Below are 71,634 nucleotides of genomic sequence, written 5' to 3' on the forward strand. Positions count from 1 at the left end.
ATGTATATAAAAATGTTACGGGTAGAACCAAAGCCTGAACCGATGGTTCGGGGTTGGTTTGGTTCCAATATTTACAAAGATCCGAAGGATCCCATTTGCGAAATATCCAAAGTATAATGGGTGATTTTGGGTATTGAAATATCCGGACCGATCCACTCGATTCCCAAGCCTACTTTTGAGTTAGTTTGAGCATGCTTAGGATCATCAATCATGTGTTATATTATGTGCAATTACTTATTCCTCTGATAAGGGAAAGATGACACTTGATCGTGGGAAAATACGATGGAGATCATGATCTATCATTTTGTTACTATTTTTCTCTAGTTGTAATTCTAGGATTTTTACTTAAATTGGATTTAACAAAACAAACGAAGTTTTAATTTCTCTTTTCTACATAGGATGCATTTAATTTGCTGTTTTCAAATTGTTTTCAATTTTGCAAAACACCCAAACTTGTTTGATGTGTTATTCTTGAAAATGCATTTTTGAAAATATGGTAAAATTATAACATATAATTTTGAAAACACTAAAAATATGGAAAATTAATGTTTATTTAAATAAAATTCTAAAAATTAAAAATCCAAAAAAATGATAATTCTAACAAATAAAAATAAATAAAAATTTGGAAAGAATAGAATCTAAAATTCTAGAAAAATAATTTCTAAGAACATGAAATTCTAAAAAGTGAAAAAAAAAATCTGAAAAAAATTATAAAAAATAAATAATTATTTACATAAAAATTCTAAAAAAATATTTAAATGAACTTAAACAAAAATATTCTCAGCAAAGTCATTACTTTTTATTTCCTACATATTGCCTACCCAATTTATTATTATTTTACTTTTCTGTAGCCAAAAAAAAATATTGTAAAATTCACAAACTTTAATATGTAAATATTACTTGATAATATGTAACATATAAATGTTCTATTGTACTGAATAATCAAATTTCGTGAAATACAATTTTTTAAAAATTTTAACCAATTGTGTTCTCTGCTTTTCTGCTTTGAGAAATAGTTTTTTAAAATGACAAACCAAAAGCCTTTTTTAACAATTTTAAAACAAATCCTCAAAAGAGAAATATAAAAATGAACTCAAAACTTAAAACTGAAACACAAACAAAACGGGGCCTTAACTTTTATGGGCGAATAAGTAAGCATAAGAAAATCAAGGCTTCTCATTGTGTTTGGGCATCCTTGATAATACTCCCTTCGTCCCATTTATATAGGTTTAGTTTTTTTTTTTTCTTGTCCCAAAAATATAGTTTTATTTCTTAATTTAGAATATTTTGTTTTGTTTCTTTACTAATATACCCTTATTTAATTTGTCTAGTTACAATCAATTTGTTTCCACTTAATTTTCCTACTTCTTGAAATCAATTTTCAGAGTCTTTACTAATTCCAACAATAATTTACTACTAGTTGTTGAAAACTAAATAGGGATAAACTAGGAAATTTTTTAGTGAAAATTATTTCTTTTATAAAATTAAATAAGATTTCTTAATCTGTGTGAAAAACAAAACAAACATACATAAATGGAACGGAGAAAGTATAAATTAGTGACAAGACTTAATGCTGGTGCATTGTTGAATTTCTAACGAATAAAATTGTCATAAGGTTCAAATTAGACAGTAAATTACCATGTTATTTTTCCCATAACTTGGATATAATAGCGGTTTCTTTGATCAAGAACTACTCACACTCCAAACATTGATAAAAATAAATAAATTGTGCTACAATTTTATCACTAGTTACGTTTAAAATGAATGTAGAATGGATTTCTATTTAATTCAGAATTACACTAAAACTCAATGACACACATTTACTATCAACATGTTTTCCTTTTCTGTGTTAAGAGATAAAAATTTCACATCGGTTAAATACCGAAATATTGACCAACTTAAAAAGGTCTTTGACTACTCCGTTTAATAAAGTTGATCTTATTAAGATGGATTCCAGTCTTAATATGGTATCAGAGCCCATTAAACTCTAACGAGCGATTCGATCCTATTAAGACACAATAAATGAGTATACGAATTTCAAGATTTGTCTGCTCAAACGAGCCACCATCTTGCGGGAGCATGTTAAGAGATAAAAATTTCACATTGGTTAAATATCGAAATATTGACCAACTTAAAAAGATTTTGTGCTACTCCTTTTAATAAGATTGACCTTATTAAGATAGACTCCAAGTCTTAACATTCTGTGTTAACCAATGTCCCTCATTTTACCTACATTTGAAATGCTTACCACCATTAATGAGGTTTTGAAACCTAATGTAATTGAATATCTAATGAAGATTCTTACTATGGTACTCGGACATGGAATTTAAGAGTTTAATAATGAGATGGTGATGTCTTTTGATATAAGATCACAGCCTATCTTTAATATTTTCTGCAGTGAATGCATTGCGAAACATCCAAAGAAGTTTGACAGACCCAAATCGGAATCTTCACAATTGGAACAGGGGGGATCCATGTAATTCAAAATGGACAGGGGTTTATTGCCATAACAGGACAATGGATGATGGTTATCTTCATGTCAAAGAATTGTATGATTTTAGTCCTTCCCCCTCCTTTTTTTTACTGTATCATAATTTGCAGATATTAAGTATGTTAAAGGTACAATGTACTTTTATTGCTTCCAAATTATTAAAATTGTATAACTGCGCATTTATGTTCTTATCTGATTCTGTATCACTTGGTGTCAAAATTCATCTTCATAAGTAAAAGACTATCTTTAGGGATACACTTTTGTAGGCCGACTTTTTCCTTTGGGGTCGTGTTCATGAGATCAACAGGTTACCATGACTTGGTCCTGAAAAGGGATGTTAATGTGATAAAGGTAACCTTTCTATCGTCTAAAAAGTTCGATGAAAATATATAGACTTCTGTGATATGGGAACTGTACATGTAAAGAATAGTTTGTTGCGGAAGCTCTCTATGAGAGTGCCTAGATTTACCACAGCTATAACACCGTCTACCACTAGACTTGTCCCGCCCTTGCCCTTCTTCTTATTACTCTCATTACTCGAGTCACTACTTGAATCACTACCGTCTTGAGCTCTACTAAAATTCATTTGCTTAAACTTCATCATATTCCTCATCAAATGTAACTCACCACTCCTCTTATCCTCTTTTTTAGCCTTAATTTCCATCTACTTACTCCTAAGTAAGTCTAAGACAATCTCGAGTGTTAAGGTGTCCCAATCGTATTTAATTGCATTTTTAACCTCTTTATATGAATCTGACATGGAATTTAGCAGGTTAATAGCCTTATATGTTTTAGAGACATTTTCATCACAATTAACAATATTTTGAACTAAATTGTTAAAGACATCCAGATTGTCGTCAAAATCCTTTGAAAAATTCATTTTAAAGTTGAAAAATCGTTCAAGCAAGTACAATTTATTAAAAGCGGATTTAAGCAAATCTAAGTCCTCCAACTTTTTTCAAAGTTCTTTAGTAGATTCAAGTTTTCCTAGTTTTTTCAAAACAGTATCAGATAGGTGTAACATAATTGAAGTGTACGCAAGTTCATCATACACTTCTTTTTGTGCTTCTATTAAGTTTCCAGGAAATTTGTCATCTATGGCTTATGAATTTTTTTGTTGGGCCAAAATATCCTTCATCTTTTATTGCCAAATTGAAAAAAATCCCTTTCCCATTAAAATGTTGGAGAAGCTATCTCTAAGGATCTTCAAATCGATGGTTTTTGGGGCTCAGTTCAACGTACCTTTTTCTACCAACAACCAATTCAACTGGCTTCGATCCACAACCAATATTATTCACCTCGATTGATATTCAATCTTACCACGTAAGACAAGAAACGGTGATGATTTGTGGCCACGAAGATTAGGAGAAAATACCACAAAGGTAGGCTATGAAGGAACAATTAATTACACTAAGTAAACAAGCATTTTGGATACTTCTAGGGGCTGTTTTTCACACACCAAAGGGGGCGGCCGAATTTCTCTTTTTCTCACACAAAAACGACCCAAATCATACTAGAAAGTGATTAGGGTTATAGCCTTATATATACTCTAGGGTTAGGCTTTAAGTTGAACGTCTAAGAAACTTAAACAGGTCAAGATTCAAGCCATTCAAGAGGGAATACAATTAGACCAGGTGGAGCTCATGGACTTGATTGTTGGACTTGTTTTATTCGTCGGCCTATGCCTATGAAATAATAAACCCACGTTAACATCATAACCTATGATTTATTAGGTATCAGAAAAACCCATCACAGTTCAAATTTACCTGAGTGAGATTCCAAGGAAGATGCTTAATAGTTTTAAATTGTGGATATGCCAGACTTTCTTTGGAAACATTTTACAAAATCTGTATATTGCTAACCGTATAATTAGTAACTGAGCATTACTGTCTTCCTTTTTGTTTTCAACAACAGGTTCCTACTAAATAGGAATCTATCAGGAAGCTTATCTCCACAACTTGGACAGTTATCTTATTTGGAGATACTGTAAGTTAGATATTTAATACACACCTCTTTTTTATTTGTGCTTATTTATTTTTCTCAGAATGTTACCTCCAAAATTTTCTCTACCTATCTGTGTTGCCTTCCCTTTTAAATTAATTATTTTTTATTGTTCTCAAAGGGACTTTATGTGGAACAAAATTACTGGGAGTATACCTAAGGTGATAGGCAACATTACAACGTTAAAATTGTTGTAAGTTGAAGCAGTTCTTTACTAGATTATCCTTTTCACAGTTCCTTTCTCTTCTACTTTGCTTAATTTTTGACTAGATGCTCATTGAAGTAGGGGAAACCTTATAAATCCTCCTAAGCAATCCATTATATTATTTGCTAATTCTCGACAGAGGCTTCACCATGATCTGAACCATTATGTTTTTACTTGTGCTTTCCTTTCTTTGGTTCCAGGCTTCTGAATGGAAATCAATTGACAGGTTCCTTGCCCGATGAGATTGGTTTTCTTCCAATCTTGGACAGGATACAAATTGACGAGAACAAAATATCTGTATCTATACCCACATCATTTGCTAACCTGAGCAATGCAAAGCACTTGTAAACATTCTTCATTATTTCTAGGCATTTCTGTTTTTTCTTTGAGAAGCTGTTTCCGAGGTATAGGGACCTATGCTGTTGCTGCCTCTTCGACGTTGTTAATGCATTTTCCTTCTAATTGTTCTTACTTGAACAGCCACATGAACAATAATTCACTTAGTGGGCAAATACCACCACAGTTGTCCAGACTTCCAGAGCTTGTTTGCTTGTGAGTTAAAGATATGAATCCTTTAAACCTTACCCTGCTTCTTGAACATCTGATTTTAGTTGATAAACTGAAACCTTGAAGGATACTTGACAATAACAACTTATTGGGATCTCTTCCGCCAGAGCTTTCTGAAATGCCAAAATTGCAGATACTGTATGCATTCTTTCTTTATTAGATGTATTACTTTGGTTATTCCATAATGCTGGGATTTTTCTGTATCAGCCAGCATGTTTTAGAATTATTATTTTTTTAATGCTTGCCTTATTAATTTGCTATTGATCAATGCTATGAGTTTAGAACTAAAAGCAACTCCGTTTTTCTTAGCAAATGAAAAACTTTTGAATCCGAAATGAACCTCTAAACAAAGTCTGAAGTGGAAAAAAATGAATGGTAGTATGTGTTTGAAGTCTTAAATAGCTATTAATAAGTTGTATATCACTCTTGAAGACTTCACTGGAATCATAATAGAACCTATCGGAGCCATGACTTTGTGTCTGTCCAGCGGGTATCTTATTTCATCCTAGTTTTGCATTCATTATCTTTTAATTTCAGTTTATTTTACAGTCTAAAATTAATCAGCTTTGACCATCCATTTGCAAGTGATAAAAAATTGAACATTCAAATCAGATTAACAGAGAGGGGAAAGATGGAGTAGCTAATAAAGATCGAAAGATTTCTTCCGCTCCCTATAAGAAACAAACTGATAAAAATAAGGGTTTATTGTAGGAAAATCATGTGATTGGATCACAATACAAAGTATTGACATTTCATTTCAAAAGGCTAAATTTTTAAATAGTTTTTCTCTCCTCCATCTTATGTTTACTGTGCTTTTCATTATGCAGATGTTGATCTATGAGTTCATGTCTAATGGTACCTTGAGAGATCACCTACCTGGTAAAGTGCTCTTTTTCAAATTGACCTTTTGTGTTTATTTCTCAAATTCATGGTCTCTTAGTCTGTCCTTTTGTTGCTTACGAGACTGCAAACCTCTATACTTCTTCAGACTAGATCATACACACACACTTTAAATAACATGTAAATTGGGTAATGTGCGACTTACAATTTTGTTTTCTTATTTCTGTCCTTCGAACCCACATAATCGTCGTACTGTAATTTAACCCAACTTTTCGTTTTAGGATTACATTTTGATTCCAAAAACGTTCTTAAGCACGTGTTCCTCAAGTTCTTAACGAGTCATTTAAGTATTCAAGCGAGTCCAAAAGTAGACAAGTAACAGAAAAATTTTACTGATTTAACAAGACTTCAATGTTTGAGATATGCAGGAAAGACCAAATTGCCTTTGAGTTTCACTATGAGAGTAAAAATTGCACTGGATTCAGCCAAAGGCATTCTTTACCTACATACGGAAGCAAATCCTCCAATATTTCATCGGGATATCAAGTCAACCAACATATTACTGGACCGTAAGTTTATCGCAAAGGTTGCTGATTTTGGACTGTCACGGTTAGCTCCAGTTCCTGAGCTTGAAGGAGGCATCCCTTCTTATGTATCAACGGTTGTAAAGGGGACTCCGGTAATGTTATTTACAAATGCAAGTTTGAATATTTATTTGAAAATGCAGCATCTAGTTATTATTTCCTTATTTATGTTTTTCAATTTCAATATTGTGACGAACAAAATAAATTTACGTGTCATTAACAAATGCGCATGCTTGATCACTACAGGGATATCTTGATCCAGAGTATTTTTTAACGTACAAGTTGACGGACAAAAGTGATGTTTACAGCCTTGGTGTTGTCTTTCTCGAACTGTTGACAGGGATGCACCCAATTTCACATGGGAAAAATATTGTTCGGGAGGTGATGTATTATTACAATCCATTTTTCTCTTAGTTTACTAGAATAAAGAACATCACTCTATAAATTTGTCAGTCATACTAGTTTATAATTGTTAAATGCTTTCTCATTGTTGTTCTCTTTACTGTTTTAACTTTTAAAACCCGGCTCGGGAACTTGGAAGAGGTATAGAGTCAAGAGGCAAAGAGTTTAATGGCTATCGAATAGGATGTCATTAGCAATTAATAACCGTTTTATGATGTTTAATGCCAATCAAATAGGATGTCAGTAGTTAATTTTCATCAATATGAAAACAAAACCAAATATTAAGGTTTTATGATGTTAATGTTCATAACATAGCATGATTTATTTCAATGTCCACCCTACAAAATATTTTTCCCCCCCCCCCCCAAAAAAAATAATAATAAAAATAAAAATTGCAACTAAACATTTGAAGCTTAATATTTGGTCTATCTGTGCAGGTCAACATTGCATATCGTTCGAGTATGATATTTTCTGTCATCGATGAAAGAATGGGATCTTATCCCTTTGAATGCGTGGAGAAATTCATAAAACTAGCTCTTAAGTGCTGTCAAGACGAGACAGATTCTCGACCTTCAGTGGCAGAAGTGGTTAGAGAACTCGAGAACATATGGCTCATGATACCTGATTCGGACACCAAGATATTCGAATCTATAGACATTGATCCCGAAAAGGATATCACTCCACCATCTTCATCGAATAAACTAATGCATTCACACGTTTCACAAGATATCTCAAGCAGTGATCTTGTCAGTGGAGTTATTCCCACCATTACACCAAGGTGATAATACAAATACAGTTCACATTTTTTGTCTATAAACTATACCTTTTCCATTAGAGGTAAATCGACATAATTCTATATAGTCATTCTGTTTCGTTTGTATTGTGAGCTGTTTAGTGTTTTTTAGTAATACCTATGTACATACATGATAGCTTTTATTTAAATCCTAGTTATTTTCTTGGCTCCGACGCAAAAATAGTAGCTGGTTTTGGTCTAATATGCTGAAGCTACATAGCTCAAATGCGGAAAGGTTTAGCCCCCGTTTGGCCCCCTTTAAAATTCATCAATTCAATTTAAATTTCTCTCTCTTATTTTCAACCACACAATATTCAATAAAATAATATTTCAAGCAAATCAAAAACTTTTCATTCTTTTACAATCATCCGTTACAAAAAAATACTATTCCCCCATTATAAATTCAAATAATAGGGGCCAAATGGGGGCTTAAGGATAAACATCCATATAAAGGCCCCGTTTATTTCCCATTCTTTGGCCAAAAAAATGAAAAATATGATCGTTGTCCATCACATCAAATCACCATATTTGACCTCCTCTCCCTTATGTGGATCCCGTAACGACTATATTTTTCATTCTAATTCTTATAAGAAGGAAATCAAACGGGGGCTTTAATTCTGGACATGAACAAGGCAAATGTTACCTGGGATATCAAATAGGCTGTTTAGATAGCTTCAAAATCCCCAAATCCTCGAGAAGAATTAAAAAGAAAAGGTTTAATTCTAAACTAATGAATTTCTTGAAAGGCACTGCCATGAACAAAAAACTTGATCAATGTCTACTGTGAGGGATTACAGATTTTGCTGCTACTATTGATTTCATATGTGAAAGATGAGATAGAAAATAAAGTACCTCGAATTGTCTTTTATTGTCTAAAACGTCTGATAGCAAGCATCTTCATAACTTTTGGCACTACTTTCATGCGCCATTGATTACCAAATGTATCTTCATCGATTCTAAAATCACAAAGAATTGTAATGGTCAATTGAAAGACAAATATATGGTCGTCATTTAAAGTCAAAAAATGCCCTTTTAAGCACAATCATTCATTATGTAAATGGTTAAAATTAAGAAAATGGTTACGAAATCAATGATTGATACAATGATAAAATAAATTTGTGTTTGGAACACTTACTGAAATTATAATTATTAGCAAGAGAGAAGAATGAATTTAGCCCTTGTTTGAGTTCTATTTTCTAACAAATTCATTTTCGACTATATATTCTCCCAATAAAATAATTTTACACGTAAATTCATAATTTTTAACATACCATTCTCCAAAAATCACAATTACACACCTCATTTTTCACAATAAAAATGGGGCTCAAATTTTGGGGGTGGGGAGAGGAAGGTGAAAGCGCCACTTTTACGAAATTCGAAAGGTGTGTGATTCCTACTTTTTAGGGTTTGGATATTTGTCATTTTGAATATATAGGAACCATTAATTTATAATGTTGCTTGTCTTGACCCATATGGTATGGTCAAAATTCTAAATACACAAGACATGAAGGCTAAGCTTTAAACCTTACAAGTTAAGACATAATATTTGTTTTACGTAGATAAAATACGCAAACTTTGAAAATTTATAAGAACTTATTACATGTATGTCAAGTTTTTAACAAAAACATAATTTCAAACTTATAAATAAATCAATCCAACAATGCTTCATCATGGACTGGTTTTGGGGTAGGTTGAATTTTTGTTGGACTAATTTCATTTTTTTAAGTTTTAATAATGGTTAAACATTTTGCTTGATTGAACTTTAAAATAAGTGTTTCGCGCGGGTTCGTCACTAACAATTAAAAAGGGATCAGACGATTGTGTAAGGGACAAACCTCTTGAGACAAAATCCCAAAAAGGGGTGTTTTTTATTGGCTATGACTTTACAATCGGAAAGTAAAAACAGAATGCCTCCACGGGGCGCAAGCACACGAGTTACTGAAAGAAGTGTTTAAATCTAAATTAAGAAATTTAACATTACATGTTCTCTGTTCGAAAGTTTTTTTATTCGATCCCTTTGCTCTATGTCTTTCCTTCCCTTTATACTCCCTGGATGATCTCTTTGTGATCAACCGCCTAAAAACTGTTTGATCGTTCTATAACTGCCCACTTTTCTCGTAATGGCCAACTTGTCATAGAACTGCCTTTTCTAACTACTGTCATTACTCTTTGTCGTTCAACCGTCTTTAATTGAGTTCCTTGAATCGTGGAAAGTGATAGGGCTGCTTTAATAATTGCTTTGATAACTGCGCTTCTTGATAACCACAATACTTCATGTTTGCTAAGACCTTGGGCGACTCGAAGGTTTGGGCGAGAATAGAGTAACAGCTCTGGGCGACTGTATGGCACTCTATTCGCTCAGATCCTGGGCGACTCGCAAGCTTGGGTGATGGTGTTACCGCGTTCATGGGCCTCCCTATTTGGGTCTTCATCTTGAATTGTCTGATTGGGCTTCGTTCTTTGGGCTATCTGATTTGGGGATCCTCCAATTGGGCTTCATTCGTTGGGCCGTTCGATTTGGGCTGAATTTTTATGTGTCAACAACGATTACCCTCCAATATGGCAGAATTAATACCAATTATTAAATTTTGCCATATTCACTTTGTGTTTCCAGCAACATTCGAAATTCCCAAAAATTTCAATCATTGTTTTCTTCCATAGCTTGAAAAGGTGCGATGTTTTGCAAACCCTTATAACCCCCAAATACGTCATTTCACTGCACCATTAAATCACGCCTCACTTTTTCGCGTTTCTCTCCCACAATTTACTGTTCATCTCTTTGCTTCCCGGCTACGTAACTCTGAAAAACTCTGTTTCATCCCTAATGGCTACTTCACAATCTCAATCTGGCGACTCCTTTAGTTTTGAAGACTTTCAGAAACTCCTTAATCGTCCATACATAACTCCGAACTTTCTCGCGCCTGCCAATGTCGAACTCAATGAGTTCTACCTAGGTCCTTTCTTCAACAATGCAGAGGCAGTCGAACAAGCGGCGGTGGGCCAGCTGTTTCCTTGTACTCAAGGCCCTCCATTTCTAAACTCTCTGCCGCTGGGGCCACTTCGCGAAAGAGGTATTCGCACTTGGTCTAAATCTGATGTAGTTTTCCGTAGGTGGCATGCTCGCCTTGTGGACCATGGTCCTACTAAGGCGCTTTTTGATAATACTAGGATTTCTGATTTGTTAGAAATCTCTCTTCAACCCCCTACTTTGATTCAGCACTTTTTTCGATCCCTTTGAGTTTTTGGTCTTCTGAGTATAATACCTTTGTTTTCCCTCTTGGCCCCATGTCTATTACTTTAAGGGATGTTGGGGCCCTAGTGAATCTGCCACCTTTGGGTGATACCATTTTTCCTGGTATCTTGGTTTCTGGTGGCGCCCCAAAGTTTGGTAGAAACCTCACCGAGTCTTATTCAAGCCTGCAAACCCTTCATAACCATTCGAGTGCTGAGCCTTTCCATACTGAGCGAGTGGCCTTTCTTCTGGTTTGGCTTTGTAAACATGTTTTGTGTGTGCCAAGCATAAAGCCCTCCCTGAGTTATTTACCCATAGCGCACGAATTGGAGCGTGGCAGGCCTTTGAATTTATGTTCTTTCTTTTTGGCTGCCCTCTATAGAGGCATGACTTCTCTTTAAACTCAATTGAAGAATGGTACATCTCCCACTGGCAGTGGACCTCTTTGGTTCACTCAAATGTGGTTGAGATCCTATTTTTCATTTCTTGGTGCTCCATCAATTTCTCATCTTTCTGCTAGCTGCTATGGGCTAGCCATTGAGCCCCTGGCTCCTGTAAATATGTCTAGAAGGGACATTTTTTCATTCTTTTATTCTTTGGATTCAATCCCTTCCTTCTTTCCTTTTCCTCCCTTTTTGACTCCAAACTATGTGCATCCTCCCTCCACTATAGACAACGCGAGCACCTCTCTGCTCATTTGGATCCAGTTTTTAATAGGGAGGGAATTATTTCATGATATTTTAACTGGGACCAATGCCAAGGCTGGGGTAAAAATATATGCTCCTCAATTTTTTGCTCGCCAACTTGGTTTCAGCCAAACCTGGCCTGTTCCTCCTTGCTATTCAAGGAACTTGATAGACCGTTTCCATATTATTAATAAGGCGGAAGCAGAGATTATAAATGCTCGCAATCTTCTTGTGACGAGCCATTTTTCATTAGCCCCTTTCAATTCTAGCCATGTCATCCATCCCCTTTTTGAACAGCTCTGGCCGTCAGTGAAGCGCAGATTGTTTGCGACTGATGCTAATCGTGCCTTTCATTCACTGGACCAGCCGAGCATTTCTTCCCCTCCTCCTGTTTTAGTCACCCCTTTGTCCATCCGGAGTCCTTCTCCTCCTCGTCGCACTAAACAGTCTGCTAGTCCATCTTCTTCTCTCCCTGCCAAGCCTACTGCAGCCAAAAGTGCCCCGAGCCGCAAACGGTCAGCCTCAGCATCTCCCATTCTTGAGGATGATGTTGATGATGATGATGATGATGATGATACCCCTCTTATCATCAGGAGGAAGGTAATTAAATTGGTTTACTCACAAGTATACTTTTCCATACTTGAAACTTTTCTGTGTGCTGATGATTTATTTAGACTTCTCAGAAAAATTCAGCCTCTCCTTTAAAGGTTTTGGCATCGGCAGCTCCCGCTCCATCATCCTCAGCTGAGGCTGCTTCATCTAAACCAGCTGATGAAGGGACTTCGCTTAAAGATACATCTTCAGTCCCAGAATCCTCATCACAACCAATGGATGAGCCATTTTCTTTCCAGGCGTCAACCCCCCAAACATTGAAGTAGAAGGTAATTCAGTTTTTTTATGCTTTACCTTTGCTTGTGCTATTGGTTTCTGATTTGTTGCTTTTGAGTTCTGCAGATGCTCCTATGAGTCTGCCCGTTGTGGCAACATCTTCTCGCTCAAACAAGGGGAAGTCCTCACAAATGGTGGAGCCACAGGTGGCAGACTTGGCTGAGAATATGCCATCTTCCAAGATTATTGATGAGGTAATCTTTACTTCACTTTTATTTCCATCTTGTTCGTTGTAGTGAGAATCTTCAATATTGGCAATTTTCTTTGCAGGATGCTGATAAGATTGTGCATTCCATCCAAGACTTGTTCGCTTCTTGGGGGCAAGTCAAGACATCTCGCCCTGCTCTAACTGGTCGTCCTGCTACTTCTTCAGAGGAAGATATGAAGTTCCTCAAGCAGTCGATATTTGAGTACGTGTCCTTCATGGATATGGACATTGGTAAGGCTAGTGTTGCCAGACATAAGGATAAGCTTGAGCATTTGAATGCGAAGTTGGAGCAAGCACTGACACTTCCATCGCTCAATCTTTTTGCTGATTTTAAAGCGACGTTGAAAGTTATCCATTCCGAGGTCCTCTCCTTGCTGGCCAAGAATGTTGAATTGAAGGCCAAAAGTACTCAATATCTTCGCGCCATATCTGAAAAAGAGTCTTTGCATCTGGAGATCAACAAAGCTGAGGACAAGTTGAAAGAAATCTCTTCCGAAGTCATGATTGAAGACTCTTTGATGGCTAGTTTGGCTGCTCAGATGAAGGAACTTCAAGCCAAAATGGACGACTGCAAGGCGAGAATGGCTACTAAAAAGCGTAACGCCTCCCAGGGAATTGAGCGAACTAAGTCTTTGGTCGAGCAGTACAAGAAGTTGGAAGTTGATGATGATGTCGTGGACGAATTGAACATCACTTCCTCTTGGTAGAACGAGGACTGGGAAAAACTTAGGGAAAGAATTCGTTCAGTATGGGGCGGATTGTAATTAAGACATATAGCGCCTTAACTTTTTCTTTTTCGTAATTTCGCATTTGACTTTCCCTTTGTAACTTTGTTCATCATTAATGAACATCTATGTTAACTTCTTGTGCATTTATTTGACGTTTGTCTTTTAATCGCCAATCCTTCAAGCATTTAACTGCTTTGTGCTAAAAATCTTGCACATTTTCTCTTGATATTTCCATCTCTTTTCCCAAGACTTTGGGCTACTTAATTCCATTTATTAGGCAGAATGTGGCTGCTCATATTCTGTCTCTTCATCTCCACCCCCTATAAATGCACGTATGCTTCGCACTTTCCATCTTCCATCTTCATTTTCATTCTCTTCTTCAAAACCAATTTGCTGCCATCGTTTGGCATTCTGACAATCAATCCAAAACATTCGTCTTCTATAAAGATGGATTGTTTGGTCCGCCCATTTTACTACTTCTCTTGATATCATCTTTGTTATGGGAGATATAGGAAATATTTTTTGGCCAGCAGCAAAGTTTTTCCCATCAAAGTTCTTCCCATCATCTCTTTGTTCTTTACAGGGGGTTCGATGATAGAAGGCAATTTTTGGAATGCTTGCGGGCCACCTTGCTTGCTGAGAGTGCTTCTCATCCTCTTTGCCTGCCATTGCAGCGATGCATTTAGGAAGTCGGTGCGAGGCCAGTCCACCCTCTTACTCGGCAATCGACCGAAAAATTAGCTTACTTTTAATTGTAGTTTGTAGAGCATCCATTATTTGTATTTTGCATCTTTGTAATAAACGTTTGATAATAAAGGACTTTATTTGAACGTATTTCGCTCAGACCTTGTTATCCTTAATCGTTCAACATGTTTTGATTATGCTTTTATCTGTTCACATTCCCATAAAGAAGGAACATATTTTTTCAAATATTTGCCGTTAATGAATCTCACGTGTTTGGTGCCATCTAAATCTTCCAAATGATACGCTCCATTGGGCAACACACTGTTTATTTTGTATGGTCCTTCCCAATTGGGTGACCACTTCCCATACTTTGGGTCCTTACTATCCAAAGGGAGTATCGTCTTCCAAACTAATTCGCCCAGGCTGAACGACTTGGCTATGACTTTTTTATTATAAAATTTAGCCATTTTTTGTTTTTGAACTTGCAATCTATCTAAAACGCCCAACTTTAATTCGTCCCACCCCAATAAATTTTGAACTAGTGCTTCGGTATACTCATCATCATTTAACTTATATTACAAGCACACTCTAATCGATTGCACGTTGATTTCCATAGGCAAAACAGCCTCCTGTCCATAAGTAAGTTGGAAAGGAGTAATTTTCGTACTTGACCGAGGTGATGTTCTATAAGCCCACAAGGTCTTATTCAGACATTTGTGCCAATTTCTGGCATTTTCATCTATCATCTTTCTGATTATATTTTTTAGAATCTTATTAGAAGATTCTGCTTGTCCGTTGGATTGAGCGTAATATGGTGTGAAGTTTACTAATTTAATCCCAAACTCGCTCAAAAATTTGTTCACTTGATCCTCATTCAAAGATGTTCCGTGATCCACCATCAACGTTTGTGAAATTCCAAACCTATAAATGATGTGATCACGGATAAACTCTATGACATTCTTTTGGGTGATCTCTTTCAAAGGTACCGCCTCTACCCACTTGATGAAATAGTCGGTTGCAACTATAACAAAAGTATATTGCTTGGACGATGGGGGATAAATCTTCCCTATTAGATCTATCGTCCAATCCTTGAACGGCCAAGGTTTAATAATAGGTGCCATCTCTCGTGCTGGCGCCCTTTGTATTGGACCATGATTTTGGCATGCTAAACAACTCTTTGCATACTGAACGCATAATTCTCCCATCTTTGGCCAAAAATATCCACTCCTAATAATTAACCATCTCATCTTTTGGCCAGCGTGATGAGCTTCACATATCCTTTCGTGCACCTCAGCCATGATCGTCTTGGCTTTTTGCAAATTTACACACTTTAGCAATACACTATCAGAGCGTTTCTTAAACAACTCTTCATCTATTAGTGTATAGTTCAGCAAACACAACTTCATTTTCCTACTAATCCCTCCATTAGGTTCTTTAAGGAACCTTTTAATCTCTGTTCTCCAATCCATTGCATCTCCATCTTGTATGTAGTGAAGTTCAATCATTCTCGCCCTTCTTTGAGTCACGGGCAATATGGTTCCATACTCACAAGTAGACTTCCAATTCAAAACATTTGAGTACCCTGAGGTCATTTGGGCCAACTCATTTGCCACGTCGTTATATATCCTATTAACGCATTGAAGTTCTACTTGGTCGAATTCTTCTAACAATTCTTGGGCGATCTCATGTTGACTTATAATGGAATCACTTTGGCATTTAAAATCACCAATCAATTGGTGAATTACCAATTGAGAATCGCCCCTAACGATCACATTTTTTACTCTCATAACTATCATTAGTTCTAGGCCTACGTTTAAGGCTTCATATTCGGCCTGATTGTTGGTGCACATCCTGTCTAAAGTGAATGCGAACTTATAGCAAATCCCTAAAGGATTAATCAATGCTACTCCTACTCCTACACTTTTAGAGGTTTTTGACCCATCGAAATACAACACCAAAGGTTTTAGCTCGAACGAATTGATTTCTAATTCAATTTCTTCAGGCATGTCAAGGCATGGATGATCGGCTAGAAAGTTAGCCAAAGCCTGATTTTTGACTGCCTTTTGGGGTATATATTGTATCTCGAATTCTGATAAAGCTAGTGTCCAAAGGCCTACCCTTTGGTGTAAAATAGGGCGCGAGAACATATACTTAACTAAATTTACTTTAGAAATTAAATAAACGGTTACGGGCCGTAAATAAGCCCTTAATTTTGTACATGTGAAATACAATGCAAGACATAATTTTTCTATAGCAGAGTAATTACATTCATATTTTGTTAACCGTCTACTTAAGTAGTAAATTGCCCTTTCTTTACCACATTGGTCTTCCTGTGCGACCATTCCAGCTATTGATTCTTTTTCAGCCGATACGTTCACTTTCATTGGCCGTCCTTGGATTGGTGACACCAACACTGGTGGGCTTGATAAATATGTCTTCAGGCTTTCAAAAGCCTTTTGATGTTCTTCTTTCCAGACGAATTCGTCCTGATTTTTCAGCTTTAAGAGTGGCGAAAAGACTTTAGTTCGCCCTACACAGTTAGAAATAAAGCGTTTTAAAAAGTTTACTTGGCCTAGAAACCTTTGCAATTCTTTTTTGTTGCTAGGTGGTTTGGCCTCTAAAATGGCCTTCGCTTTATTTTTATCAAGTTCAATCCCTCTTTTGTGTACCAAGAAACCAAGAAAATTCCCTGCATTAACACCAAATGCACATTTCAAGGGATTCAACTTTAGCTTATATTGTTTCATTCGCTCAAACGAACATCTTAACTGTTCGAAATGGTCATCTTCTTTAATGGATTTGACTACTATGTCATCTACATACACTTCAACAAACTTGACTATCATATCATGAAAGATTAAATTCATTGCCCTTTGATAAGTTGCCCCTATATTTTTTAGGCCGAAAGGCATGACCACCCATTCAAAACATTCTAGAGACCCAGGGCATCTAAAGGCAGTTTTGTGTATGTTTTCTTCAGTTATATAAATTTGATTGTATCCTGAATACCCATCCATGAAAGAATACATGACGTATCCGGCAGTCGAGTCTACTAAAGAATCCACCGTGGGCATTGGATACTCATCTTTGGGTATAGCTATGTTTAAGTTCCTAAAGTCTATGCACACCCTTAGTTTACCATTCTTTTTTAGTACTGGTACGATATTGGACAACCATTCGACATACCTGACTGTTCTAATAAAGCCTGTTTTCAATAATCGCTCTATCTCTTTCTTAATCTCAGGGAGTACATTAGGAGCAAAACGTCTAGGAAGCTGTCTATGAGGTTTAAAATTAGGCTTAGTTGGTAACCTATGTTCCACCAAGTCTCTATCTAAACCAGGCATTTGTTCATATTCTCAAGTAAAACAATCTTTATACTCCTTTAACAAAGCGATTAATTTATTACTAACCTCTTGATCTAGTATCTGGCTGATGAATGTTAGACGATCTTCTCCTTCATAAAAAGGGATCAGACGATTGTGTAAGGGACAAACCTCTTGAGACAAAGTCCCAAAAAGGGGTGTTCTTTATTGGCTATGACTTTACAATCGGAAAGTAAAAACAGAGTGCCTCCACGGGGCGCAAGCACACGAGTTACTGAAAGAAGTGTTTAAATTTAAATTAAGAAATTTAAAATTACATGTTCTCGTTCGAGAGTTTTTTGATTCGATTCCTTTGCTCTATGTCTTTCCTTCCCTTTATACTCCCTGGATGATCTCTTTGTGATCAACTGCCTAAAAACTGCTTGATCGTTCTATAACTGCCCACTTTCCTCGTAATGGCCAACTTGTCATGGAACTGCCTTTTCTAACTACTGTCATTACTCTTTGTCGTTCAACCGTCTTCAATTGAGTTCCTTGAATCGTGGAACGTGATAGGACTGCTTTAATAACTGCTTTGATAACTGCGCTTCTTGATAACCACAACACTTCATGTTTGCTAAGACTTTGAGCGACTCGAAGGTTTGGGCGAGAATAGAGTAACAGCTCTGGGCGTCTGCATGGCACTCCATTCGCTCAGATCCTGAGAGACTCGCAAGCTTAGGCGATGGTGTTACCGCGTTCATGGGCCTCCCTATTTGTGCCTTCATCTTGAATTGTCTGATTGGGCTTCGTTCTTTGGGCTATCTGATTTGGGGATCCTCCAATTAGGCTTCATTCCTTGGGCCATTTGATTTGTGCTGAATTTTTATGTGTCAACAATAAAAACAAAAAAAAATTGTCAAACAAAGTGACTCGCACCTTTTTCGTATAAGCTCACGTCTGGCCATCAACGTGAAGCTGAATGCCTCTTATTAGAAGCCATAAAATTAAAATAAGTAGAAGTCAACCATCATGCAAGCTTTATCAACTATATATGATTAAGCCCATGTTTTGTTCAACTAAAAAACTGATTAAAATCCAAGTCAAAATCGCCAACAATTAAATTTTAACTACATATTTTATGGATTAAAAACTTTTCAATCACACATTCTATCAACTTTTATCAAAATCTTCTGATTTTTTATCTAAATCAACCAAGAGCTAAATCAGCTAGCTATATTTTGTCATGACATCCACCATTGCTGCGTCTTCCTCATTCCTATTATGCTATGATAGTCAAATTAAGCAAATTTCAAAGAGAGACGTATAGAGAATAAAGCATGCAAGATATGTATTATCTAAATTATTTTCGGGATTCTCAACATCTTTGGTTAAGGTTCATAGAAATGTCATATTCAGAACTCATGACATAGATGTCACACAAATGGCATCTGTAAATGAGGATTACAAAATCCACAAAGCTAGTAGTAGCTTTTATTGGCTGGTGAAGTCTAAACATATGGAGTTCTTGGATGAATTGAGTACAAATTGACTTCAATATCTATGCTCCATCTTCTCCTTTTCCAGGTACCACTGCACATACCTGCAGACACAAACAAGAGTGAGAAAGCAAATCTCAACATAACAGCATTTGCAGCAACATATAACTCAAATGCGTTCAACTAGTATGTTATTTTAACAATAACTATAGGAAAGGAAATGTTAGTACATTGAACAGTAATTCAACACGTAAATTATATACTCTCATGTTCAAATACAAGCAATACAGGAACACATTTCAATCTCATGTCCTGACAACCGTCACAAGAAATATCAATAAGCAGGTCAAAAAGAGTGCTGCTAGAGTAAGAGAAAAGCAATCATTTATAGTGCAATTGTTGTTGTTGTTGTTGTTGTTTGTTGTTGTTGTTGTTGTTATTATTATTATTCTTTTGTGATTTAAAAAATGACACAACGGATGGAAGAAATGATTCAGGGAGCCAAATCCAAATTTATTGGGAATAAGGTTTAATTTGTTACTGTCATTGTTTGTTATCATGTAAGCATATATAATTCCACTGCACTTCATTATAAGAAGACTTAGTGATTCATAACTAAATTGGATCAGGCAGTTTTGCGATTAAATTACATAATATTTACTAGTCACTATGGAAGATTTGATTATAAACAAAGATTTTGAACCAACAAATTATGGTGTAATTATATAGACAGAGAAATATGTTATTAGACGATGAATTTCTTCTTAAAAACAGGATATCTTTTAAGTGTCATAGATTTTCCAAGTCCATAAATCGTTGGAAATGTCAAACCATTTCACTTAGCCTATGTTTAGCTAATGTTAATAAACAATCATATCCACACTCGAGGGTCCCACAAGTAGTATCCACTTAACTACTATTTATTTCTCAATCAATAATTTAATTGTTCATAAACACTTCCCAAACAAGCTTTTAATTGGTCAGGTTGAAGTAGCAAATGAAATGTACAATATAAACTGGAGAAGATTCAAAACAAAGCATGCATCCTCCTTGTAGTGAACTAACTACAAAGATAAATTCATTGAAAGGAAAAATTACGGGTACATACATTCACTCCCCTACATGTTATCAAAGTCATATAAAGACAACAAAATTGATATCAAGCATGTAAGATCAGTCACTAGTTCTTATGACTTTGTTACCGACCCTTCAATGTTGAGCCCATTTTCTAGGAATATGAAAAGATCTGGAAAATTTCAAAGAGAAGTATATTTTCTCAGTCGTATCAAACATGTACCGTCAATCACCAGTCTGTATACTTGGAGATAATTTTCCAACGGGTCCTGAACAGTGCATTTGTAAAAGAACTCGAAATTTTGCCTGAGGCATTTCTAAATTTCACCATACAGGGAATAGGAACATTTTTTTAATACTTCTCTCAATGTGATCCATTTCGCAGTTTGCCTAAAAAAGCACTGGATTTTCACTTCACACTACATTAAACACAATTTGGGTCAATGCGAAAAATCCACCTTTTTAGTCATATTAGCATAACATTTTGTTGTTTGAACAGATTACTGAGAAAATATTTTAACGTAATTAGCTTCACAATTCTTATAATATCATTTTGTTATAATCCATTCGATTATTTATTTATTTATTTATTCAGAGAACGTTGACACTTACCATCGCTGCCAATATAAAAATTATATCTACCCATTGGGAAATTTGAAGTCATCCACTGCCACACATACACAAACACCAAAACAATATAGAAGTTTGTTTTTCTTCTTCAGTTCACTACCATAATTCGTAATTAAAAGTCCCACAATTAAAAGAATCAATTTAGAAATAGGAAATACTTATGATTTGGTCCATATCTGTTTTAGACAAATCATTTCACAAACAACCATATTTACACAATCCTATATGGAAAAAATCATAACCACAAAAAGTCCAATAACAAACAAATCCATTCAGTACAAGCAAACAGTAATATATCTATGTAATCAAAATATGATTTACATATATAAAGATTGAACTCACGAGTAGGTTCCGACGAGAGGACCAAGGAGGAGAGTGGCGCTGATCCAATTCTCGGAGATCTTGTGACTAATCTTGCCAGGCAGATCCTTCCAGAGACCCGGCATCACCTTCTGCTGGAACGGCGATAACGCGTACACCACTGCCTTCATCCTCACAGGCTGCTTACCCATTTCTCTTTATCCCGGAGCAACAGTAACTAGGGTTTGATGAAATTTTAGGCAAAACAACCAATCTCAAGAAATTGCATATAGATGAAAGCGCAGAGAAAAATATAAAATAAATGTCAAATCCGTAATTTATCCCTGAGTACACTGCTTGAACAGGCCCTTGTTTGTCCCCAGTCGGACGGCTTTTTGATTGGGCCAGTCAATTTTGGGCTTTCTTGAGCGGCTGGGCTGAACGTGTAAACATTGTTAACTGTTCAATTGTATATATAGATAACTTAATGGTATTTTGCTCTTTTTCTTTTGAAAATTTACAAAAGAATAAAAAAATAAAATATATAATAATAAATCTCTACATCTTTATATTGTATTAGAAGTTTACTTTTCAGATTTTGGTGTTAATATTATCCTCACTTTAATTTCTTTCTATAATCAGCATTGAAATTCCTTTTTTTTTTTTTTTTTTTTTTTTTCTTTTTTTTTTTTTTTGCAGTTTACGTACTCATTTTTTATTTTGAAGCTTTTGACTATAAAATTTTTGAAATTTGATTCAAATTATTTAGTAAATAATTTTGAATTCTTGTTTACTTTTACAAGTTTATTCATTAATTGATTATGAATTTAGATATTTTCTGTTTCCAATTGTTCAATAATAAAATAGGTAATTATTTACTAATTTTGTAGTCATTTAATCTCCTATTAACAGAGTTCAATTTTACAGCTAATATATGCTCATGTTCATTATGAACTTTCTATAATTGAATTTATAGATTTTGATTGAGTATATTTCTATAAATTATAGACTTTTTTATGTTAGTATACATGAAAATTCAACTTTTAACTAATAGCTATGAGTTAGTATGTATGAACATTCAATTTTTGATACTATGACTCCAAAAATATTTGAAAATAACATTATTGATTTTGAGAGGAAATAAATAACTTTGAATCAATTAAATTGATGCATCCAACGTGTTCGTGAAAATGAGAATGTAAAAAAGTGACATTCTCTAAAAAAAAGTCTCAGTATCTTGTTGAAATAATTAACTAGATGCATACATATATATTTTGAAAATTTAAATACACGAATTTAAACATTATTTTAATCTTGTATTCATTTCATGTTTCTTTAAATCAATTCCGCTAATGCATTCGAGATATTTGCGAAAAAGAGAATGTGAAAAGTGATGTTCTATGACTTTTCTATAAAAGTCACACCATTTCATTTGAGTAATTCACTAGATGCATGCTTGTTTTGAAAATCTAAATATAAAAATTCAAATATTTTTAATCTTGCATTTAATTCATATTTCTTTAGAATCAATTTAACTGATGCATTCGGTGTGTCTGAGAAAATGAGAATGTAGAAAAGTGACTTTTCTATGAAAAAATCGCAATATTTTCATTGAAACAATTGACTAGATGCATACGTGTGTTTTTGAAATTTAAATATATAAATTCAAACATTTTTAATCTTGCATTTAATTCTTTCTTCTTTTTTTCTTTTTTTTTTGTTTGAATCAATTCAATTGATGAATCCAGTGTGTTTGCGAAAATGAGCATGTGAAAAAGTGACAAAATAAAATTTTTATGAAGAAAGTCGCAATATTTCATTAGAGCAATTAACTAGCTGCATACGTGTATATTTTTGAAAATTTAAATATACACAAACTTTGTTTTAACTTGCATTCAATTCATAAAACCAATACTGTTTAGAACTTCACGTTTAGAAAAGACCTGGAGTGCAAGAGTTCGGTTCAAGGGATTTTACATATATCTTGGAATCAATTCAATTGATGAATCTGTGTTTGTGAAAATGAGAATGTTAAAATGTGACATTCTATCACTTTTCTATAAAAAAATAATCACAGTATTTCATTGGAGTAATTAACTAGGTATATGTGTATGTGTTTTTAAAATTTAAATATAGGAATTCAAACCTTATTTCTAACCTGCATTCAATTAATATCTCTTGAATCAATTCAATTGATGTATCTATGTTATTTGCAAAGAAAAAAGAGAGAGAATGTAAAAAAATGACATTCTATCACTTTTTATATGAAAAAGTCGTAGTATATCATTGAAACAACTAATTAGATGCATACGTGTGCATTTTTGAAAAATTAAATATACAAATTTAACCTTGTTTTAACTTGTATTCAAATCATATTTATTTAAATCAGTTCAATTGATGCACCCAAGGTATTTACAAATAAAGGAATGTAAAAAGAGAACATTCTGTCACTCTTCTATGAAAAGGTGACAGAATTAGGATTTTTTTCCCCTTTCAATTTCTATTTTGACATTCAGCTTATTTAAGGGCTATATTTCTTCATTTGTCGGGTGAAATTTTTGTGATCATTTTGAAGTATTCATAACAAACTTTGAAATACATCTTTCGAATTTAAAAATCAATAAAGAACAAATTCATAATAATAAGTCAAAAATGACCGCAAGAAATGGACTTAAAATTATGGTTTATTTTGCATTCAATAAATCATGTGCGATAATTATTGACATTTAAACTTCGTACATAACATATTTATTAGGTCACATTGCAAGCTTGCTAATAGATTTTGAAATGCTCAAAATGGATAATTGTAGCATAAAATATCGTATCAAACAAAATTTTTTAATAATAAAAATTTTAAAAAGTGAAGAATGTCTGATTGGGAAGTGTGATTTTAAAAAGTGAAAAATATCATATTGGGGAGTGTTGTCATTTGTCTTTGGAATAATAATTCGGACTTTTCAAATTTTTATATTCTTAATGGATGTAATTAATACGGTTATTAAAACTTTTAATTTGATTTAAGTGTATTAATCAATTTCTTCATTTTTGAAGAGTACTTTGTCTAATTTCCTCTTTCATTAATGCCACACTCTTATTTAAAATCAATGTTTTTTCTACAATTATTTTTCATCTCACATTCTTCAAAAGAAATTATTTTTCACATTTTCTCATAATTTTTCTCGTTTTTAATTCACACATTCTTCCCGTAATCACCTCTCAAAAATTAACTTGCCAAAGGCTAAGTAATGATTATGACAGTAATTTTTACTTATTCTTGAAGGAGGAATGAGGGGTTTTACATCCAAAATGTAATGAACATAGAAAATATTGTAAAGACGAAAGGTAATAGGAGTTACAAATTGGACTGTAAACTAATTTGGTTTTAGAGAATATGACATTACACAGTCCCCTTTTTTATTGAGCCATGGAAGCAGTGTGCCGAGTTATAATCAGACACTTTCGAAGAATTTGTGTAACAAAAGTATACTAAAGATCCGTTTAACATGACTTTTAAAAAGTGAATTCTTTCAGATATTAAAAAAATTATTTTTGAACAATTTCGAATAGTTTTCGGAAAGTATTTTGTTTGACTAGAAGAGCTTTTAAAGAAACTTATTTAAGCTAAGTACCCCAAGAAGCTCTTCAACAAGAAGCGAAAGTAAGGGGGCAACACCAGCCAAGTTGGTCGGGCAGTTGGACTAGCAATCGTGAGGTTGTTAGTTCGATTCCCTTTGGAACTGCCTATTGGCCTTCTTGGTTTGAACCGGTCAGCTATGGGTAACCTAGGCTGATTTACTTCCTTGTGGTCCTTTGCCGACTAGGATCACAAGGCGGGGTTTACCTAGTGCGCACCTTCGGGTAGCGGCTGCGAGTTCCCTTATCAAAAAAAAAAAAAAAAAAAAAGGCCTGCAAAACGAACTCTAACTTGTCAAAGGACTCAAAAGCAAACAAATTCTACATCTGTTTACAGACAAACATAGTTAATTAACAAATAAATCCATTAGCCCTTCTACTCCAACCAGCTAAAAAAACATAAAAAAAAAAAAAAGGAAAAAATTTCTGTCTCCTAATCGTTTGCTCATATTTTCACTATCCAGGTTTCTAATCTCAGAGAACCAGCTAGAATTGGATATTAATCTTGGACGATCATAAGGTGCTAACACGCCACCCACGGAAGTTCTTAAGAAGCCTCTTTGAAGAGTGAACAGACAGTTGATTACGACAAATTGCGATTACAAACCAGTTTTGGGACGTTTTATTCCACTGGACGTAAATGGAGATACACTACCCCTTGGATGTGGGCTTTCTTCTCTGAAATTATTCAGCATGGATAGTTCTCTAAGTTGTTGTCTCTTATACATGTCTTCTGAATCATCCTGTAATACAAATCATAACAAGAAAGTTATAAAGGTGCAAAAAAACAGATGGTATCCAACTTAAGATTGAGTTGATAACATTTTATGATCTAGAAGATAACTATGAGAGAACCTCGAATCGATGATGCAAAATCCAACCAAGAAACTACAGATTAAGAAAGAGATGAGAATATAACATGAGGACGTATGAGGATAATGAAATTCTTGTTGTACTTAGAACTTTTAAGTGCCAGTCAAGAACATAGTTAGACATGACTGAGCACTATAATGAACAAGATTTGAGCATTTTTTCTTCTTTAATATTGTCTCGTATTATCCAATACTCTCTACTAAACATGCCATAAATGAAGAAAAAGTTTCACCCTTTACTCTCGTATATTTATAGTTCATTGCGCACTTGATTCCATATGTCCAAAACTCATTTTTCTCATTTCTTATGGATGTTACGGGTTAAGATTCAATGCCTTGTATTACAGAAAGTATGAATGAGCATCAAATATATACCACAGGTTTGAGCAGCTCTTCGATGATCTCTTTTGCTTGTTTCAACCTTAGATCGACAACATTGGCAGGTAATTCCGCCTCTATCAAAATATGCAGTTGCTCATTCAAGTGCTCGTAACCTGGTCTCCCCTTGAGGCTTTGCTCCTTATCAAAACCATAAAAATAATGAACTAATGATATGTACAAGGGCATACACATTCCCAATGACGAAGGATTAAGACATCATTTCGGGAAACAATTTGGTTAGAAATCATAAATCAAATTTTTCAAAAGCTAAGTAATTTACCCTCGCAGGATCTTTTATGGAACCCTTTCCTCTGATAAACACACGGCATCCTGTGGAAGCTTCGACTCGCTTAAGGGAATTGCCACGAGGACCTAAAATCGCCCCACGAAATTGAACAGTTGTCCAAAGAGAATGCAATAGGTGTTGGTTCTAATAACTATTTCAGAAAAATGAATACCAATTCAAGTACAAAGGTTGTGTTTTTGTGCTTACATTTGGATATCTATCAACAGGTAATTCCAAGCGCATTACCCGCTTCACTACGAATGAACTGGGACTTCCCCATGCCTCTTGCCAGTCTATGTTCATACCCTGTGGCCCACTTAATTTCTGCTGCACAAAATTATTTTACTATAGGTGGCATAAAGTCTTAAACTTGAAACTACGACCAAGAAGGGCAAATCAACAGAGTAAATTTAGAAGTATAAAACAGAAAGTAAGGTACTGTACATTCTTGACTAATAAATATAGTACACATTTGATTGCAGAAAGCAATGCTCTTCTAAATGGTCTTGCAGTTTTCTCAAGTCGAAGTGGACTCAGATTCCAGGCATTATTGTTGTGCAACAGAAAAATGCGGTCAGAAAAATACATTATAGAGGATAAATCATAAGTCTTCATACTAGTTTCATTCTCACTTTCTTTGCAAAGAAAACTCCCCAGCTGATGTTAGGCAACTCGTGTTATGATATTGTTACCATAACTCAATCCTTCATATCTGTTGGACCTCCAAAGGATTGTAGTAAATGATATTAATGACACGATATGAAGTAATAAAGATCATAACGAGAAACAAGATTTAAAAGTAAGGAAATTTACAAAGAGAGTTAATTACAGAAGTAAGACGTTTTATTAATCGACAATATGGAGAGAAATACAAGAACTCAACAATTCTTGCTTGAACAAAACTAAAAAAGAAGACCACTATTTATAAGTACATGGTATAGCATAAAGATGGAAATACCATGGAATAAAGAAATAATATATTTCTATAAAAATCACGTGATATATAAGAAAACAAATTTTTCCACATGAAAATAAGGAAATAATTTATTTCCCAAAAAAAAAAAAAATCAATCCTAATTTGGATCACAAACCCAACAATCTCTATCTTGACCCAAAGTGCAACAAACGAAATTTCAAGATTTCAAATCCATCATCTCCTCAACACAGTAACCAAAAGCCTCCAAATCAAATCGTCATCCTCTGCAACGTGTCCACAAGCGACACCTGAACCCAAATCCCTGGTTCCCAAAATTTCACTGAAGAATTACTATTGACCAAACAAGGTCGAAGCGCACCCTGTAGCAGAAACCATACAACATGCTGGATCAGAAGGCCTCTTGCTAGAACTGTCACTTTCAACGTCCCCAAAAATATCCCAGACATTATTGACACCACAGTACCTATGCTCCATAAGTCCAACCCTAGCAAATGAACACAGTGTGTCTGCTGAAATTGATGGCAAAACGGAATCACCAATGCTCCCCTGAGCAATGTCTAAACCAACCCAGAGCCCTTCATTAGAGGTATTGTATCAAACTGAATATTCATTACGGTACTGAATTTGTCCCGATGTCTGTTAACTGGTTCTGTGCTTCCCTGCAAGATGTACAACTGAAACTTCTTCTGTCCCTCCAATACAACCTGGACACCCATTCGGACTTTCAAAACTCCACCTCCACTAGATAATTTACACCCTTTTGCATTCAGAGTACTAAGTGAGATGAGATTCCTTTTCAAGTCTGGAACATATTGAACCTAATTAATTGTTCTGACTGTCCCATCCCGCAACTTTAATCTGACTCGACCGATTCCATCAAGACTGGTTGTTTTCCATCACAACTTCACCTTGTTTGACAGCCTCATATGTTTGAAAGAAATTTCGATTGGAACACATATGATGCGAACATGCCGAATCGAGAATCCACTACTCGTTAAACCTAGATTCCATGTTAGATACCATGGTCAACATCACATCTCCGTCGTCTGAAAAATTCTCGAATGTATTTGTTTCGTTTGAAGTCAAAGGTTGCGCTCCACAATTTGTAGCTAAATTACCTTTAGCCTTCAACTTATCACAATCCTTTCGAATATTTCCCTTACGTCTGCAGTAGAAGCAAAATAAATTGCTGCTATTCTTCGATCTGCCCCTCTGTCGACCATCATGAGATACAAGAACTTCCTCATCCCTTGATGTAGTTCCAATCAAATACTTCAACTTCTCTTTTGAGTGCAAAGCATCGTAGCCGCTCGGCTCGTGGCTGCTCACCAAGCTGGCTCGTGGCTCGTCCACAAAAAAAAAAAATAATAAAATAAAAATTTCAGTGACCAGAACGGTCACTGACAAAGTTCAGTGACCGTTTTAGTCCCTGATTTATTTTTTTTCAAATTTCATTTTCTTCCTATAAATATCCATCAATTACAACATTTTTTCTTACCAAACTTACTATCAATCTCTTATTCTCTACTATACTCTCTACAACTTAATTATTATCAATATCATTCATTCATTCATTCATTCTCATTTCTATACTCTTCTACATTTTATATTCATATCATTAAATTATAATCTTGATTTTACAATATAGTTTCTACACTACTACATAACCTTCATTCATTTCTCAATTCTACTTCACTTCTTTTTCTTCAACATTCAATTTCAATTAATCACAAATGGATTCACGCTCATTTATTGAAAACTTGTTCGATGTCGGAGTCGGAAATGAAGCAAATGTGTCCCATAATCAATATGGGAATGAGTTCGCCGGTCTAAATGAAGTACCCATTCTAGAAAATATTGAAGATTACAATGTTCATGAAAGTAGTCATCAAATTAATTTGGATGACGTTGATGCTGAGGCTCCAATTGATTTGGAACAGGATGATGAACCTATTATTGAAATTCCCGATGCAAGAGGGAAGAGAAAGGTAAAGAAGCATGCAAAATGTTGGGATCATTTTAAATTGGTTCAAACTGGTCGTATCGTCGATGGAATTCCAGAAACCAAAGCAGTATGTAAATACTGTCAACAACGATTGGCTCATCAAAAAGGCATTGGAACCACCCACCTCAACCGTCACTACAAAGCATGTACGGCCAAACATGGTCTTCTTCCTGTTGGTCAAACGCAACTACAATTTGGTACTTCAGGTAGCGGTGCTACTACTACTACGCCATTTAATACATGGATGTATTCGGAGGAAAGAACTCGAACAGGAATGGTGAAGTACATTGCCGGATCTGAGTTGTCACTAGCACAAACGGACAACCAACATTTCGTTACATTTGTCAAAGAATGTCTTCAACCGAGGTACGCTGGGGTAAGTCGAAATACTCTTTGTTCTGATACAATAGAATATTTTTTAAATGCAAAGAAAACATTGATTGCCGATTTAAAAAAATATGGGGGTGTAATATCTTTAACTTCGGATTTATGGGAAGGGATTAATAAAAGAGGTTATATGGCTGCAACTGCACACTATATAGACCCACTTTGGATCATGCATAAAAAAATAATTGCTTTTAAAATTATTGAGTACCCGCACAATGCTCCCAATATATTTAGTGCTATTATGAACGTTATTAGAGAATATAAATGCGAGAGTAAAATTCGTTCTTTTACGTTCGACAACGCTAATGTAAATAAGCCTGTTATCGAGAAATTGCAAAGAGTACTTCAACCTGAATTTGGTGGTTTTTTATTTCATATTCGATGTGTATGTCATATTTTAAATTTAATAGTACAAGATGGTTTAAAACATGTTAAGGATGAAATTCAACGAATTAGGGATGCACTAATTTATATTACTATTTCACCTAGTAGAAAACAAGCATTTGAGGACTTTTGTGCCGAACATGGGGTGTCGCATTCAAAAACTTTTATTAGTGACGTAGCGCATAGATGGAACTCCACATATTTATTATTAAAATCATGTGAATGTTTCGAATATTTAATTACTGAATTTTATAACAGTATGCATTTTAGAGACGACGAGGAAACTGTTTTGATTGAGTCCGATTGGATTTTAGTTACTAAAATTAAACATTTTTTGAAAAGTTTTTATGATGCTACAAATATTTTGTCCGATGTTTATTATCCTACTAGTTGTATGGTCCTTCAACGTCTTTATCTAGTTGCTAAGGCTTTTGATAGATTTAAAAATGACCCCGATTTTAGTTCAGTTATAAATGTCATGGAATTAAAGTTTAGAAAATATTGGGAAGACTTGCCCATGTTATTTCCGTTAGCATGCATCATGGACCCCCAATATAATTTATCTGGTACTAAATTTATAATTGAACGAATGTCAGAATCTTTAACTTTTAACATAGCTATTACCTATAAGAATTTGGAAGCAACTTTATCTGAAATGTATGTAATATATGCTTCACGAATGGGTACACAAGTTACTCGTGTACCCTTCGGCTCTACAAGTACTCCTCCCACTAATTTAGGAGATGACGACGCTGAAATTTTAAATTTATTTGAAGGTATGAACTCATATAGATATGATCAAATTGGAAATGCATATGATTCCTCCAATCATAGTAGTTTGTCTTCTACTGCATGTACTAGTGAAAATGTGTTGCCTGCTGAATTACTTGATTACTTTAATCATAATTGGCCTAGTAACAATGCATTAAGAAAAAATTCAGAAGAAGTAGTTGACTTCTGGCGAAAGTATGAACGCCGATGGCCAATAGTTTCTGCAATGGCAAAAGTCTACTAACACCTCCGATTAGCACTGTAGCTTCGGAATCTGCTTTTAGTGCAGGATTTAGGGTTCTCTCTGATGTTAGGAATCGACTAAAAGAAGATGTTTTGGAAGCATTAATGTGCGTGAAGGACTGGCAAGACGCTCATTTTCGACTGCAAAATAAATATGCCGAAATTGCATGTAGTCAAGTAAGTGATATTTAGTTTAATCATATTTATGACGAATTTTTATTTTAATGCCTTTATAATTTTTAAAAAAAAATTGTACACGTAACAAGTTGTTCGTGTACAATTTTTAACTCCGCCTACTCGAAATAAGAACTATTGAAGTAGCCGGTCCCAAACCCGGATAAAAAAGGAGGGTTTATATTTTTATTATTTTTATTATTTTAAAAAGGAAAAATATTTTGAAAAATCATTTTACAATTTCTCATATCATATTTAATTTTATCATTTATAAAATAATGATTTTCAATCAATATGTTTTCTTCAAAATAAACTTGAAAATTAAAATATATTAAAATATATTAACTAAAAATTATTTATAACTTATAAGTAAAAAATTAAATTATAATTAAAAAAACTTATAAGTTATAAGTAAGTATTATTTATAAGATAAAATCATAAAAAAATACATTATAATTAAAATTACTTATAAATTATAACTTATAAGTTATTAGTAAAACATACTTTATCTAAATAAATTGTTTACAAAATAAAAATACTTATAAGATAAAAATTTATCAAAATTGTATTTTTTAAAAAATATTTAGAAAGAAAACGTGTATAAAAATTAAAAATTAAAAATTAAAAAAGGAGCTTACGGGCCGAGCTCGAGCTCGAGCTCGTGAGCTGGGCTCGTCCCCACCAACGAGCCACGAGCTCGTGGGCCGAGCCGAGCTCTTTTTTTTTGACGAGCCGAGCTTGGCTCGTGGGCAACGAGCCCGAGCCCGAGCACGAGCACGAGCACGAGCCGAGCTCGTAGGGTAACGAGCCGAGCCGGCTCGGCTCAGCCCATTGACATCGCTACAACTATACAAAATGATGTCCTGAAACGACGTATAAGAGTCAGGCAGCGAACATAACAAGATCAAGGTAAGATCCTCTTCATCGTACTTAACCTCCAACTTTTTCAAATCTGCAACAATTTCTTTGAACACGGCAAAATGGTTTTCCAACGACTCTTCTTCCGCCATGTGATGGGAATACAACTTCTGATTTAGAGCTAGTTTACTGGTAAGACTTTTGATCATACATAACTGCTCCAATTTCAACCACAAAGCAGCTGCTGTTTTCTCTTTCAAGACATTCTGCAGAATATCGTTGGATAGATGAAGATGAATCAACGAAAAAACCTTTCGATCCCTCCGTCGTTTCTCCTCTGTTGTCCAATTAGCTAGCATCTCCTCATAATCCAGTAGCACATCATCAAAATCCAACTACGCCAGAATAGTCCTCATCTTTACTTGCCACAAAGAAAACCTTGTATTACGATCCAGCACTGTAATGTCATACTTCATAGTAGTCATCTCTGAAAAAACCTCAACCAATCCTGAGAAGAAGAACCAAGCTCTAATACCATTTGTTGGACCCGAGAGGATTGTAGTGAATAAGATAAATGACACGATATGAAATAATGAAGATCACAACGAGAAACAAGATTTAAAAATAAAGAAATTAACAAAGAGAGTTAATCACAGAAGTACGGCGTTTTATTAATCAACAATATGGAGAAATATACAAGAACTCAACAATTCTTGCTTAAATAAAACTGAAAGAGAAGACCACTATTTATAGGTACATAGCATAACATAAAGATCAAAATAATGTGGAATAAGGAAATAATATATTTCAATAAAAATCACATGAAATATAAGAAAACAAAATTTTCCACATGAAAATATGGAAACAATTTATTTTTAAAAAAAATAAAAAATCCACCCTAATTTGGGTCACAAACCCAACAAGATCTTCTTTATTTTCTTATGAGCCAAATAAATTCATAAAGAGCATAACTTTCTCCTAATTCTGAAATTCCAAGCAAATCTTGAACAGACACTTCGGAAGGAGACGAAATTCATTTTAATCAGACAAAAATCTCATTCGTCCTGACAATTGTTGTTCGTATCAGATTATTGTCAGATTAACCAATGGCAAAATCAGTACCCATCATAAAAATGTACATCTTCTAGTTCTGCCAATGTAGACTGATATATGGTTGGAGCTGGGAGAATGGAAAAAGAAATGGTTAGATTAAAAGTTCGAGTGAAGCTATCTAGGTTATAGTCTTAGAAAGAGTCGTAATAATGATGTACACCAAAAAGAGAGAAAATGCCTCCTTTAAGGGTTACAGAGACATGAATTACATTAACATAAACAGTACAAAGTGTTGGGAATTGACTTAAACATGTACAGCGAAATTTAACAAATTTCAATTCCCATTCAGGATTCAGCTTTGTATTTAGATAAAAACTGTGATAAGAAATATACCTTTTGTGTGATTTGCAAACTCTTTCGCGTTATTCCTTTCCAGCAGCTTGAATCTGCCTCCCACAGCTGTCCAATTGTGCAGCCTCCAATGAAATCCACACAGAGAGAAAACAGCAACTGCTAGGGTTTCTTTCTTGTGCTAGCAAGAATAATGAATAACTTAATGGACCTCAAACCCTAGCTGCATATATATATATAAATCCAAACGGACCCGACCCGGTCGGGTCCAATATTTAATTAATCCAATTAATCAAACCCGGTCCGTGAATTAATTAATCCAATTAATTAATTCGGGATTATAAATAAGAAATTCAATTAATTAATTTATCCAACGATTGTTAAATTAATCAATTGACAATTTGCAGTCTTCCAATTCTCTTTTGTGTGCGACCCATTAGGTTCCCGACCACGATGCCTAACGTCGTGAAATATTATTTTGATCTAATCAAAATCGATAAATTAATACACCCTTTTAATTTATCGTCAATTCACATTCGCCGTCCCTGATTGACATCTAGCAATGTGTCAGGGCAATACATATGACGGGAAATGTCACGTGGTATGACAAAACCAAATTCGTTCGTTCACCGTGGAACTATTATCCCTTCGTCAATACGATCCGATCAATTACGAGATATGGAATTGTGTCAATCTCGATCATCGATCATATCTTTCATTCCACTATTAAGTCAATATAAATCGAAAACTCCTTTTCGACTTGGCCAAGGATTTCATCATTGACTTAATTGAATGAAACGCAGATCATAATCTCCTACTATCTAAGAGTGACGAATCCTTTATTGATCAATCACAACCTTCATACGATTCTTGACACACCCGAACGATGTCGTATTAGAGGCCCCTTTCAGAGCAACATCCAACACCGCCAAAGTGTGACTGTCCTCATATAAGGTATCACGACGACCTCAAGTCAAAGGGCCAATTCCACTACCGAACGTTAGAGATTAGCCACTGACACTCAGATAGTTATCCATATGGAATCTCTTAGTGGGTCTCCAATGTTTTGTTCTATATCAAAACATCCACGTGTTCATTTAAGTGTCACCACACTTTAGCTCGTGAGATCAGCTACTTACTTCACAAGTAAGAAATGCCACACGTGATGATCTAACTGTATTAACGATATCCGTATCTCGTTATTACTTACGACCATGGTTTATTCAAGATCCAATTATATGTAATTTGTATCTCACAATCACAACTCCTTGTGATCAACAGATTACCTAAAAATTGGATTCTTCGGATTCTATTATTTAATATTATTTATTATAAAATTAATTTAAATAAATAATAGATCTCGCCAAAATCAAATGCATTAAATATATTAAAAGCGTTTATAACCTAAATCAATTGGATCTAGGGCATAACACTTACACAAAGAACCTAAAAAAATGTCGGCAGTTCTCAACATTGTAACACAAAACATAGGCATAAAGGGTTAGCTTTGATATTTGAGTATCCCAAAAGTAGCCATATATTGTGAAGATAAAATCATTTATCATTCACATTTATTGTTGGTTTGTTCTGGCTAACCATTCTGACTAAGTTTCTTTTGAAAGGAGACATGGCCTAAGAGAAAGCTGTGATCACTCTCCAAGAGACTAAAAATCCAACAGGTCTTTCTTCTGAGGAATATAGGTTTGATCGATTGGATTACTGTAGAATTTAGAAAGATCCTTGTACTCATTACATGAGATTAGTAGAACTAAGAATTGTTTTAAGCATAATTAACGATGCAACCTTCTGAAGTTTTGACTTCCCATGATGCAAGTAAATGACCCCGAAAAGCTCCAAAGATGTATAGCTCTGCATTATACAAGCAGTGTGCTAATTCCACTAGAGCTAGCTTAAACGGAAGTCAAAGCACTTTTGTTTCCATAGGTGTTTGTATATGTTTCTTTATTTCTTATTTTTCAGTAAATGAAGTTACTTATTTTGAACATAACTTTTACCTTACTATCAAAATAAGCAATCAATCGTTCTCTAAACATGCCCGTTCAACCTCTTGTACATCACTTTTTCTGCTGGAATATCTCAAGTTCAATGTTCAACAGGGATAAACTTGGACCATATGCATCGAATCAGATACAACAAAGCAATGAAAAAGAAAGATATCAGTCGTACAGAATAAACAATTATCAGTCAGAAGAATGTGATGTTGCCTAAAGATGATATAAAACATTAGTACATTAGGTCGGCAATAAAATTTCAGCTCACCTCAGGCTGAATGCCGCTCCAGCCATTTCCATTCCAGCTACCCAACCCTTCTCCAAAATCTGGCATCATGTTCAAAGAAGCCATTGGCCTAGGACTACCACGCCGTAGTCTGTCGTGGTCACTAAGACCTTGGCTAGAGATTTTTCCAGAAATTCGTAATATTTCTGTCATCAGAGTAATAATTAAGATTATTAGCACTCTAATACACGAAACTCGATGTGAAGAATTTGCTATGGCTTCTTCCATATTCACTACCAGTCGACGAATTAAAAAAAATGTTTTTTCAGATTAAGAATAGAATCATCCACAAGCACCTTATTCATTTATCTTTGAAAATGAGAAGGAATATCGAATTAGATGAACTTTTTAGAACTTAATCTTTAGTTGTTATAGAATCTTTTCATGGCACTTTATGCTGGAATTTTATTGAATAATGATGCTCTCTCATCTGATATAATTCTCATTTACCAACATATGTCGTACTATTAAAGCATAACAAAAGAATCATCTTGAAAAAGGTACTCTCGTGGCTTGGACCAGAGCCGGTCCTGTGTTTGAGGGGCCCTGAGGCGAATGATGAAAATTAGGCCCCCCATCGACAAAATTCAAAGGTGTATTATGCGACTTATTGCTAACTTAAAAAAACTAACATTAAAACAACAACGAAATATATCATAGAAACGATTATATTATAAACCATCAAACCAAAAATTTCAAACAATTAATTAAATACTATTCGTCTTGCTGTTTTAGAGGCAAAAATATCAATCAAATCTGAATAACTTAGCTGCTTAACCATTTCTTTTTCTATTGATAATATAGCCAACCCGTTTAATCTTTCTTGTGACATAGTTGATCGGAGATAAGTCTTGATCAACTTCAATTTCGAGAAACTTCTTTCCGCAGATGCAACTGTAACCGGTATGGTTAACAAAATTTTGTAAGCAATATAAGCATTTGGAAAACAAACATCCAATGTCTTTAAATAGTGTAGCACTTCAATTGCTCTTGTTGCTTCTTTGGTAAATAAATCTTCAAGACTTGTAATTTCGAACATAAATCATCTCCACTGATATCCAAAAGCCCATCATGTTCAAGATATTTCTCAAGATTCAAACAAGAGTTCAACAAATTTGATAAAGTTGCACTCCTTAACCTCTTCAAATTAAACAAAAATCCAAATATATCATCATATAGTTTGAATTGTTCAAATCGAGTTCTCAGAGAAGATAGAGCTTGATCAATTATAAAAACAAAGTACTCAACTCTAAATGATTCTTTTGCTGATTGCTTTACCTCATTACTACAGTTTTCATCAAATTGTTTTTTTCTTCGAATTATGCGTTTTTCTATAAATACAGCTTCAATTCCCATTTCATTTGCCTTTTTTGTCGCTTTATCCTTGGCAATGGCAAATCCAATTTCTCTATAATCTTCAAGAAATGAAACAAGTCCTTGCAATAGGTCGATAGCATGATCAATGTCCATGGATTCAGTTTGAAGAAATTTACTCACAATATTGACTACATGCAACAACCTATACCAGATTATCATGCCAAGCAAGAACTCAAAATCCTGAAGATCATGTGTTGCCAACGACTCGGCTTCACTCTTTATTTTAGGATCTTCGTTAGTTTCAGCCAAATCAAGTAATGCTTCTCTTATCTGTGCAGTTTGCTCCATTATAGGCTTCACACTCTCAACATGACTTTCCCAACGTGTTTGTGACAACGGCTTTACTGTCAACCCTTTTACATTATCTTTAAAAATTTGCCATCGCTTGGTAGAAGATGAAAACAAAGTGTAGATGCGATGTATCACTCCAAAGAATGATACAACTTTGGAACAACAATTCACCATATCACATAATGCTAGATTTAGACTATGAGCGCCACATGGAGTATAGAAAATTCGGAGATTCATTTCAAGTACTCTTCTTTGCACATCTTTGTACTTCCCGCTCATGTTAGATCCATTATCATACCCTTGCCCTCTAATGTCATCAATATCCAGATCGAGTTTGATCAAAGCCTTTTGAAGCTCGGTTGTCAATCCAAGTCCTGTTGTGTCATCTACCTTCAAGAATTCAAGCCAATGTTCTTCAACTGTAGGTAAGTTTGCCGAATCATCTACAAATCGTACTATTAACGACATCTGCTCCTCATGACTTGCATCTGAGTACAATCAAGTATAACTGCAAAATATTTTGCATGTTTAACTTTCTTGACAATTGCATTTCTCACCTCATTAGCTAACAACTGTATCAACTCATTTTGAATTTTTTTGTCAAGATACGTGTATTGAATCTCTTTTGCATTAGCCCGCCGAAGGTGCTCTTTCATTATTGGATCAAATTCACTAACCATTTCCACCATTTGTAAAAACAGACCATTGTTCTCAACATTTAACCTCTCATCATCTCCTCGAAATGGCAAGGTGTTTTTGGCGAGTCTTTTTACAATAGCGATTATCCTTGTTAGTACATGCCTCCATTGTTCTCTTTCCGCATCAATCAACAATTCAATGCTTTTATCAATTGAAGTTTTTGTTCGAAGCCTATTTTCCAATTCAATCCAACTAGTCATGCAACATAAATGCTCTTCATTTCCTTCATGACTTTTAATAGACCGATGCAAATTATGCCAATATTTGAATCCACCGTTACCAAGTTGGCCAACTCTGGTAGCGTTTTTAGCTGTTTTAAACAACTTACAACAAAAGCAAAAGATCATGTCCATAGATATAGAATAGACTAGCCATCTTCTATCAATTGTTTGCTCATTTCGTAGCAATCGCTTATATTGTGAAGAATCAAAATGCCTATTTGTACAATCTTTCGGAAACGAGATGTCATCAACTCTTTTTGGACCCCTTTCAACTAATTAATCCCTTGTTCTCTGATCAATAATTTTCCAATTCCCGGGATCATCCAAATTTAGAGAAGAGCAACCCTCTTCTTCCTTGTCATCTACTTCATTAATACATGCATGTTTCATCACCTCTTCTTCATTATCATCTACTATAACATAGGCAGGTTGACTCACTTCTTCATCCTTATCATCTACTTCATTAACATATGCAGGTTGAATCTCTACTTCATCCTCATTCAACGTATTCATATTGTTGCTTTTAAAGTACTTGCCAATATCCCCTGCTTGACTTTGAATTAATGAAATCTCAGTTCGTTTCCTTTTTCTCTTTTGAGCATCAGACTCATATTTAGGAGGCATGGTGTATGAGTCTATATCTAATGCTCAATGATTAACCTAAAAAACAAATACAAAATATCTCAAATCATCACACAATTAGAGTTTTCAATATAGTTATTATGTGCGCCTGTGCAATTGTTGATCCTCTAATAGTCAATCATATAAGCCGACCAGGCCACAATTATATAAGTCGACAAGGTTTCAAACATTTTCAATTTCTTCAATAACAAGTTAAGGCAAGCCATTACTTACCTGACAAGTAGAATTTTGACGAAAACTTTGGAGTTACACTTTCAAGAATTCCACTGTCACAAGCTCACAACTCCCAACCCTGAAACAAAAATTTCACATCAAACGCACCCTAAGTAAGATAAATACATCAATAAGAAAGGACGAGGATGAGAGAGTGCAGGAAGGAAGGGAGGATGAGAAATAACTCCTCCAAGGATAGGTACAAAAATATTTTATTCATAAAAAGACCTTAGATGGCAAAATATTTTAGATTAACACTACAAGTAACCGACTGTATAATTACCATTATTTTCCAAGTTCTACGAATATAGACATCATTTAACTGGATCATTAATGTCATAGCGCATATTCAAATCAAAATTTTCTATCTTTAGGGTGATAAGTGTTGAGTGAAGGTGGAACTTTATGAAATTTGAAGATGGACAGAATCTGTTTTTCAATTTCTATTGTTCCAACTTACTTTCTGTACCCTTGATCTCATATCGCAATTCCCAAACTTTTACCACACTTATATAATACTCGCACGTAAATATGTTATTAAATCACAAGTAATTTATTTACAACCTGAAAATCAATCCCTTTTATTTAACACCAAATCGTGCATTTTTATTATGATCATTTATATACTTCTAACACAAATATAAAAGCATTCATATTAATAACTAAAAGTTATACTCAAAGAATTATCCAAAATCAAAGATTGAATAGGCAAAATCTAGCAACTATGCAATTCCCGTTCTCAGTTATTTCACTCAATATACCTCTACTAATTTTCTCTCTTTTGCCATAATAACATCCCAAACAAACTTGAAACATAATATCAAGCAATTTCAAATTCTTAAGAGATTGTAACACCTTCAAAAACAATGAAAACAACCTTCAAAACCATAACATATGTGACTTCTAAGATATATATCTATCTATCCTGTATGAAGTACTAAGGGGTTAGGAGACTTGATGGAGGCCTTAAGGTTAAAGGAATTGGATATTAAGATGACAATTCACCAAGCATTAAGAAGTAGATGTCTTCTTTCAATTAAAATCTGATTTTTGTACCTATCCTTGGAGGAGTTATATAATTTAAAAGAACTCAGCTATACTGCGGAATGCTCATCACGGCAATCTGCAGGTTTAAATTAGTTTAAGACTTGCTATGAAGTCATCCCAGCATAGTTATATAATACATTAATACTTTCCATAACAAGAATAAAAGTTGTATAAATCATAGCAAATAAATGCACACAAAAAATGTAAATAAATCATAGCAAATAAATACACTCAATACAAACAGATTCTATCTATATACATTTACTGATATACACACAAAAAATGTAAATAAATACACATGATTAGTGATTACATGAACATGGTGATTGAGTCTTACCTCAACCGCTAGGGCTACGCCGTTGAACTCGGAAGCGGAAGGAGAATAGGAGATGTCCAGACTCCAGTGACTCCAGTCGAGCTGTCGAAGCGTAGACAGTAGACTATATCAGTATATAATATATATGTATAGTGTATAGTATACATTTGTATTATGAGAGCCGAGAGAGACAGAGAGTCCGAGAGAGACATTAGAGATACCTAGGGTTGAAGGTTGAACTTGGAAGCGGAAGAAGGAGTCAAGGAGATTTCGAGTAAACTGTCGAGAGTGGCGACGGGAGGCGTTTTCGGTTTCGTCGGTTTGCCAATCCGATTTGGGGAAAAATGGAAATCAATTGACATTTGGGGAAAATTGAGTGTGGATAGTGGATCGGGTTTAGTGGTTCGGGTGGGCTACTGGGTTGAGAGTTTTGGGCTAATGGGGCCTGGGCTACGGGCTGCCATACTCTAAAAACGAAAAAAAAAAAATTGGGCCAACAAAACGAGGCCCCCTTGGATTTTGGGCCTGAGGCGCAGGCCTCATCCGCCTGGCCTCAGGACCGGGCCTGGTTTAGACAAGTAATGTGTGAGAAGAAAATGCCCATAAACTTTCAACAGTATGTTCTGTGCCATAGAAAGCAAATAATTTACTATTAGTAAATACATTAAACCTCTTCACGTAATGGCTAGTTGTCAATGAATGAACAAAATTGCTTATGAATTGTGTTCTATCTCGTGAAGAATCTTTTCATGGCACTTTATTGTAAACAACTCCTATGATGAACATAATGAACTCTCATGACCAATGTTACGCTTCACCACACGTGGCTCCACGTGGCCAACCCACTACAGCTGTTGGCCCACCCAAACTGAATCAGCCTGCCTAATTGCCAAGGCCTTAAGCCGAGCCGCCTTGCAACTCAGTCGAAGCCCATTTCACTGAGGTGGAAGCTTCTGAAGCCCACATTGCCAAGGCATAAGCCTCCGAAGCATCTTCTATTATCACTTCTTTCAAGAGATTTTCTTCTACACAGAATTCTTATTCGAATGACTGATGGGACATTTGTCATGAATGTAAATGTTAAGTCTTGAGAACAAAGCAAGCTCTGCCTGAGTAATAAATGTATGGCAAGCTAGCAAGTCAAAGTATGATGCCTAGGATTAGATGTCTGAAGTAAGGAGATGAGGCTACGTGTATCCTCATCCAAGAGCCACCATTTCACTCGTACCGCTATAGATACTCCCCCATGTAACCCTTTTGAAACTAATGCAGCTTTGAATACAAGACATTAATTTTTATTCTCTCTCCTGCATAATAACTATATTTACTTCATGTTAGTTCATTGTTATTGGTAATTATTGTACAATCAGTTCATAAATATATCGTCGGATTCCGAACATATTTGACTCGTGTTAAGGAGCTGCTCGCACACCCTGTCTTCTGGAGAATTCTTGATTGTTGGTTTGTCCTAACATGTTGGAATCAACTTACGTGTACGCAAATGGGTCCGGTATCTATTATCCGTGTGCCCCTAACCGAAAACGAGGTCAACAACCAACATTTTTTTGTCACACTATTAATGCATGACAAAAAATTGTTTTAAAATTGGAACTCTCGTGCTTTAGACACAAAATGTATGAGAGCAAAACCCCCCACCAACTTTCGACGGTATGTTCCATACCATTGAAAGCAAGTATTCTATTACTGCTAATCAAATCACTAAAACTTGCTTAGATAGCTATAGATGCTGAATGTATCTTGAAATGGTACTTTGAAATTCATCACAGAAGCACAATGCAACAATTACAAAAAGAATTAATCTCGATAATCTTGGAAAGGCCGATTCGATTCTTAGAAATCATATTCAATGATCCCTGTTCGCGAAATATTTCTTTCGATTTAAATTACCGCAAGTGTACGGGTCGTGACAAGTAATAAAATGGACTTTAGAAGTCTGAGTATCGTCCACAGAGAAAGAGTAGTTCAATTTTACTTATTTCAGCCTTAACCGAAACTAATTGAGTTAAAATAAATTTTGAAATCAAAAACCCTAAATTTTGGGAGAAATCCCCAAATTGAAAAACTCTAATTTCAAATCAAACCATAATTACTTAAATTCACTTAACCAATAAATGTTATGAAAAATAATGAAATGTATTGTCAATTTATGAAAATCTATGTAAAATGAATGCACTAGGATCACGAATCCCCAAATAATTACTGATTAAACTCTAATTTCACAATTTTGATAATTCAATAAGAATTTGATAAATCAATGCTCCTAAATCTATTCAATACTCTCTCTCGAGATGTATTGAACCTATTCTCATAAATCATCAGCCTATATCTCTATGACGGATGTAATTTTACAAGAACGCATATAATCTTTTTGTGAGCAATTAAAGATTTACATAGAGTATAGGGGTATATTTCTATCCCCTATCGGACCCTATGATGAATTATATACGTCGAGTCTAATCTAATTTTCTCAAATTCAGAATTAAACCATCAAGTTCACACAAATCAAGTGCACATTAATTGTGGAAATAAATAAACCAATATAATCCATTCAAATATCCCATCAAACTAATAATTCAAAATTATGAAATAGCAAGTTTAATAATAATTACATGGTTCATCGATCACCTAGTTGCAAAAATCTAGCCTATCATGATAAAAATAACGAAATCTAACAAAGTATGAATAAAATACATCACCGGGTTATCAAAAATTGAAGAAATCTTATAAATCTCGCATCAATTCTTTTTCTTGCCTTCAATTCCACTCCAAGATGAATGTTTTTGCCTCCCCAAGTCGTTCGTGCGGCTTCTGGACATCTTGTTGCTATTTAAACCCGTCCAAATTAGGTTACCAAAGGAGTTGCAATCATATAAGGAAACTGCAAAATTCGGGGAAAAATTATACCTATGCGACCGCATAGGCATAACCTATGCGACCGCATAGGTTTAAAAAAATGTCATTTTTAATCCCTGGAGGTTCACTCGCGGCCGCATAGGTTTTATACTATGCGACCGCATAGTAGAGCTAACTTCTTGTTTGAGTCATTTTGGTCCTCAAGTTTCATTCCTTCACTCCTTGACCTCCTCTCTTGTTCCTAATTGCTCCAATGTTCCCTTATAACTTCCAATTGGTGCTTGGCTTGATCAATTGCTTGATGTGTTCATCGGGTCAACTTTCAGAGAATTGCAATTTGTCCCTGAATTCTCATTTTGCTCCAATTTGGTCCTTTTTCGGCTCTTTTCTCCTGAATTCCACTATTTCCATAGAATTTCCTACATTGCATGAATTTGACAAATTTAAGTAACAATTCTATCATTTTAATTGTATTTAAATCATGTTTGTGATGTAAATAAGTGTGCAAAAACACACTTATCATTCCCAATCTAATTCAAGAAGCAAAAAAGAGAGATTCACTTATACGTTAATTTTCTGTTCTATGTATATTCATATCATTAACTTATGACATTCTTAACCATCTAAACACAAAAACTAGAAGAAAAATCAAAACAAATAGCAAAATTGAAATGCCTACATCACTGAAACCAAATCCAAAATTTGATTATAAGGGCAAACCTTGATCCAAGAGCCTGCTGCATATAGGAAGTACTTGCATGAATGGCTGTAGCTTCTGCCTCTCTGCTAGTAGCTCTGTTAAATGCTGACTGAATCTATTAAAAACACCATTAAAGAATCAAAATAACACATTAGAACAGGATTTTCAGATTGTTTAACATTAAAAAAAAAAAAAGGAAACCCAAGAATCTTAACGTTACAATCCAATTTTTATAGTCAAAAATTCAAATATTGACTGGTCAAGGTCAAAGTCAATCAAGGACTAAAATGAAATTAAATATTTTATTTGGATTATTTTGCAATTGGCAAAATATAAAGGTTGAATTGGATATATTTAAAAGTTTGAAATTTATATATATACTTTTGGAAGTTAAAGGATTAAATGTTACTAAAAAGTGAAGTTAAGGGATTTATTTTGCAATTATGGGTTAGTGGAAAAATTAATTCAACCATTTGACCCATTTTCTCTCATTTCACACCAAAACACACACACACACACTTACGGGAAGCAGAAATCGGCAGAAAAGAAGAGAAAAAGAGGAAAAGAAGAAGGGAAAAAGGAAAAGAATAAGGGAAAAAGAAGAGGAAAGGAGGTAAGGTTGATATCTTCAAGTTGGGTTGAAATTTTCCATTTGTTTTAGGTGATAAAGTATGAATTATGTGAAAATTTTTAGGGTTTTAACTTGTTGAATAATATGTCGAATTTTAGGGATATTTGCACGAATTAGAGCTTAAGTGTGGGGATTTATTCATTTCAAATTTTCAGCAAGGTATGGAGATGTCAAATTTTTGGGAAAACCCTAGAATCCGATTTTGGGGATTTTAATTAATTAATTGTGAAGTGATTATGTAAATGAAATATTTCACTTGGGAATTGATTTTATGGAACAAATGTATATTATGTGAGTGGAATTGTGGTTACTAGTTTCATTAGATTGGAGAGTAAAATTAGTTTTAAATTTGAAATGATGATTATGTTGATAAATTAGTGATTAACCAAGGGATTATAAGGTATGATTAGCTCCAATTAATAAAGGAAAATTTGAGAATTTATTCAAGTACCAAGAGCATTTAAATTATGTTCTATTATTAGTTATTAAGGTTTCTCGATTTGATAGTGGATAAATTGGTTATCATTATCGTATTTCAGGAAGTAACGAGGCGATTGGAAACGTCTATCAGCCTATCTAGCTTGTAGCTCATACCTTGTGAGTGGATAAAACTTATTTTTCAGAAATAAGTATTCTTCAAATTTTAAAGTTATTTATTTTATAAAGTTGACTTCATAGCATGATTTTTAGAATAAATTGGATTTTATTAACAATTGCTTTTAAAGTTAAATTCAGTTTAATTAAATCATTTGACTAGCATGTTCTATGAATATAAATGTTTCAGTATAGCTAAAGTTATTTTAAAATCATCAGAAAGTACCCAGGTGATTTTATCCCAGTCTGCACTGATGTGAATGTGTTTCCACAGTGTATGACTACTTACAGTGATTTTACCCGCTCTGCACTATTGTGAATGTGTTTCCATAGTGTATGACCAGATTATCAGAGGTCTTTGGGACCCACTCTCGTACACACATAGGCTTTGGGTCGTGTACTAGGGTGATTAGCCTTTGGGGCAGCTCTGCGTACGTATGACCAGATTATCAGCTATCAGATTATTAGATTTGAATGTCTTTGCCTTGTACATCGAGATTACTCTGTACATGAGTAAGGCTATTCATTGGGTACTCTTTTTGGTGTGATTTTTCAGTAATTATTCTATTATCAGATTTCAGATTATGGAATTCAGTTAATTCAGTTTTCAGAATAAAGCTTTCAGCTTATAGTATTAAGGCGGCAATATTTCATAATTTTTCATGGATATCAGAGTATTTATAGTCATTATGTTATACAGTTGCCTTTCTAGAATTATGTCCAAGAAATTATGATATGATCATGTTTAGTTTTTTAAAAGTGTTACTATTCTTTTTAGAAGTTCTTAACGTTAAATAGTGCAAGAATTTTCAGAAAATAGCATAAATGGAAAAGTTTATTTATTTTCAACTATCCACTCACTGAGTTATAAACTCATATCTTTTTACCATGTTTTCCTATCAGGAGAAGGTCGATTTTGAGATATTTGGGAAAGCCTGCTGAAGTAAAAGAGACCGTTTCATAAGTATGTAACGAATAGTTGGAGAACTTATGTTTATTAAGTAATTGTCTAATTTTGGGTGACAAGCATATTTGTAGAAGGGTTTGTAAGTGATGTAATACTTGCATGTTGACATGATGATGTTGTAGAAACACTCAGTCGAATTTTGTTATATTCTGTAGTAGTTGTAGTGGTATTAGAGGAAGTGGTGGTTTCCAAAACTTTTGATTTAAATGTCTATTTGAGATTTTGATGATTTTTCAGGTTGGTTTTGTCCATATTACAGGGGAAGCTCTGTCAAAATTTTCATAGAAATTAGCACAGTCAAAATAGGTCAAGTTTGCCTTGGTGGTGGGTCCGGCATTTAGTTGGCATCTACTATCGGCGCACGACATGTGTCGAGTCAATTAGGTTGAGTCGGGACGGGTCGTGTCAATTGGTATCAGAGCATGGTCTTAGAGTTTATGAGTAGCATTGCATGTATCTGATGTTGGTATGTTACACCTTATTGTAGGTAAGTCATGCGAGGTAGAGGCAGAACCCGCAAGCACCAAAATCCAGTATCTCAAGCTCCAAATACTCCTGAAGAAAGACATGTTGGAGGGGTCAGTGGGGCTGTTGAATCAGTGCACCAGTCTCAGGTGCAACCTGACCCCATCACAGATAGAATAGCTGCAGCTATTGCTTCCCTTCTACCAAATACTGATAGAGATAATTCTATAGAGAGAGCGATGAAACTTGGAGAAAAATTTTTTATGGGTACATCTAATCCAGCTAATGCCGAACTTTGGATGAAGACCTTGGAAAGCATATTTGATGTGATAGAATGCTCCGAGGATAAAAAATTACGCATTGCTGTATTTTTATTGAAAGGGGGAGCTGCTGATTGGTGGATTTCGTTTCGAAGTCGGTATCCATATCCTAGTGTTATCACCTAGACTATTTTCAAGGAAGCTTTATTTGAGACATATTATCCACCATTTTATCGCGACGCAAAGCAAAACGAATTTTTAAGATTGGTTCAGGGGTCTATGACAATTGCTGAATATCATGTAAAGTTTGTTGAATTGTCTAAATATGCAAGTGCTTTGGTTGCTGAGGAGAGAGATAGGTGTAGACGGTTCGAGCAAGGGTTGAGAGCTGAAATTCGACCTATGGTTACTGCTCATGGGCATCAAAATTTTGGTTTGTTGGTTGAGGCGCCATTAAGAGTTGAGACAGCTATTCGTGAAGGGAGTAATCAAGGAGCACAGGTGACCTTTCGAGGTGGTAGTAGTCAATCAGGAGCTTCAGGAGAAAGGTTCAAGAAGAACAGAAAGGGATTTTGGCCAGGTGCCACTAAATCTGGCAATTTTAAATCTAAGTCTGGGAGTTCTAGCTCTAGTCAAGGATCAAGACATAGCCAGAGTTTTGGACAGCAGTCAGTGGGAAGCCATTCTTTTATACAGGGTCCTTCACAGAGAATTCAAGGAGCGAGACAGATTGAGGTTTCTGATCATAGGAGCTTTCCACAGTGCCAGTCTTGTGGGAAGTTTCATCCAGGCGAGTGTCTTCGAGGGGTTGGAGTTTGTTATCAGTGTGGTCAGATGGGACACATAAGGAAGGATTGTCTAGCTAGATCTCAGCAGATTGGAACATCTCAGATAGTATCTCCTCAGCCAGGGATCGGTACGACCAGACAGAACAGGGATCAAAGAGCTCCATCAGCAGGGTCGATGGGGAACACACAATCTAATTCTGGTAGGGATAGTGCTTCTAGACAGGGAGCTCAGGCAGGTCGATCCAGGACTCAGGGCAAGGTGTTTGCTATGACACAGCAGGAGGCAGAGGAGTCACCAGATGTGGTAGTGGGTATATTATCTATTTTTGGTAGAAAAGCTCGTTCTTTAATTGATTCGGGTGCTACGCATTCCTTTATTTCTCACACACTTGCTAGTTATGCTGATCAAATGTCAGAGCCTTTAGATAATGAATTGGTAGTAGTGACTCCAGTAGGGGACTCACTTTTAGCAAATCGTGTATATAAAGATTGTGGGATTAGAGTGAACAATCATGAGTTGAAAGCAGATTTAATTCCTCTTGACATTCATGATTTTGATGTTATTTTGGGGATGGATTTTCTATCTAATCACCATGCTTTGGTTGATTGTTTTCGCAAGGAAGTGGTATTAAGAAGCCCAGGAGAGCTTGAAATTGTTCTCACTGGAGAGCGCAGAATTTTGCCATCTTGTGTAATATCGGTCCTAGATGCTCGCAGAATGCTCAAAAAGGGTTGTGATGCATATTTGGCCCATGTAATTGATACTCAGATTACAAAGCAGGCAATTGATGATATATCAGTTGTGCGAGATTTTTCCGATGTCTTTCCAGAAGATCTTCCGGGATTGCCTCCAGACAGAGAGATAGAATTTTGTATTGATTTGATTCCCGGGACAACACCTATTTCACAGGCACCTTACAGAATGGCTCCAGCAGAGCTAAAGGAATTGAAAGTTCAGTTGCAGGATTTAGTTGATAAGGGTTTTATTAGACCCAGTATATCTTCATGGGGAGCTCCAATCTTATTTGTTAAGAAGAAAGATGGCACAATGAGATTATGTATTGACTACAGACAGTTGAATAAAGTGACAGTTCGCAACAAGTATCCGTTGCCTCGCATTGATGATTTGTTTGACCAACTTAGAGGTGCCTCAGTATTTTCAAAGATCGATTTACGTTCAGGTTATCATCAGCTCAGAATTAGAGATGTTGATGTACCAAAGACTGCTTTTCGATCTCGGTATGGTCATTATGAATTTTTGGTGATGCCGTTTGGATTAACTAATGCCCCAGCTGCATTTATGGATTTGATGAATAGGGTGCTTCACCCATATTTAGATAAGTTTGTGATTGTTTTTATTGATGATATCTTTGTTTACTCTCGCAGTAGAGATGAGCATGCTGAGCATTTGAGGATTATTTTGCAGACTTTGCGAGATAAGGAGTTGTATGCTAAGTTCAGCAAATGTGAATTTTGGTTGGATAAAGTTGTGTTTCTGGGTCATGTCATCTCAGCAGAAGGCATTTATGTAGATCCTCAGAAAATTGAGGAGTTATGAGATGGGAACGCCCTACTAATGTTACAGAAGTACGGAGTTTTCTTGGGCTAGCAGGTTATTATCGTCGATTTGTAGAGAATTTTTCCAAAATTGCTCTTCCTTTGACTAGTTTGACTCGGAAGAACACAAAATTTGTGTGGAATGAGGAATGTGAAAAGAGTTTTCTAGAGTTGAAGAAAAGATTGACTTCTGCTCCTATACTTACCCTTCCATCTCCGGGTGAAGAGTTTGTGATTTATAGTGATGCTTCACGCCAAGGATTGGGTTGTGTTTTAATGCAAAATGGGAAAGTTGTAGCTTATGCTTCAAGGCAATTGAAAAATCATGACTTAAACTACCCAACTCATGATTTGGAGTTAGCTGCAATAGTGTTGGCATTGAAGATTTGGAGGCATTATTTTTATGGTGAGAAATGTCAAATATTTACTGATCACAAAAGTTTGAAGTATATTTTTGATCAGAAGTAACTGAATTTGAGGCAGAGAAGATGGTTGGAGTTGATTAAGGATTATGATTGTAAGATTGATTACAATCTAGGGAAAGCTAATGTGGTTGCAGATACTCTCAGTAGAAAGACTAGTTCTTCCTCTTCAGCTAGTGCAGTTTATGCTTCTTTGATTTGCGAATTCAAGAAATTGCATGCTTATTTGTCAGCTACTACTTCAGGTGCTGTATTAGCTCATTTTCAGGTGAGGCCTACTTTGATTGATAAGGTTAGAGAAGCTCAATCTCAAGACCATACATTGAGAATATTGAAAGCAGAAGTTAGTACTGGATTAAGAACGGATTATGTGATTAGAGATGATGGGGCGTTGGCTATGGGTAATAGATTATGTGTTCCAGATATTCCAGAATTGAAGAAAGAGATTTTGGAAGAAGCACACAGTTCTGCTTATGTTATGCATCCAGGTAGTATTAAGATGTATCATACATTGAAAGATCATTATTAGTGGCTTGGTATGAAGAGAGAGATAGCAGATTTTGTATCTAAATGCCTTATATGTCAGCAGGTAAAGCCAGTTCGTCAGAAAACAGCAGGACTTTTACAACCATTGCCTATTCAAGAGTGAATTGGGAACACATTACTACGGACTTTTTATTTGGTCTTCCTCGTACTCAAAATGGTTATGATGGAGTTTGGGTGATTGTAGATCATTTGACCAAAACTGCCAAGTTCTTGCCGATCAAAGCCACTTATACTTTAAATAAGTTGGCAAAGTTGTATGTGGATGAGATAGTGAGCTCATATAGTACTCCATTATCTATTGTGTCTGATAGAGACCCTCGTTTTACATCTAAATTTTGGCCCAGTTTACAAGAAGCCATGGGTACTAAATTACATTTCAGTACAGCTTTTCATCCTCAGACAGATGGCCAATCAGAGATGACCATACAGACTCTTGAGGATATGTTGAGGGTATGTGGTTTAGAGTTCAAAGGTAGTTGGGATTCACATTTGTCATTGATGGAATTTGCTTACAATAACAGCTACCACTCCAGTATAGAAATGGCTCCTTTTGAAGCTTTATATGGTCGAAAGTGCAGAACACCAGTTTGTTGGGATGAAGCTAGTAAGAGGAAGTTAGTAGGCCCTGAATTGGTTCAAATGACGTCCGAAAATGTGAATTTGATCAAGGAAAATTTGAAAATAGCTCAGAATAGACAGAAAAGTTATGCGGATAGGCGCAGGAAAGATCTTGAATTTGCAATAGGAGATAAAGTTTTTCTTAAATTATCTCCTTGGGAAGGTGTATTGAGATTTGGTAAGCGAGGAAAATTAAGTCCACGATATATTGGACCATATGAGATTATTGAACGGATTGGCCCAGTAGTATATCGATTAGATCTGCCAACAGAATTATCTCGGATCCATGATGTTTTCCATGTCTCTATGCTGCGCAAGTACATTGCAGATCCTTCTCATGTTCTAGAATCTTATCCAGTCCATTTGAAGGAGAATTTAACTTATACAGAGGAGCCAGTGAGAATTCTAGACAGGAAGGTGCAAATTCAGCGGAACAAGACAGTTTCATTTGTTAAGATACTTTGGCAGAATCAGACAGTAGAAGAGGCTACGTGGGAGAATGAGAATCTGATACTTGCTCAATATCCTCACTTATTCATTAACCAGTCAATTACCAGTTGAATTTTGAGGACGAAATTCTTTTAAGGAGGTAAGATTGTTACAATCTAATTTTTATAGTCAAATATTGAAATATTGACTAGTCAAGGTCAAAGTCAATCAAGGACTAAAATGAAATTAAATATTTTATTTCAGTTATTTTGCAATTGGCAAAATATAAAGGTTGAATTGGATATATTTAAAAGTTTGGAATTTATATATATGCTTTTGGAAGTTAAAGGATTAAATGTTACTAAAAAGTGAAGTTAAGGGATTTATTTTGCAATTATGGGTTAGTGGAAAAATTAATTCAACCATTTGACCCATTTTCTCTCATTTCACACCAAAACACACACACACACACTTACGGGAAGCAGAAACCGGCAGAAAAGAAGAGAAAAAGAAGAAGGGAAAAAGGAAAAGAATAAGGGAAAAAGAAGAGGAAAGGAGGTAAGGTTGATATCTTCAAGTTGGGTTGAAATTTTCCATTTGTTTTAGGTGATAAAGTATGAATTATGTGAAAATTTTTAGGGTTTTAACTTGTTGAATAATATGTCGAATTTTAGGGATATTTGCACGAATTGGAACTTAAGTGTGGGGATTTATTCATTTCAAATTTTCAGCAAGGTATGGCGATGTCAAATTTTTGGGAAAACCCTAGAATCCGATTTTGGGGATTTTAATTAATTAATTGTGAAGTGATTATGTAAATGAAATATTTCACTTGGGAATTGATTTTATGGAACAAATGTATATTATGTGGGTGGAATTGTGGTTACTAGTTTCATTAGATTGGAGAGTAAAATTAGTTTTAAATTTGAAATGATGGTTATGTTGATAAATTAGTGATTAACCAAGGGATTATAAGGTATGATTAGCTCCAATTAATAAAAGAAAATTTGAGAATTTATTCAAGTACCAAGAGCATTTAAATTATGTTCTATTATTAGTTATTAAGGTTTCTCGATTTGATAGTGGATAAATTGGTTATCATTATCGTATTTCAGGAAGTAACGAGGCGATTGGAAACGTCTATCAGCCTATCTAGCTTGTAGCTCATACCTTGTGAGTGGATAAAACTTATTTTTCAGAAATAAGTATTCTTCAAATTTTAAAATTATTTATTTTATAAAGTTGACTTCATAGCATGATTTTTAGAATAAATTAGATTTTATTAACAATTACTTTTAAAGTTAAATTCAGTTCAATTAAATCATTTGACTAGCATGTTATATGAATATAAATGTTTCAGTATAGCTAAAGTTATTTTAAAACCATCAGAAAGTACCCAAGTGATTTTATCATAATCTGCACTGATGTGAATGTATTTCCACAGTGTATGAATAGTTACAGTGATTTTACCCGCTCTGCACTATTGTGAATGTGTTTCCATAGTGTATGACCAGATTATCAGAGGTCTTTGGGACCCACTCTCGTACACACATAGGCTTTGGGCCGTGTACTAGGGTGATTAGCTTTTGGGGCAGCTCTGCGTACGTATGACCAGATTATCAGCTATCAGATTATCAGATTTGAATGGCTTTGCCTTGTACATCGAGATTACTCTATACATGAGTAAGGCTATTCATTGGGTACTCTTTTTGGTGTGATTTTTCAGTATTTATTCTATTATCAAATTTCAGATTATGGAATTCAGTTAATTCAGTTTTCAGAATAAAGCTTTCAGCTTATAGTATTAAGGCGGCAATATTTCATAATTTTTCATGGATATCAGAGTATTTATAGTCATTATGTTATACAGTTGCCTTTCTAGAATTATGTCCAAAAAATTATGAAATGATGATGTTTAGTTTTTTAAAAGTGTTACTATTCTTTTTAGAAGTTCTTAACGTTAAATAGTGCAAGAATTTTCAGAAAATAGCATAAATGGAAAAGTTTATTTATTTTCAACTATCCACTCACTGAGTTATAAACTCATATCTTTTTACCATGTTTTTCTATCAGGAGAAGGTCGATTTTGAGATATTTGGGAAAGCCTGCTGAAGCAAAAGAGACCGTTTCATAAGTATGTAACGAATAGTTGGGGAACTTATGTTTATTAAATAATTGTCTAATTTTGGATGACAAGCATATTTGTAGAAGGGTTTGTAAGTGATGTAATACTTGCATGTTGACATGATGATGTTGCAGAAACACTCAGTCGAATTTTGTTATATTCTGTAATAGTTGTGGTGGTATTAGAGGAAGTGGTGGTTTCCAAAACTTTTGGTTTAAATGTCTATTTGAGATTTTGATGATTTTTCAAGTTGGTTTTGTCCATGTTACAGGGGAAGCTCTGTCAAAATTTTCATAGAAATTGGCACAGTCAAAATAGGTCAAGTTTGCCTTGGTGGTGGGTCCGGCATTTAGCTGGCATCTACTATCGACGCACGACACGTGTCGAGTCAATTAGGTTGAGTCGGGACAGGTCGCGTCACTTAACTTCTTAAAGAAATGGGCAGTACCTTTCAACATCTGTATTGCTCCTTATATGTGGAGAAGGAACACTTCTTGCAGGAGAAAAGTTCAAATTTTGGGGGTACAAACTAGACATGACTAGTAAATGTATAAACAAGAAGGATTTTTCTATAGGGAAGAGGACTAAAGAAGATCGAGAAATAAGGGGAAAAAAATATACGGTAGAACACTGCCTATCTTCAACCGAAAATATCTGAAAGAAAATGGAGTAAAAGAAGAAGCAATGAGACAAAAATTGTGAAATTGGAGGCTATATATATATGCACTGTGCACAAGTTGAGAGAGGGCTGGGGTGCGGGAGACAGAAGAGGCGTTGGCCTCTTATGTAAGGCGCCTCAATGCTTTCATCAGGACATGCTGTGTAGTTCAGAGGTAAAATTTGTGGACTACGCGCCATATTTGTGCGTGGTCCTAAAAATTTGAACTTTTTTTCTTAAAAGATGTTTGATAACCTGTTAAAAATAAGTGAATTATTGGGGTAATTAGCACAAAACGTCCCTACCTTTCGATGTTTTTTGGAAAACGTCCCTACCTTTCATTTTTTGGCGGATTACACCCTCACCCTTACCTTTTTTTGCGCAAAACGTCCTTCTGTTAACTCTCCGTTAAAATGCTCCGTTAAATCAAAAAGGTAATTAGCACAAAAGGTCCCTACCTTTTAAAGTTATTGTGCAAAACGTCCCTACCTTTTATTTTTTAGCATAATTAGCAGAAAAGGTCCCTACTTTTCAATATTATTGTGCAAAACGTCCCTACCTTTCATTTTTAGCATTTTTACCCCTACATTTCATATTTCATTGCGCAAAAGGTCATTTTCATCCATTTTTTCAATAAAATGACGATTTTACTCTCCTATTCAAATAAAACAAAAAGAAAAGATGAATTATCAACTGCAACCATAGTCCTTAAATTTTTAAAAAATTACAAAAAAATCATAAATTCTCAACCACCACCATTTTCACAACCTATCAAGCTGTCAACTATAAATCCACATAATACCACCTTTCGGCCACCATGTCTACCGGACTCCACCACCGTAAATGTGGTTGTTTCGGATAGATTGATGACCAATACTATGGAGGACGATATTGGGGAGAGTGAGGCGATGCTGGTGGTGGTGGAGTCCGATAGGTGTTGTGGTCGAAAAGTGGTGCTATATGGATCTATAGGTGGTGGCTTGGTGGGGTTGTGAAAGTGGAGGTAGTGGAGAATTTAGGATTTATCTGTAATATTTTGAAAGATTTAGATTATGATTGCAATTAATTAATTATTTTTTTTTCTTTTTGTTTTATTTCAATAGGAGGGTAAAATCGTCATTTTATTGAAAAAAATGGATGAAAAGGACCTTTTGCGCAATGAAATGTGAAATGTAGGGGTAAAAATGCTAAAAATGAAAGGTAGGGACGTTTTTCACAATAATATTGAAAGGTAGGGACCTTTTCTGCTAATTATGCTAAAAAATAAAAGGTAGGGACATTTTGCACAATAATTTTGAAAGGTAGGGACCTTTTGTGCTAATTACCTTTTTGATTTAACGGAGCATTTTAACGGAGAGTTAACAGAAGGATGTTTTGCGCAAAAAAAAGTAAAGGTAAGGGTGTAATCCGCCAAAAAATGAAAGGTAAGGACGTTTTCCACAAAAACATGGAAAGGTAGGGATGTTTTGTGCTAATTACGCTAAAATTAAGTCAAACGTCATTAATTGATAAATAATCCTAAGCCCATGTTTGAATCACATTTTAAGAAAAAAAAAATATATTATTTATGTCAGATCAATAAAAAACGTGTGATTAAAAAATAAGAAAAAATTTTAAATTTATGTGTAATATTATTTTATTGAAAAATGTGTGATTGGTGCTTCGCAACATTATTGGTGCTTTGTTAATAATGAATATGAATCCCATTAAAATACATAGATTGGTGCTTCGCAACATTATTCGAAACTTTGTTAATAATGAAGACGTAATTTAACAAACGTGGTAATATTAGGAAATCAAATCTACAATTACAACATAAGCCATTCGTACGAAATAAACAATCCCTTGATGTGAACTTCATATAATTTCCCTATTTTTTCTAGAATATATGATGCATGTAAGAGTTGTGAAGAATATTCATGTCTATTATACAGCTCAAATTAAAATGTTATTCCATATACTATACAATATTATATATCAAACATACCTCTAAAATGTCAAATATGCATTGGAAGAGTATACAAAAACTCGGTATTGTGTTCGAGTATTACAACGAAACATTGTTCGTTCCTACAAATAGGCTTCATTGCATGTGTAATTTAGCACGTTGAAAATTAAGAGAATGAGATACTCTACTTAATAATTGACCTTTAAATGGAATCCCAAATTTAATATAGTAGCGAAATTCATTAAAATCCAACTAATAATTGATCCAATTAATTATCAAATGATAACAAAAATTTCAAGACTGTTCTGCTCAAATGAACCACTATCTTACGAGAACACATTAATGATGAATTCCACATCTATTAAATTTCAAAATATAGATCTTAATATAAAGATTTGAACTACTTAATTTATAAAATTGACATTTTAATATTAAACCTCTAGTTTTACTATGACAGTGTCGACTCAAAGTCGGTCTTAATCTTAGTATGCCCTCCTAGCCAACAAATATCTAAACCTATCTAATGCTAGTATGCCCTCTAGTCCAATAAATATCTGAACCAAATTATTATCAAGCCCTTGTACTTAACAAGATTTGACAAACAAGCAAAAACATTCTGCTGTCCATCTACTTGTTCTAAGACTGTCTGGTTTTAAAAAAATTTACGAGACGCATCTCTAAAATAGGACTCGATCTTTATTTTAGGCACAATTTTTTAATTTCACAATAAGAAGGTACCAAGTAGATGCCACTAGGTTTGAGCGGGGCTGAGCCACGAATTGTTCAAGCCGGCAAACTAAAATGACACTCATGTATGTCTATTACTTTTGTTCTTTTGCTGACATTTTGATAGTAATACTCAAATTCAACTGCTTAGCTCGAGCTTTTTTCTAAGTCAAACCATAGATCTTCCGAACCAACAAGCCAAATTAACACGCTTGTATGCCTATTACTTTTGTTCTTATGCTGCCATTTTGATAATACTACTCAAATTCGACACCATTGCCTATGGATTATATAATCACATATTAAAAAATAATTGAAAAGTAGTATATGGTCCACTATCCAATCACGAAGAATATTTTTATGCGGGTGAGGAGGGATTCGGACCATAGTCACGTGCTTTAATAATTCAAAATACAGATATATAACCATGTTAGTTTAAAGTCTCGTTTCTCAAAGGTTAATGAAGTTATATGTAATTGGGAAAAATAATTTTAAAATGGTGAAATAGAGTTTTTTAACTTATTTGAGTTTTGAATAAAAGATAGGAAAAACTGCAGCAGTGGTCTCTAACTTTTCTTTTTTTTTTCCTTACATACTTTACTCTACCTTCATTTTGTGTTACTCACAATTCCAAATTTTTCAAAAATATGCACTAGGGTTCCAAATGGATCGAAACCATCAATCTAGCGCTAGTTGACCAAAAAGTTAAAATTTGATCAATTTTGACCAAATTAAAAATGGCAAAATAGTATATTTACATTTTTCCAAATTTTAACATTATAACAATTATACAAAAAAAAGGGAAAGAAATATGCCCTACTCACTACTTTGAATCACTCAAACACCGACCAACCACTGCCTAGAACACCGAAAAATGGCCGGAAGCCTCACCTCTGACGACACCCTCCATGTTGACCAAGCACCTCAATACGCACTTACTGATAACTTTTGACATCAAACAAAGCTATAAATCTAAATCTATAGCCAATTCTTCAAACAATGAACTCAGACCTTTCAAATGTCAATTCCGACATCAGCGACCCACAATTGCGAACCACTTGTCCTAAGACTGCCTCATCAAGGCGCATCTACCGGTACCATGGTGTGGTTGGTGGCTGGACGATTTCTGGCTTTGATTGGATGGTATTGGAGTAGGTGTCAGGATGGGCGGACTGGGAAAGAAGGTGGGTATATATTGATTTTTTAATTTAATTTTTTAACTTATTTAATGTGAGGGAAAATGCAAAGTACTGTTTTGCCCATTTTAATTTGGTCAAAATTGATCAAATTTTGATTATTTTTTTTTTTGGCCAACTAACGGCAAGATAGAAGGTTTCCATCCATTTGAACCACAGGTGCATATTTTTCAAAGGTTTGAAACTGTGGTTGACATAAAGTAAAGGTTAGGGTAAACTCTAAAAAAAAATGAAAGGTTAGGTATCGCTGCTACAATTTTTACTAAAAGATATTATAAAAGTGTGACAACCCTGTTTGGTACTGATTAAAATTCTGATTTTAATTTAAGTTAAAATCAACAATCAATTTTAACCACATATTTTATGGATCCTACAACTTTTCAATCACACATTTTATCAAAATATACTAAAAATTTTATTTTAATCCATACCAAACAGGGGTTGTTTATGTATTTTACCCCTACGTTGAGTCATCTAAGTTTAAATTCATATGGACAAACTCAACCAGTAAACTATTTGACAGTTTCTACATATTTATATGATTCACCGGCTTTTTACCAGCATTGGCTTCTATAAATGTATAGTTTAAATTTGGTACATCGAATTAGTTCGTACACAAAGTTATTACAAAATTAGAGGAGATAGAAAGATATAAAACGGATTAAGGTGAATAAAATTTACAAGTTTTTTGTGCAAAAGAATGATATACGCACTATCTTTCTTATGCAATCTAAACCTCATCTCACTCCAGATTATGTTATTCTGTCAACTTCAGAAATAGTATAAATAAAATTTTCATGAATAAAAAATTGAAAGGTATTATCAACTATAATCTTATCTACTTCTTATATATCTATTATATATTTAATTTTTTATATAATCTAATTCGATGTACCAAACACAACCATAATATTGTATCTCAGACGATAATAGTGAGTTATGTCTTATACAGTAAATTTGAAGTGTGTACTCCTTTTTTTTTCTTTTTTTCTTTTTTAAATCTCTCACGTGTATACGAGTTACACATTCGAATTGCCTAAGAAAATCATTTTTTATCATAGGATCCGTTAATCACATTATTTTTGTATATATTCAACGTTTTTAGGTGATGAGAGTAATGAAACAAAGAGCACCTTCAATGCATTCTAAAGATTGTTATTTAGATGGCAAGAAAGTTAAAAGATTTTTTGTTAACTTTAATGTCTAATAAATAGATATTCGAGTATAAAATTGATGTCCAATGTACTTTTTGTTATCTCCGTATTCTTTATTTTCTTAAAATAAAATCATATTATGTCTAATTTGAATCTAAAAATTAAATATTATTTTTGTTGAGTCATTCCATTTAACAGAACTTCTAACTATAGACACAGCTCTAAACCTTTTTTTCTTTTTTTTTTTCTCTGTCATGCCCACTTGATAAGAGTCCTTATCAGTTTATACTAAGATAATTTTTTATTTTATTTTTTTAAACAACGAATATTTTATCTTATGTGGCACTATTGATAAGAGTCCTTATCAATCCACAATTTCCTTGGAGATGATCTACCCTGTTACTATTCAAAGTGCCATTTCTAAAGTGAATTTTCGAAATTTGGCGAACATATATACCAAATATTGATAACAATGTGAACAAATGACATTATTATGATAATCATATGTACTATCACCATAAACTCAGTTAAACCAGTGAGTTATACAATTTCTATCCATGAAAGCGACAAAAAGGTTCTATCAAATGTTATACAGTTACACAATTTCTAATCAACCTTTCACCTTCTTGCAGGAAGCACAAAATAAATACACATTGAACAGTAAACCCACCCATATCTCCCAAGTAAGGGAAAAAAATGGTAAAAGAATAACACTTTATGCTCCTTTCAAGACAATGACAACAAAGAGGAGCCTAAGAAGACAGCTGATCAATAGCAACATAAAAAACCCAAAGAAAAAGCAACATTGATACAAACTCCAAACCTTTTTTCTACGGAGTGGAAACCAAATCAAAGCCACCAATGGGAAAATCAACTCAGTATCTTCTCAGATCTCCTGCTGGCATGTGGATATAGGGGTTTGGTGAGGTAATAGTTTCAGGGACCTCCTTGGGATCGAGGAATGGCACAACATAAGGAGAGAAATCCGGAGTCACGTGCGAAATTGCCCCCGTGGGAACAATAGGAGTAGGAGAGAAGGATGTTAATGTGCCAAAGGGCTGTTGATTATCGCCTGTATATACCTTGACAGGGTAGACTTCAGTTACCTCTTCACTACCTTCATCCAAATACACTACATCCTGCATGGTGAGCTGGTGGTACTCAACAATCTCTCTTAAGAAACGGTTTTCCCGTGCATAAACTGAATTCTCTTGTGTCAGTCGAGCTTTCTCAGCTAGAAGAGTCTCAAGTTGAAGCCTTATCTGACAATGAAATATTCCACAAGACTTGCTTAGTATATACTACGAATGTGTTGAAAACACAGACAACTGAAGCACAACAAACTTATGAAACGTGGATGACCTAGATAAGAGAAAAATAAAATAGAAACTGCGCCTTGTAAAGATGGAGATTTCGTAACTTAAAACAAATGCATTTTAGGGTGGGGTGGGGTGGTTGGTTTGATTTGATTTGAAAGTCAGGTTCAATTATATTAAGCCCTTGTTTGGTCCCTATTATTTTCAAAATACATTTTTCTCTCTTGTTTTCAACCACACATTCTTCAATAAAATAATATTACACGCAAATCCAAAACTTTTCATTGTTTTTTAACCTCACATTCTCCATCAAAATCCTATTCCAAAATGTATTTTGTTCAAAAAATGGGGCTCAAAGAGGTTCTAATATTTGCCTGTAAATGCATTTTTAACACCATTACCAAGGGAACTCTATTTTTCTTTCTTTTCGCCGGGTTGGGGGGGGGGGGGTTTAAGGTCTTGAAACGGGTGAGGATGGTGAACGGATGATAGTGATGTCATGGGTGGGGGAATAGACAGCATAGCAAGGACAGGATAGATGCAGGGAACATAGAAGGGCCATGGGATTTGGATAATAATTATATTCCAAGCAGGAGTAAAGTCAGAATAAGGTTCCTGAGAGAGAGACTGTACTTACCAAATCATCGTCTTCAGTGTTGTCTCCTTTTTCATGACTCTCCCTTAGGACTTTATTTTCTTCTTCAAGCTGTGTGCAGCGCTCCTTTGCGAAAGCTAGGTCAGCTTTTACCGTCTTTAGCTCTCTCAGGAGAAGTTTTGCTTTTGCAGCCATTGCCATTGCAACCTGAAATTCAGAATAGACGACACATCATGTATCTCACTAGTGTATAACAACTCAAGACGTCAAAGTATTAAAAGATGGATGTTTGTATGTTTTTCAACACCTGCAATGCTCTTCCCACCAACAGCATTAATGCACCTGTTCACATTTCTACCACTACAGATTTGTAGCACTATAATTACACATACAAGGTGGAAATAATATTCTCAATAGACATAAGGCAACCATTTCAAACCAGATGCCAACTTATTCCAATTTATGAATTTTGTAAGAGAGCAACAAGAGTAGAGGCATTTTGAAATCCACAACACTTAACAGAAGAAAAAATTATTTTAGTTCTGGAGGAAGCAGCCATGGAAACTAAAACAAAAATCAAAACAGGATATGGAGAAGAATAAGGACAACAAGTGCAACCATTGCATTTTCCCAATATTGAACATTGAGAAAAGGATACATGATCAAAAGTAACAGACAGAAGCAATAGTTAAGAAAACTGTAAGCAATAGTCAAGAAAACTGTAAGCTCTGTATTTCCCTGGAAATTTTAGGGAAAGCATCCAGTTCATAGCACTACAAAGGATTGGCTACCACAATATATGTAAAAATGATTTTGTATATTGGATTTACCAATTTAGCATGGACCATTCCTCATCACATTTAATGCAATGCATACTTCATGTAAGACGGTACACAGAATTATCAGTTTATTTTCTTGAACATGAACAAGTAAAGCAAAAGGACAAACTAGACATGAGCAGTGTCACTTTTACACCAGTGCTACACAGTTGCCACCTTACGTCGCGAGATGCCTTCAATTGAGTTTCCAAATCGGTATGCTTATGGGTCTGCATCATTGGCTGTTGACGTAAGTTATCAATATTAGAAGTTTGATTCTGTGATGTGGAACTATTGTTCTTTTTCCTTATCCGAATCTTGCGAGTCTCTTGAATGATGTCGGCAGTACGGTTCTCCACGGTTGTAAGACCCTCCTGCGAAAAGTATAATTCAACAATCAGTATAGCTAAATGTTTACTAGTCTGGTGACAAATAGAAGAAAGTTCCTCGACATTAGCCTGTCATTTGTTTTGTTTCCATTACTATTTATTTTCAAATTGGCTATTGAACAGGGAAAAGCACCTATCCTACAGGTCTGGAATTCCGAAACTAACTCCACATCCTACTGTTTGAAAGGTAAGGTTATATTTCATCAAATGGGCAACAAAGGGATGCCAGCGCTTTACATGATTACCAATGTGTGCAACCATTAATATTTTTGCAAGAAGTCAAAGGATTGAACTTAAAATTTCCTTACTTCCTTGAGGAAAATTCACTTCTGTTCTAAACTGAACTCAAAATGCAAAGGATTACCAACCGATCTGATTTATAATATTCTCCATCTCTAATCTATATGAAAAAGTGAAAACATCAATGTAGAAGTCTTCTAAGTGTATTAGAATAGAATTACGGGAAATATATAATCATAAATCATAATGCTACTTTTACGCATTTTACTCGCAAATTCTTAAAAACTGTGCACCCACGGGACATACACTCAACAGGACAGGATGAGTACTTAAATTCGACTTTTCTTTTTGAACCATGTATGGCACAAATGTATGATGTAACTATAGATACAATTGTACTTGTATATGATAATTTTAAGACCTTGATGGTTTCTATAGCAAATATTTCTATTTCCCAAAAACTATAATACATGACAAGACTGGTGACAGCGACGTCAATGGAATAATAAATGGTGACTCTTTCAACTACCAACTAGTGATTCAATAGTCTTGTTAATTTTCTGTCATGTATGCACTATCCTTTTTTGGGTTTTTGATACCCAATAATCCGGGTGATAATTTAAAACAGTTGTCGGATTATTTATCGACACCATGGACTTGGCTCGACTCGGAGACGAACTACACTTTTGGATGGTTCGGGTTTAGGTTAGATAATTATTTGGTTAGTTAGACCATTTAATAATTAATATAGAGTTGGAAATTGGCCCATTAGTTTAGGTTATATGACAGCCCACTTAGAGATCTCTTGGCCCATATTTGGTGATCTAAACTAACCTATATATATGTATTTATTTCCCAACCGTTTTTGGTGTGTGTATTGTAGCAATGGAGAGGAGAGTTGAAAGAAGAGAGGTAGCCGAGAGAGAGGGAAGCCATGTGAGGTTGTGAGTGAGATTTAACCATTGTGATATCTTCTTCTTCCTCTCTATACCTTTGTGGATTGCTAACACTACCACCCTTCTCCTTTGTGGGGTTAGAGAGAAAGAGAGCAGTCCAAAGTGAAAGCGAAAGTCTCGGGTCGAGCTGAGGTAAACCGGTGTACGTTTGATTGTTTTTTGAGCCCGGAATCAAGATTTATCGAGGGATTTTCGCGACAAATGGTATCAGAGCTTGTGTTGTTGATAAATCTGTGATTTTTGGGGCTAAAAATGGGCTGGAAGTGGTCAGAAAAGGATCTGGAAATCAGAGGCAGAAACTGTCCAGTTTTTCAAATTTCTGCCAGATCTGTTTTGGAGTTTTCTGGTGAAACCAAAAGGAGTTTGGCGAAACGGACACCACCAGTGGACTGTACAGGCGGAAAAGAAGTCGGAAGGGTGACAGGTCGCCGGCGCATGGGATTTCCGACAAGGCGCGTGAGGGCGCATAGGACTAAATCTGGGGATGGTGTCTTCAAGCAGAATGTTGCTGGTGACGATACGGACCCTGCGGTGTTGTCAGATTTCAGTTTTGAGTAATACAGTGAAAGTTGGACGATTTTGCCCTTGACGTTCGGGTGTCAGGTGCTTTTTTCGTATTGCTGTGGTTGTTAGTGACTTTAGGATAAATAGTGATAGTCTTGAAGTGGTGAATTCGCATCTCTCGATATTTACGGACCTTCAGACGTGGTCCGCTCGGTATCGTATTCTTTGCTTTTTATTATTGTAGTTGAAATAAATGAGTAGGTTAATTATTTATTTTTCGCGTTAGAAGTCATCGTGTGATGTGACGTTAGGTTTGGGGTTACCGTAAAGGGGGTAATCATTGCCTGTTGTTAGACCTAGGAATTACATGATTATTAATTGCCTTAATTCTATGTGAATTTGTCATCAATTTTTCTACACCGATAGAATTGCATGTGACCTTAGAAAAATTTACTTGATTGTTCTGTGTGAATTATGTGTTAGTACTTTACTTGTGGTCATTATTTGGTATTGTTGGCATGTATAGGTCTAAGGTAAGTGCGAAAAATAAAATATACTTTAATTATGGTAAAATTTGGGCATAGTTGAAAGAAATTATCCTAAAATGATAATAAAAGGAAAGATGAGAATAGAGACGAGACGAATGTGACTTTAGGGTCGAGTAGTGATCCTAGTGAAGTTTATTGAGAGAATAAACATGGTTCTTACATTGCATCTGTGTGTAATCCTTTCTGCATGTAGGTGGTTACTTAATTCTGTTGCAATGTTGATGTTACACTTTCAATATGTTTGATGTGTGTAATTGCATGAATTAGAGTGACTTATTACTTTGTGCAATATATTTACATGCATAGTGAGTTAAGTTTTGTAGCGTACTCTATTTGCTCTATGAGTGGTGTGAGAGTGGTAGTGAGAAGAAAGTTGGGCAGCCGTTTCACTCCTTTATCTTTGTGAGCCTATGTGGTTTGTGAAATTATATGAGGTAGCCATATTAGGGTTACCTTCTTTATCTTTGTGAGCCTCCTTTTGTGAGTATTGTGAAGTAACCGACTCTTTCTTCGTTTTTTCTTTGTGAGTGCCACCTTCGCCGTTTTCTTTGTGGTTTTTTTGAGATTTGGTGATTGGAGAACCTTTGTGGCCACCGAAAGGTGTTGTTTTACCGTAGTGAGTTTGTAATGCATTAGTAGTGAGTTGGATGTCTTTTGGTAAGGTGGAGTATAGATGCTTAGAGGTGCATTGGTGATATGTACGGGGGATGTGGAGTGTGACATTTGGATCATGAGTGGAGATGTGATCAAATGTGTAGAATCCTTTATCTGTGAAAGAGACCCTGATCAGGTGGAGTGTGAGAGAGGCACTTCTATCACTTCTGTAAGGTGGAGTCCCATTATCCACGTAGGTTGGGAGAAGTGATGTGGTGATAGAGGATTATCCCGAGAGTTTAGGATTTATTGTGACTTACCAGTTAGACATGAGTTGAGTGATCTATTTAGTGAGCATGATGGGCGATGAGAGGAAATATGTGTTCTCGAGGTGTGAGCAACACAGAATGGGATAGGATAAGTGTGGTGAGATCTTTCATGGGGTCATTTATGCATGTGTTGAATACGTGGTTGACCATGGTTTGATTAACTAGGTGTTAATCTGTGGTTCTGTATGAACGTGATTTTGAAAAGATCTGTGTGTGTGTTATCCTATATATCTTCATCGCATAATTGTTTGTTTACTGTCAATACTTGTTTCTACTTGGGTGTTCTGGACCTTAGCCCTGGTGAGTACATGAAGCAAGTATGGTATGTGTTTTGGTTCGAAATACAAGGTAAGGTCTGTGATTTCAATTTTATTAGATTACCTTAATTGTACAAGTATAAACTGTGTGTTTTGGTTGCTTGCATATTACTGGGCATCAAGGTGGAGATTGTTGGGTTTTTGATACCCAATAATCTAGCCGATGATTTAAAACAGTTGTCGGATTATTTATCGACACCATGGACTTGGCTCAGCTCGAAAACGAACTACACTTTTGGATGGTTCGGGTTTGGGTTGGATGATTATTTAGTTAGTTAGACCATTTAGTGATTAATATAGAGTTGGAAATTGGCCCATTAGTTTAGGTTATATGGCAGCCCACTTAGAGATCTCTTGGCCCATATTTGGTGACCTAAACTAACCTATATATATGTATTTATCTTCCAACCGTTTTTAGTGTGTGTTGTAGCAATGGAGAGGAGAGTTAAGAGAAGAGAGGCAGCCGAGAGAGAGGGAAGCCATGTGAGGTTGTGAGTGAGATTCAACCATTGTGATATCTTCTTCTTCCTCTCCATACCTTTGTGAATTGCTAAAACCACCACCCTTCTTCTTTGTGGGGTTAGAGATAAAGAGAGCAGTCCATAGTAAAAGCGAAAGTCTCGGGTCGAGTCGAGGTAAACCGGTGTACGTTTGATTGTTTTCTGAGCCTAAAATCAAGATTTATCGAGAAATTTCCGCTACATCCTTCAAATTCAACATACACTTTTCTCATCATCCCAAAGGTAATTTGTGGTGCTGGTCATTTTGACCTAAAGTTGCAGCACATACACTCTCAGAAATAAATTAATAAATAAAATGACGCTATCTTGTTGTATTTGAAAGACAGTAAAGCCTTCATTATTTACAATGATCTACTAGATCTCCACCACATTACAAAATTTAATTTTATAAATTCAAATGAAAAGAACATATTTACAGTGAAAAACCTGATTATATACGAGATAGGCAATTGCCTAAAGCCCCCACTTTGGCGAGGGCCCCAAATATTGTAGGTTAATTAGTTGGTTGAAGAAAAATAAAAATTATATTTATGAAATTCTTTCAAATATGATTATCAATGTGCAAATACAAGAAACTAATACAAATTGAAAATACAAAAATCTTTAATAAAAACATATAAATGGTATAAAATTTATCACTTACATTTTTTTATCATACATCACAAAGATTACTCTCTCTATAAGTAATTTGACCATTTATCTTTCAAACATCCATTTTCTTTTCTTAACCAAACAAAAAGGTCGCTTTGTATCTTCAAATTCCATGTCCAACAGTAATCCACCATAATTTTTCCCAACCCAACAAGAGATGAATTATCTCACTTTGAATTAAAATTTTAAAGATTCAATTTAGCAAATTGGTCTAGTCTCACTGTCATTATTACAACCTTACATGTTTCTTTCCTTCTCCCTTATCTTCAAAACACATACTAAAGAGTATATAGGTTGTCATTATTATTGCTTTGCTTTAATCTCATCAAAAGTCTTTTTAGATGCTTGTTGAAGGTACTTTGAATTTAATAATTCATTCTCTGTGATCATACTTCTTATTTGTAAGTTAATTTAGTGTGAATTAATATAAAATTAGAAGCTCATTTGTATTTAATCGTCAGTTTCGTTATTTTGTTATATATCTCTCACACCCAACTTTCTCCAATTTTGTACATAAATAACTCAAATGCATATTCATTTTTGTTTTACATAGTTGCAGTGAGAAAATGATCAAAGAAACAAACAAACCCTATGCCATTGCATTATAATTCTGTATGCCAAATTTCGATTATAATTTGTATTGCATGTTGAAATTTGACATTTTATTATTTTCCTCTTCAAATTTTGGGGCTTAGTTGCCTGTACGAGATTCTTCATATTTATATTAAAACTCTCTATAATAAGGCTCAAGTAAAAATACAAAGGCTTTTCTTCAATAGGGCCCTACATTTGAAATTGGCATAAGGCCCTCAAAATATCAGGGCTAGCCCTGCATATTTAAAATACTTCCAAATTAGAAATGATAAAGAAACGTACCTCAAGAGCATTACCAATTGTGCCACCAATGTAATTAAAGGACGATGCAATTGCATCCAATCCCTTTTGCAGTGATGGGTTGTCTGTCTTTCGACGGCTTTGCGAAGAGTTGTATGTGTTCTGGTACAGCAAACGAAAGAAAAAGGATGCAAGAAATGGAATATGAGTTCAGCATCTCAAGATGTATAGACAGACATTTCTCATTATGTAGTTGTAAACAAAGCTAAATGAATCTTGTAATACAGAATGTTTGCCAAAATTAAGAATAGAACATTTGACAAATTAATAGTAGAGAAAATAGGCAGGGCCACCAGCCTATTTTCAATAGTAAGATGAAGTTTTCATGGTATTGGAAGCAGGAAAGTTTAGTTCAGTACAAACTGTAGAAATATAGGTCCTCCCCTGCATTCCAGAAATGGAGAGTCGTGTAAATCTAGCATTTGTTCACAGGAACAATTTATCTATCTAATTTGAAAACTTCCTACCTGACCCTTTGCTGATTTATCCGGCATCTGAAATTTTGTTCTTCCTTGTGTTTCATATGGTTGAGCTGCATTATCATCGTCAATAATTGCTTTAGCTTTCCTAGCCAGCACCCCCCAAAATCCTTGCTTAGGCTCATTCATGTTTTTCATTGATGTGTATTCGTGAGCGGATGAATCCTATTTTCCATAACAAAAAAAATTACTCCAGCACAGAATACAGGTTGATGGAAGACTGACAAGCTGCATTATACTATAGAAACAACAGAAGAATACCTGACAGTCACAAATATTAAACATGACAAAGTTCAAATTCTCAGATCAAATCAATTGGAAATAGCTCAATAAAGAGACAAGTTCTCCAAGAAAATTATAAGTAAAATCAATCTAAAAGATGAATTTATAGTAAACTGATAAAACTCCACCCAGAATATCTTATGAGTGAAAAATGTGTCCAAACTCTGAAATTACAATGATATTGATACTCCAGAACGCTTTGGATACAAAGGGTCACGTAAAAGCATAATGCTATTAAATAAAAACGTCACCTTTAACATCAGGTGAAATGACAAGTGAAAACCATAGACCCAGGTACATTTTCATCTTTTAACATAAGACACTACAATAAAATGTTGAAGATAGTTTATTCTTTTAACATAAAACAGAAGACATTACTATCCAATATCATTCCTTCCAAATTCTCCACTCATTTCACTCTATATTCTGCATTGAAATTCTAAGTCATCAACCAAAAGTAAATTTTGCACGTGCAAACTCATATTGACATCATCATGAATTTTACGACTAACTTATTTTTAAAAATATCACCTCATAAGCCATTCTCTATGTTTCTTTACTCAACTATAACCACTCCTAATTCCTTTCAGAGTGTAACTACTAAATGGGTTAAGATTTTCTCATTCTGCTAACAGTAATGTGCAAGTGCCAACATGAGAAACCAAATAAGGGTCTTATAATCCATACTAACACATCAGCTAATTAAGGAATCACATACAGAAAGATACTTTGATTACACAGTTTCCGCAGTCTCACGATATGAAACGAAGCACGGGAGAACTACTAAATATTAAGGTTTCTTGAAGCGTCAAACCAAAATTGAGCGGGGAAAAATACAAAGTCAAACCTTATTAGAGGACGGAGAGGACAGAACTGGAATTGATTCCCGAGGAGAAGAGAGTGCGGACTGTCCATATGCCGAAGAAAGAGAAGAATCCTTGTACGCAGATGAAGCTCTGATGGCTTTAGCGGCGAGCGCGGAAGAAGAGGACGACGAGGAACTGTCTTCCGCCGCCGTTGGTGGAGGGGCAAAATCGTGATTATAGTTGTTCAAACTTTCAGGAACATCCGTTCTTAGAGTTGTAGAAACCCTACCCATTTGCTGTTGCTGCCTCCTCCTGTACGCCATATACACCGGAATCGGAGCTTATAATCGATTTTTCTTCTTTTCTTCCAATTATAATCAATTTTTGTCGTTCCTAAAATTCAACAACAGGCAAAAATCAAAATCAAATCTCGGAATTACTTTTCATTCTGCCGCCAGATTTGTCTCCAATCTTTCCTCAAGAAGTGCAAAATCAAGTACAGTTTACAACGAGCTCCGATTGAACTTCATTATTTCTCTCTCGTTACATTAAATTATTTTTTTCTTTCTTCTATTTTTAATCATACAATCTTCAATAAAATAATATTACACATAAACCAAAAAATTTTCAACAACTCATTTTAAAAAAAAAACACTATTCATCTCATTATAATGCCAAATAATAGAGCTTAAACACACTACCAGCCCAAATTCAAGATCTGATTGGAGAATTTTCTCCTTTTTATTCTGCAAAATTACATCATAGCCATTTTGGGAATTTGCAAGCTAATTCATAGATTATTACATCCTAAATTGTTGGGCATATTTGGTAAGTGATGTCCAAATCTCTTAGACTATGATGAAAAATCGAGACCCATTTTAACTTCATAGACTATAAGCTCAGGATTAAAGAATTAAATCCACACCACAATTAAAGTAGCCCAATTATGTTGGGTATTTAGAGGTAATTGGTTCATTGGACTAAATGCTTAATACCCAACTTGGAAGTAATTTAAAATCACAAGAAAAGATGGATAAATAAATCGATATCTTTTCTTTTAACCTCCTTATCCCGTTTTGGATGAACTCTATCTTTTTGGATTAACATAATCTTGCAAATCTTCTATCCAAATCTTGCAAGACTCCTGGGAAATTCGTTCTCCTTCCGAAGCCCATAAATTGGAGCCTTTACCTTCATTTTAAACACACCAAAACCGAGAGAAAAACCAAGAAAAAGGAACTCTCCCTGCTTTGTGCAATACACGACAAATCTGTCTTAGTGACTAAAAATGGCCTTCAAATTGGAGTTATCTTTGTGGTGTGGATCAAGTTTATGAGCAGAATCAAAAAGGGAAAAATCGTTCGTTTTTTATTTTCAGTTTTTGGTCTTATTTCTTCTTGAAGTTAATCATTCAAAATCAAACATTAATTGGTTATTTTGTTTGATTTATAGGTGGATTAACTTCACATAAATAATATTTAATGCTGAATAATTAATTGCTTATCATGTGAGATTAATTTTAAAATAAACTAACAATTTACCTTGCAAATCTAACCCAGAATTTTACACTCCAATGTAACTTGCACCAATTTTGCTCCAAGTACCGAAAAAATTTGACACAATTCTTATAGAAAAATACGTGGAAGTTTTTCATTAATCTTTGACACAACAAACATGGAAAATGCAATATATCGATGCTGCCAGCACAACATCTGTATCATTTCTATCAATAATTTTTTGTACCTATGGAATTATTCAACTTGAACGTGCAGATAGGCAAACTAGGGAGTGCAAGTTCAGTAACTCATTTTGAGAGATTAAAATTTAGGTCCCGTTTGGAAGTGATTTTGAGAATTGATTTTGTAAATGTTAGGAGAAAAGTGGGGACCACCTGTGAGAGAAGAAGTCAAACTTTACGGTTGGAAAAGTGAAATAACGGTTAAAAAATTAATTTTTTGGGGTGAAAAATCATTCCCAACACAAGCTCTTAAGGAAAAAACTAATTACCGTCCAAATGCTAGCCATGACTTGTAAATGAAATTAGAATCGTTTGATTGTAAGAATGAAATTTAGGTGAAAAAAAAAGAATTTTAGGGAATTGAATTGTCTAGTATTTGTGTTTTTTGGAAATTGTTAATTAAATGTGTTTGATTAATATAATTTTTCATCTGTAAAATGTTG

At 34.8% G+C, this 71,634-nt stretch overlaps 6 protein-coding genes across 16 annotated transcripts in view; 3 read left to right on the plus strand and 3 right to left on the minus strand.

Moving 5' to 3' along the window:
* The window catches only part of LOC111379990 (probable LRR receptor-like serine/threonine-protein kinase At1g06840), a gene marked incomplete at its 5' end in the record, with an annotated part of 13,422 nt that extends 5,371 nt beyond the window's left edge, over nucleotides 1-8,051 (plus strand). The window contains 11 exons of the mRNA XM_023003441.1: nucleotides 2,399-2,549; nucleotides 4,406-4,477; nucleotides 4,614-4,685; nucleotides 4,898-5,041; nucleotides 5,178-5,249; nucleotides 5,331-5,402; nucleotides 5,697-5,754; nucleotides 6,092-6,143; nucleotides 6,533-6,783; nucleotides 6,935-7,069; nucleotides 7,528-8,051. Coding sequence (XP_022859209.1) covers nucleotides 2,399-2,549; nucleotides 4,406-4,477; nucleotides 4,614-4,685; nucleotides 4,898-5,041; nucleotides 5,178-5,249; nucleotides 5,331-5,402; nucleotides 5,697-5,754; nucleotides 6,092-6,143; nucleotides 6,533-6,783; nucleotides 6,935-7,069; nucleotides 7,528-7,872 — 1,424 coding nt within the window. The remainder of the gene's footprint in view (nucleotides 1-2,398; nucleotides 2,550-4,405; nucleotides 4,478-4,613; nucleotides 4,686-4,897; nucleotides 5,042-5,177; nucleotides 5,250-5,330; nucleotides 5,403-5,696; nucleotides 5,755-6,091; nucleotides 6,144-6,532; nucleotides 6,784-6,934; nucleotides 7,070-7,527) is intronic.
* Nucleotides 8,052-18,941: 10,890 nt separating this feature from the next.
* On the minus strand, nucleotides 18,942-21,481 carry LOC111379991 (cytochrome b-c1 complex subunit 8). Its single transcript, XM_023003442.1, has 2 exons — nucleotides 21,160-21,481; nucleotides 18,942-19,217 (listed from the first exon to the last, which is right to left on the minus strand). The coding sequence occupies exons 1-2, from the start codon at nucleotides 21,327-21,329 to the stop codon at nucleotides 19,169-19,171; spliced, it is 219 nt and encodes a 72-aa protein (XP_022859210.1). The 5' UTR covers nucleotides 21,330-21,481; the 3' UTR covers nucleotides 18,942-19,168.
* Nucleotides 21,482-25,024: 3,543 nt separating this feature from the next.
* Nucleotides 25,025-54,332, minus strand: LOC111379999 (KH domain-containing protein At2g38610-like). Its single transcript, XM_023003451.1, has 7 exons — nucleotides 53,981-54,332; nucleotides 44,151-44,239; nucleotides 35,733-35,896; nucleotides 26,491-26,613; nucleotides 26,284-26,394; nucleotides 25,998-26,141; nucleotides 25,025-25,493 (listed from the first exon to the last, which is right to left on the minus strand). Exons 1-7 carry the CDS (start codon nucleotides 54,067-54,069, stop codon nucleotides 25,350-25,352), a joined length of 864 nt encoding a protein of 287 aa, XP_022859219.1. The 5' UTR covers nucleotides 54,070-54,332; the 3' UTR covers nucleotides 25,025-25,349.
* Nucleotides 44,703-47,254, plus strand: LOC111379997. Of its 6 annotated transcripts, none has more exons than XR_002700119.1 (3): nucleotides 44,703-44,743; nucleotides 45,301-45,358; nucleotides 45,575-46,558. XR_002700119.1 is itself a non-coding variant. In XM_023003450.1 (3 exons), the coding sequence occupies exon 3, from the start codon at nucleotides 46,817-46,819 to the stop codon at nucleotides 47,231-47,233; it is 417 nt and encodes a 138-aa protein (XP_022859218.1). In that variant the 5' UTR covers nucleotides 44,703-44,743; nucleotides 45,301-45,358; nucleotides 46,810-46,816; the 3' UTR covers nucleotides 47,234-47,254. The 6 variants fall into 6 exon arrangements, 2 of the variants coding, with proteins under 2 accessions (XP_022859218.1, XP_022859217.1); XR_002700117.1 differs by having other exon boundaries at nucleotides 46,259-46,558; XM_023003450.1 differs by lacking the exon at nucleotides 45,575-46,558 and adding an exon at nucleotides 46,810-47,254.
* Nucleotides 47,251-53,781, plus strand: LOC111379996. 5 transcript variants are annotated; one of them, XM_023003447.1, is made up of 3 exons: nucleotides 47,251-48,146; nucleotides 52,523-52,580; nucleotides 53,481-53,781. In XM_023003447.1, exons 1-2 carry the CDS (start codon nucleotides 47,327-47,329, stop codon nucleotides 52,561-52,563), a joined length of 861 nt encoding a protein of 286 aa, XP_022859215.1. In that variant the 5' UTR covers nucleotides 47,251-47,326; the 3' UTR covers nucleotides 52,564-52,580; nucleotides 53,481-53,781. The 5 variants fall into 5 exon arrangements, 2 of the variants coding, with proteins under 2 accessions (XP_022859215.1, XP_022859216.1); XR_002700113.1 differs by lacking the exon at nucleotides 47,251-48,146 and adding an exon at nucleotides 51,545-51,567; XR_002700115.1 differs by lacking the exon at nucleotides 47,251-48,146 and adding an exon at nucleotides 51,871-51,965.
* A 5,373-nt stretch (nucleotides 54,333-59,705) lies between the features above and the next one.
* LOC111379976 lies at nucleotides 59,706-70,014 on the minus strand. Of its 2 annotated transcripts, XM_023003416.1 has the most exons (7): nucleotides 69,894-70,012; nucleotides 69,495-69,765; nucleotides 68,354-68,530; nucleotides 67,869-67,988; nucleotides 62,126-62,317; nucleotides 61,168-61,332; nucleotides 59,706-60,476 (listed from the first exon to the last, which is right to left on the minus strand). In XM_023003416.1, the coding sequence occupies exons 2-7, from the start codon at nucleotides 69,744-69,746 to the stop codon at nucleotides 60,090-60,092; spliced, it is 1,293 nt and encodes a 430-aa protein (XP_022859184.1). In that variant the 5' UTR covers nucleotides 69,747-69,765; nucleotides 69,894-70,012; the 3' UTR covers nucleotides 59,706-60,089. The 2 variants fall into 2 exon arrangements, with proteins under 2 accessions (XP_022859184.1, XP_022859183.1); XM_023003415.1 differs by having other exon boundaries at nucleotides 69,495-70,014.
* Nucleotides 70,015-71,634: the final 1,620 nt, after the last annotated feature.

This window comes from Olea europaea, unplaced genomic scaffold (assembly GCF_002742605.1).
Source record: "Olea europaea var. sylvestris unplaced genomic scaffold, O_europaea_v1 scaffold2077, whole genome shotgun sequence".
NCBI lineage: Eukaryota > Viridiplantae > Streptophyta > Magnoliopsida > Lamiales > Oleaceae > Olea > Olea europaea.

Bases quoted from the DNA above. Each gene is read 5' to 3' on its own strand.
- LOC111379991 (XM_023003442.1), bottom strand. From the start codon at position 21,329: ATGGGTAAGCAGCCTGTGAGGATGAAGGCAGTGGTGTACGCGTTATCG. The intron at 19,218-21,159 runs GTGAGTTCAATC...TTGTGTCTGCAG, and splicing joins CCTCTCGTCGGAACCTACTC to GTATGTGCAGTGGTACCTGG.
- LOC111379997 (XM_023003450.1), top strand. From the start codon at position 46,817: ATGCGAGGTAGAGGCAGAACCCGCAAGCACCAAAATCCAGTATCTCAA.
- LOC111379996 (XM_023003447.1), top strand. From the start codon at position 47,327: ATGACAATTGCTGAATATCATGTAAAGTTTGTTGAATTGTCTAAATAT. The intron at 48,147-52,522 runs GTATATTATCTA...ATCGTATTTCAG, and splicing joins GTCACCAGATGTGGTAGTGG to GAAGTAACGAGGCGATTGGA.
- LOC111379999 (XM_023003451.1), bottom strand. From the start codon at position 54,069: ATGTCTAGTTTGTACCCCCAAAATTTGAACTTTTCTCCTGCAAGAAGT. The intron at 44,240-53,980 runs GTACTGCCCATT...TAATAGATTCAG, and splicing joins AGCAATACAGATGTTGAAAG to TCAGCATTTAACAGAGCTAC. The intron at 25,494-25,997 runs GTATATATTTGA...TTTGTATTACAG, and splicing joins AAGAGCTGCTCAAACCTGTG to GATGATTCAGAAGACATGTA.
- LOC111379976 (XM_023003415.1), bottom strand. From the start codon at position 69,776: ATGGCGTACAGGAGGAGGCAGCAACAGCAAATGGGTAGGGTTTCTACA. The intron at 68,531-69,494 runs GTTTGACTTTGT...TATGGAAAATAG, and splicing joins CCTCTCCGTCCTCTAATAAG to GATTCATCCGCTCACGAATA. The intron at 67,989-68,353 runs GTAGGAAGTTTT...TTGCTGTACCAG, and splicing joins ATAAATCAGCAAAGGGTCAG to AACACATACAACTCTTCGCA.